We start from the raw sequence: 51,255 nt of genomic DNA, 5'->3' as shown, positions 1-51,255 counted from the left end.
TAGGGTCTTCTTTTATTTCGATAACTCTGAAGATGCTTAATGTCTGTCTTCCCCTTCAGAAGAGAAGCACCTTGTTGATAAGGAATGTGTCACTTGTTTATGTTGTCAATTGCTTGCATTACATCCAGTGCTCAGAGCCCACTGTTGGGTAGGGACTGTCTCTATATGTTGCCAATTTGTACTTCCCAAGCGCTTAGTACAGTGCTCTGCACATAGTAAGCGCTCAATAAATACGATTGATGACGATTGATGATGAATGAAGCCCCTGACTCCGCCCCCTCGTGGCCACGCCCCCCGCTCCCGCTCCCCCAAAGATCAGTCCTCCTGACTCCGCCCCCTTGTGGCCACGCCCCCGTCCCCGCTCCGCCCCCTCGTGGCCATGCCCCCAACGGTCAGTCCCTCTGAATCCGCCCCCCGGATGGCCACGCCTCCTTTCTCCTCTCCCCCAATGGTCAGTCCTCCTGGCCCAGACCCCTCGTGACCACGCCCCCTGTCCCCATTGGCCCCTCCCTCCTGGCCCCGCCCCTCGTGACCACGCCCCTCCCCCATTGATCCCTCCCTCGTGACCACGCCCCCTTCCCATTGGTCCCTCCCTCCTGGCTCCGCCCCCCGTGACCTCGCCCCTGCCCCTGCCCCCATTGGTCCCTCCCTCCTGGCCCCGCCCCTCGTGACCACGCCCCTGCCCCATTGGCCCCTCCCTCCTGGCCCCGCCCTTAGTGACCACGCCCCTGTCCCTTCCCCCGTTGGTCCCGCCCTCCTGGCTCGCTCCTCGTGACCACACCCCTGCCCCTTGCCCCCATTCGCCCCTCCTTCCTGGCTCCGCCCCTCGTGACCACGCCCCCTGCCTCTTGCCCCCATTGGTCCCTCCTCCTGGCTCCGCCCCTCGTTTCCACGCCCCTGCCCCGCCCCCATTGGGCCCTCCCTCCTGGCCCCGCCCCCTGCCCCATTCACCCCTCCCGCCTGGCTCCTCCCCCTCGTGACCACGCCCGGTACCTGCCTCATTGGCCCATTCTTCCTGGCTCCGCCCCCTCGTGGCCACTCCCCCTGCCCCGTCCCCATTTGGCCCATCCCTCCTGGCTCCGCCCCTCATGGTCACGCCCCCCGCCCCCATTGGCCCTTCCCGCCTGGCCCCGCCCTCTCGTGACCACGCCCCCGCCCGTCCCTGCCCCCATTGGCCCACCCTCGTGGCCACGCCCCCTGCCCCCGCCCGCCAACGACCAGCGCCCTGGCCCCGCCCCCCGCCCCCATTGGTCCCTCCCTCCCGGCCCCGCCCCCTCGCGGCCCCGCCCCCCGCCCCCCATTGGTCGTCCCTCGTTGGCCCCGCCCCCCGGGGGGTACACACGCCCCTTCCGGTCCGGCGGGAGGCGGGAGTCGCGAGGCGCTCGGCGGTTCCGGGTCAGACGGGGAGAAGATGTCTGCGGGGCTGGAGCTGTACTGCTGGCCCGGGGGCTGGGGGCTGCCCTCCGTCGACCTGGACAGCCTGGCCGTCCTGGTGAGGCCCGCTCTGACCACCGGGCATGGCGGGGTGGGGGGGGGGACCATCATCATCATCATCACAATAATAATAATAATAATGATGGTCATAATAATAATGGCATTTGTTAAGCGCTTACTAGGTGCGAAGCACTGTTCTAAGCGCCGGGGAGCCAACCTGTACTTCCCAAGCGTTTAGTCCAGTGCTCTGCACACAGTAAGCGCTCAGTAATGACCTTGGGCGAGTCACTTCACTTCTCTGGGCCTCGGTTACCTCATCTGTAAAATGGGGATGAAGCCTGGGAGCCCCACGTGGGGCAACCTCATCTCCTTGTGTTCCTCCCAGCGCTTAGAACAGTGCTTTGCACAGAGTAAGCGCTTAACAAATGCCAACATTATTATTATTATTATTAATAAATACGATTGATTGATCAATCGTATTTATTGAGCGCTTACTTTTTTTTGGATGCCATTTGCCAAGCACTGTTCTAAGCGCTGGGGGGGATACAAGGTGGTCAAGTTGTCCCCCCGTGGGGCTCCCAGTCTTCATCCCCATTTTTACAGATGAGGGAACTGAGGCTCAGAGAAGTGAAGTGACTTGCCCAAGGTCACACAGCAGACTTGTGGTGGAGCCGGGATTCGAACCCATGACCTCGGACTCCAAAGCCCGGGCTCTTTCCACTGAGCCACGCTGATACGGTTGAATGAACCGTAGACTGTGAGCCCACTGTTGGGGTAGGGACCGTCTCTATATGTTGCCAACTTATACTTCCCAAACGCTTAGTCCAGTGCTCTGCACACAGTTAAGCGCTCAATAAATACGATTGATGATGATTATGATGATGATGAGTTTGTCCCACGTGGGGCTCCCAGTCTTCATCCCCATTTTTACAGATGAGGGAACTGAGGCTCAGAGAAGTGAAGTGACTTGCCCAAGGTCACACAGCAGACTTGTGGTGGAGCCGGGATTCGAACCCATGACCTCTGACTCCAAAGTCCGGGCTCTTTCCACTGAGCCACCATGCTTACTGTGTGCAGAGCACTGTACTAAGCGCTCGGGAAGCCCAGGTTGGCAACATCTAGAGCCGGTCCCTCCCCAACAGCGGGCTCACAGTCTAGAAGGGGGAGACGGACGACAAAACCAAACATATTCACCAAATAAAATAAATAGAATAGAATAAATACGATTGATTGATTGAGAAGCAGCGTGGCTCAGTGGAAAAGAGCCCGGGCTTTGGAGTCAGAGGTCATGGGTTCAAATCCCGACTCCACCAACCGTCAGCTGGGTGACGACTTTGGGCGAGTCACCTCACTTCTCTGGGCCTCGGTTCCCTTATCTGGAAAATGGGGATGAAGACTGTGAGCCCCTCGTGGGACAACCTGATTACCTTGTATCTACCCCAGCGCTTAGAACGGTGCTTTGCGCATAGTAAGCGCTTAACAAATACCAACATTATTATTATTATTATTATATCCCTCTGGCCTGGAGAAGCAGCGTGGCTCAGTGGAAAGAGCCCGGGCTTTGGAGTCAGAGGGCGTGGGTTCGAATCCCGGCTCCACCACGTGTTTGCTGTGTTCATTCATTCAATCGTATTTATTGAGCGCTTACTGTGTGCGGAGCACTGGACTAAGCGCTTAGTGTGTGTGCCTTGTTAAGCTTAGTGTAGTGCTGTGTGACCTTCACTTCTCTGAGCCTCAGTTCCCTCATCTGGAAAATGGGGATTGACTGCGAGCCCCTCGTGGGACAACCTGATCACGTTGTATCCCTCCCAGCGCTTAGAACAGTGCGTTACACAGTAAGCACTGAACAAATGCCATTATTATTTATTATTATTATTTATTATTATTATTACAGGGTGATCAGGAAGACCTGTGGCGGAGGGAGTCCTGGGAAGGGGGAAGGACCTGGGGTGGAGGGAGTTCTGGAGTGGGGGAATAATAATAATAATAATAACGATGGCATTTGTTAAGCCCTTACTGTGTGCAAAGTACTGTTCTAAACGCTGGGGAGGTTACAGGGTGATCAGGAAGACCTGTGGCGGAGGGAGTCTTGGGAAGGGGGAAGGACCTGGGGTGGAGGGAGTTCTGGAGTGGGGGAATAATAATAATACTACTACTACTAATAATAATAATGGCATTTGTTAAGCTCTTACTGTGTGCAAAGCACTGTTCTAAGCGCTGGGGAGGTTATGAGGTGATCAGGAAGACCTGTGGTGGAGGGAGTCCTGGGAAGGGGGAAGGACCTGGGGTGGAGGGAGTTCTGGACTGGGGGAATAATAATAATAACAGTAATAATAATAATAAGAATAATAATGGCATTTGTTAAGCTCTTACTATGTGCAAAGCACTGTTCTAAGCGCTGGGGAGGTTATGAGGTGATCAGGAAGACCTGTGGTGGAGGGAGTCCTGGGAAGGGGGAAGGACCTGGGGTGGAGGGAGTTCCGGAGTGGGGGAATAATAATAATAATAATGATGGCATTTGTTAAGCTCTTACTATGTGCAAAGCACTGTTCTAAGCGCTGGGGAGGTTACAAGGTGATCAGGAAGACCTGTGGCAGAGGGAGTCCTGGGAAGGGGGAAGGACTTGGGGTGGAGGGAGTTCTGGACTGGGAGAATAATAATAATAATAATGTCATTTGTTAAGCTCTTACTGTGTGCAAAGTACTGTTCTAAGCGCTGGGGAGGTTACAGGGTGATCAGGAAGACCTGTGGTGGAGGGAGTCCTGGGAAGGGGGAAGGACCTGGGGTGGAGGGAGTTCTGGAGTGGGGGAATAATAATAATAATAATAATAATAATGGCATTTGTTACGCTCTTACTGTGTGCAAAGTACTGTTCTAAGCGCTGGGGAGGTTACAGGGTGATCAGGAAGACCTGTGGCGGAGGGAAGGACCTGGGGCGGAGGGAGTTCTGGGTGGGGGGGAAGACCTGGGGTGGAGGGAGTTCTGGAGGGGGAGACCTGGGGCGGAGGGAGGCCTGGGCTGGGGGAAGATCTGGGCTGGAGGGAGGCCTGGAGGGGGAGACTTGAGGCAGAGGGAGTTCTGGAGTGGGGAAAGACCTGTGGCAGAGGGAGTTCCGGGGAGAGGAAAGATCTATGGTGGAGGGAGTTCTGGGGTGGGGAAAGACCTGTGGCGGAGGGAGTCCTGGGGTGGAGGAGTCCTGTGGGGGAGAAGACCTGTGGCGGAGGGAGTCCTGGGGTGGAGGAGTCCTGCGGGGGGGGGGGGGGGGGGGGGAAGACCTGTGGCGGAGGGAGTCTGGGAGGAGGGAAGACCTGTGGCGGAGGGAGCCCGGGGGGCGGGGGGGGGGGGGAAGGTCTGTGGTGGAGGGAGTCCTTGGAGAGGGAGAAGGCCTGTGGGGGAGACCTGTGGCGGAGGGAGTTTGAGGGGAAGATCTGTGGTGGTGGGAGTCCTTGGAGAGGGAGAAGGCCTGGGGGGGAGACCTGTGGCGGAGGGAGTCTGAGGAGGGGATGACGATCTGCGGTGGAGGGAATCCTGGGGTGGGGAAAGACCTATGGCGGAGGGAGTTCTGGGGGTGGGGAAAGACCTGTGGCGGAGGGAGTCCTGGTGGGGGGAGAAGACCTGTGGTGGAGGGAATCTGGGGGAGGGAGGGGAAGACCTGTGGCGGAGGGAGTCTTCGGGTGGGGGGGGGAACGACCTGTGGCGGAGAGATCTGAGAGGGAGAAGGACCTGTGGCGGAGGGAGTCCTTGGAGAGGGAGAAGGCCTGTGGGGGAGACCTGTGGTGCAGGGAGTCTGGGGACGGGGGGAAAGACCTGGGGGGGAGGGAGGCCTGGGGTGGGGAAAGACCTGTGGCGGAGGGAGTTCTGGGGTGGAGAAAGACCTGGGGTGGAGGGAGTTCTGGGGTGGAGGAAGACCTGTGGCGGAGGGAGTCTTGGAAGGGGGGAAGACCTTTGGCGGAGGGAGTTCTGGCAGGGCGGGGGGAGGACCTGTTCATTCATTCATTCATTTATTCAATCATTTATTGAGCGCTTACTGTGTGCAGAGCACTGTACTAATCAATCAGTCGTATTTATTGAGCGCTCACTGTGTGCAGAGCACTGTACTAAGCGCTTGGGAAGTACACGTTGGCAACATATAGAGACGGTCCCTACCCAACAGTGGGCTCACAGTCTAAAAGGGCTGACGGTCACAGTACTAAGTGCTTGGGAAGTACAAGTTGGCAACCTAGAGAGACGGTCCCTACCCAACAACGGGCTCACAGTCTAGAAGGGGGAGACAGAGAACAAAACAAAACATTCATTCATTCATTCATTCATTCAGTCGTATTTATTGAGCGCTTACTGTGTGCAGAGCACTGGACTAAGCACTTGGGAAGTACAAGTTGGCAACGTATAGAGACGGTCCCTACCCAACAGCGGGCTCACAGTCTAGAAGATGTGGACGGGTGTCAAGTCGTCAGAACAAAAAGAATTAAAGCTAGAGGCACATCATTAACAAAATAAATAGAATAGTAACTACGTCCAAGTAAAATAGGGTAATAAATCCGTACAAACATCTATACAGGTGCTGTGGGGAGGGGAAAGAGGTAGGGCGGTGGGGGTGGGGGGGAGGAGGAGAGGAAAAAGGGAGCTCAGTGTGGGAAGGCCTCCCGGAGGAGGTGAGCTCTCAGTAGGGCTTTGAAGGGGAGGAAGAGAGCGAGCTTGGCGGATGGGCAGAGGGATTGGGGGCATTCCAGGCCCGGGAGAGGACGTGGGCCGGGGGTCGACCGCGGGACGGGCGAGAACGAGGCCTAACGGTGAAGAGGTGAGTGGCCTAGGCACGGAGGGTGCGGGCTGGGCTGGATTCAGTATTCAATAAATACGACTGAATGAATGAATATCAAAACAAGAGGCTTCAACAGAAATAAATAGAATTCTGGGCATCTACATATCAAGACAAGTAAACAGGCATCAGTAGAAATAAATAGAATTATAGACTGTGAGCCCACCTAAATACGACTGAATGAATGAATATCAAAACAAGAGGCTTCAATAGAAATAAATAGAATTCTAGGCATCTACATATCAAAACAAGTAAACAGGCATCAACAGAAATAAATAGAATTCTAGACTGTGAGCCCACCTAAATGCGACTGAATGAATGAATATCAAAACAAGAGGCTTCAACAGAAATAAATAGAATTCTAGGCATCTACATATCAAGACAAGTAAACAGGCATCAACAGAAATAAATAGAATTATAGACTGAGCCCACCTAAATACGACTGAATGAATGAATATCAAAACAAGAGGCTTCAATAGAAATAAATAGAATTCTGGGCATCTACATATCAAGACAAGTAAACAGGCATCAGTAGAAATAAATAGAATTCTAGACTGTGAGCCCACCTAAATACGACTGAATGAATGAATATCAAAACAAGAGGCTTCAATAGAAATAAATAGAATTCTAGGCATATCAAGACAAGTAAACAGGCATCAACAGAAATAAATAGAATTATAGACTGTGAGCCCACCTAAATGCGACTGAATGAATGAATATCAAAACAAGAGGCTTCAATAGAAATAAATAGAATTCTAGGCATATCAAGACAAGTAAACAGGCATCAACAGAAATAAATAGAATTATAGACTGTGAGCCCACCTAAATACGACTGAATGAATGAATATCAAAACAAGAGGCTTCAATAGAAATAAATAGAATTCTAGGTATCTACATATCAAAGACAAGTAAACAGGTGTCAACAGAAATAAATAGAATTATGGACTGTGAGCCCACCTAAATACGACTGAATGAATGAATATCAAAACAAGAGGCTTCAATAGAAATAAACAGAATTCTAGGCATCTACATATCAAGACAAGTAAACAGGCATCAACAGAAATAAATAGAATTATAGACTGAGCCCACCTAAATACGACTGAATGAATGAATATCAAAACAAGAGGCTTCAACAGAAATAAATAGAATTCTAGGTATCTACATATCAAGACAAGTAAACAGGCATCAGTAGAAATAAATAGAATTATAGACTGTGAGCCCACCTAAATACGACTGAATGAATGAATATCAAAACAAGAGGCTTCAATAGAAATAAATAGAATTCTAGGCATCTACATATCAAAACAAGTAAACAGGCATCAGTAGAAATAAATGGAATTATAGACAGTGAGCCCACTGTTTGGTAGGGACTGTCTCTATATGTTGCCAACTTGGACTTCCCAAGCGCTCTGCACACAGAAAGCGCTCAATAAATACGATTGAATGAATGAATATCAAAACAAGAGGCTTCAATAGAAACAAATAGAATTCTAGGTATCTACATATCAAAATGAGTAAACAGGCATCAATAGAAATAAATAGAATTATAGACGGTGAGCCCGTTGTTGGGTAGGGACCGTCTCTGTATGTTGCCAACTTGGCCTTCCCAAGCGCTCTGCACACAGTAAGCGCTCAATAAATACAACTGAATGAATGAATATCAAAACAAGAGGCTTCAATAGAAATAAATAGAATTCTACATATCAAGACAAGTAAACAAGCATCAGTAGAAATAAATAGAATTATAGACGGTGAGCCCGTTGTTGGGTAGGGACCGTCTCTATATGTTGCCAACATAGACTTCCCAAGCGCTCTGCACATAGTAAGCGCTCAATAAATACAATTGAATGAATGAATATCAAAACAAGAGGCTTCAATAGAAATAAATAGAATTCTACATATCAAGACAAGTAAACAGGCATCAATAGAAATAAATAGAATTATAGACGGTGAGCCTGTTGTTGGGTAGGGACCGTCTCTGTATGTTGCCAACATAGACTTCCCAAGCGCTCTGCACATAGTAAGCGCTCAATAAATACAATTGAATGAATGAATATCAAAACAAGAGGCTTCAATAGAAATAAATAGAATTCTACATATCAAGACAAGTAAACAGGCATCTATAGAAATAAATAGAATTATAGACGGTGAGCCCGTTGTTGGGTAGGGACCGTCTCTGTATGTTGCCAACTTGGTCTTCCCAAGCGCTCTGCACATAGTAAGCGCTCAATCAATATGATTGAATGAATGACTAGACCTATATACGAGGATGGAGGAAGACCTCTGGCGGAGGGAGGTCGGGGCGGGGGAACCCCACGAGTCCCGGGATGGGGGGCGTCGGGGCGGCCCCCTCTCCCGGGCACGTGCTCACCCCCGCCCCCGTTGCCGTTCCCCCTCAGACCTACGCCCGTTTCACCGGGGCCCCCCTCAAGGTGCACAAGATTGCCAACCCCTGGAGGAGCCCGTCAGGTACCCGCGGCGCCCGCCGCCCCGGGCGGGGTGGGTCCGGAGGGGCGGGGCGGTGGCTTGCGGCCCCCAGCCCGCGCCCACGCCCCTCTCGCCCGTGCCAGGCTCCCTGCCCGCCCTGAAGACCAGAGACTCCGGCGTCATCTCCCAGCCGCACAGGATCATCACACACCTGCGCAAGCAGGTGAGGCGGGGGGCCACGGGGGGAGGGCACCGGGGCTGGGGGCTGCCGACTGACGCCCGCCCTGTGCCCCCACCAGAAGTACAACGCCGACTACGACCTCTCGGCCCGTCAAGGGGCAGACACGCTGGCCTTCGTGTCCCTGCTGGAGGAGAAGCTTCTCCCTGTGCTGGTGAGGACCCCCTTGCCCACCCTGGGGGGGTTCACGGGGCCCGGAGGGACCCCCACCCCCCCCATTTCCCTCCCAAGGGGACCCCAGGGAGGTGAAAGGGGAGACTGAGTCCGCCACCCGCACTGTCCGAAGAGAAGATCCTGAGCCAGAGACACAGTGTGAAGTCAAGGTGGGAGGGAGAGCCCCCAGCTCATCATCATCATCATCATCATCATCATCATCATGGCATTTGTCAAGCGCTTACTATGTCTTCTAGACTGTGAGCCCACTGTTGGGTAGGGACCGTCTCTCTATGTTGCCAACTTGGACTTCCCAAGCGCTTAGTACGGTGCTCTGCACACAGGAAGCGCTCAATAAATACAATTGATTGGTTGATTACGTGCCAAGCACTGTTCTAAGAGAAGCAAGGAAGAGAAGCAGCGTGGCTCAGTGGAAAGAGCCCGGGCTTTGGAGTCAGAGGTCATGAGTTCGAATCCCGACTCCACCTCATGTCTGCTGTGTGACCCTGGGCAAGTCAGTTAACTTCTCTGAGCCTGAGTGACCTCATCTGTAAAATGGGGATTAAGAGTGTGAGCCTCACGTGGGACAACCTGGTCACCTTGTAACCTCCCCAGTGCTTAGAACAGTGCTTTGCACATAGTAAGTGCTTAATAAATGCCATTATTATTATTATTATTATCAGGTTGTCCCACGGTGGGGGGGCTCCCAGTCTTCATCCCCATTTTCCAGATGGGGGAACTAAGGCCCGGAGAAGTGAAGTGACTTGCCCAAAGTCACACGGTTGACAATTGGCGGAGCTGGGATGAGATCATAGTAAAATGATGGCATTTGTTAAGTGCTTACTATGTGTCAAGCGCTGTTTTAAGCACTGGGGTAGATTCAATCAATCAATCAATCGTATTTACTGAGCGCTTACTGTGTGCAGAGCACCGTACTAAGCGCTTGGGAAGTCCAAGTTGGCAGCATAGAGAGACGGTCCCTACCCAGCAGTGGGCTCACAGTCTAGAATCCAGCTGTACTTCCCAAGCGCTTAGTACAGTGCTCTGCACACAGTAAGCACTCAATAAATACGATTGATGATGATGATGATGATAGTCCCTGCCCCACGTGGGGCTCACCGTCTTAATCGCCATTTTACAGATGAGGGAACTGAGGCCCAGAGAAGTGAAGTGACTCGCCCAAGGTCCCGTAGCAGACAAGTGGCAGAGCGAGGATTAGAACCCAGGCCCTTCCGACTCCCAAGCTCTATCCACTAGGCCCTGCTGCTTTCCTAGAGATAATAATAGTAATAATGATGGCATTTGCTAAGCGCTTACTATGTGCCAAGCACCGTTTTAAGCGCTGGGGTAGATACAAGGTGATCAGGTTGTCCCACACGGGGCTCACTGTCATAATCCCCATTTTACAGATGAGGGAACTGAGGCCCGGAGAAGTGAAGTGACTTGCCCAAGGTCACACAAGTGAGCCCATTGTTGGGTAGGGACTGTCTCTAGATGCTGCCAACTTGGACTTCCCAAGCGCTTAGTCCAGTGCTCTGCACACAGGAAGCGCTCAATAAATACGATTGAATGAATTGAATGAATGAATGGATAGATTACTCTATTGATTTTACTTGTACATACTTACTATTCTATTTATTTTGTTAGTGATGTGCCTCTAGCTATAATCCTATACCTTGTATAACTTGTATAACTAGTATAACTTGTGCTTCCCATCTGTAAAATGGGGATTAAGACTGTGAGCCCCCCGTGGGACAACCTGATCACTTTGTAACCTCCCCAGCGCTTAGAACAGTGCTTGGCACATAGTAAGCGCTTAATAAATAATTAGTAATATTAATAATAAATACATAAAAGTATGTAATCATCATCATAATAATGTTGGTATTTGTTCATAGGAATACTAATTATTCCCTTCTAGACTGTGAGCCCGCTGTTGGGTAGGGACCGTCTCTAGATGTTGCCAACTTGTACTTCCCAAGCGCTTAGTACAGTGCTCTGCACACAGTAAGCACTCAATAAATACGATTGATGATGATGATGATGATTGATTGATTAGTACAGTGCTCTGCACACAGTAAGCGCTCACTGAATACGATTGAATGAATGAATGAATGAACCCCATTTGCTTGGCCCCATCCCAGCGCTTAGCCCGGTGCCTGGCACCTAGTAAGCGCTCAACAAAGCAGCGTGGCTCAGTGGCAAGAGCCCGGGCTTTGGAGTCCGAGGTCATGGGTTCAAATCCCGGCTCCGCCAACCGTCAACCGTGTGACTTTGGGCAAGTCACTTCACTTCTCCGGGCCTCAGTGACCTCATCTGGAAAGTGGGGATTAAGACTGGGAGCCCCCCGTGGGACAACCTGATCAATCAATCAATCGATCGTATTTATTGAGCACTTACTGCGTGCAGAGCACTGCACTAAGCGCTTGGGAAGTCCATCATCATCATCATCACGCGTGCAGCTGCGGGAGGTGGAATTAGCACAATAATCATCATGGCATTTGTCACTATTATTATTATTATTATTATTATTATCATCCTCCAGGAGGCATTCCCAGACTGAGCCCCTTCCTTCCTCTCCCCCTCGTCCCCCTCTCCATCCCCCCCATCTTACCTCCTTCCGTTCCCCACAGCACCTGTATAGATGGATATATGTTTGTACATATTTATTACTCTATTTATTTATTTTACTTTTTTACTTTTAGACTGTGAGCCCACTGTCTTTTAGACTGTGAGCCCACTGTTGGGTAGGGACTGTCTCTATGTGTTGCCAATTTGTACTTCCCAAGCGCTTAGTACAGTGCTCTGCACATAGTAAGCGCTCAATAAATACGATTGATCAATCGTATTTATTGAGCGCTTACTATGTGCAGAGCACTGTACTAAGCGCTTGGGAAGTACAAATTGGCAACATATAGAGACGGTCCCTACCCGACAGTGGGCTCACAGTCTAAAAGGGGGAGACAGAGGAAAAAAAAACCAAACATACTAACAAAATAAAATAAATAGAATAGATATGTACAAGTAAAATAAATAAATAAATAGAGTAATAAATATGTACAAACACAGATACATATTTGCAACATCTAGAGGCAGTCCCTACCCGCCAGTGGGCTCACAGTCTAAAAGGGGGAGACAGAGAACAAAACCAAACATACTAACAGAATAAAATAAATAGAATAGATATGTACAAGCAAAATAAGTAAATAAATAAATAGAGTAATAAATATGTACAAACATATATACAGATTGGCAACATCTAGAGACAGTCCCTACCCGACAAGTGGGCTCACAGTCTAAAAGGGGGAGATGGAGAACAAAACCTTGTATCCTCCCCAGACAGTGCTTTGCACATAGTAAGTGCTTAACAGATGCCATAATAATAATAATAATAATCAATCAATCAATCAATCATATTTATTGAGCGCTTACTATGTGCAGAGCACTGTACTAAGCACTTGGGAAGTACAAATTGGCAACATATAGAGACAGTCCCTACCCAACATTGGGCTCACAGTCTAAAAGGGGGAGACAGAGAAAAAAAAACCAAACATACTAACAAAATAAAATAGAATAGATAGGTACAAGTAAAATAAATAGAGTAATAAATATGTACAAACACAGATACATATTGGCAACATCTAGAGACAGTCCCTACCCGACAGTGGGCTCCCAGTCTGAAAGGGGGAGACAGAGAACAAAACCAAACATACTAACAAAATAAAATAAATAGAATAGATATGTACAAGCAAAATAAATAAATAAATAAATAGAGTAATAAATATGTACAAACATATATACAGATTAGCAACATCTAGAGACAGTCCCTACCCGACAAGTGGGCTCACAGTCTAAAAGGGGGAGACGGAGAACAAAACCTTGTATCCTCCCCAGACAGTGCTTTGCACATAGTAAGCGCTTAACAGATGCCGTAATAATAATAATAATCAATCAATCAATCATATTTATTGAGCGCTTACTATGTGCAGAGCACTGTACTAAGCACTTGGGAAGTACAAATTGGCAACATATAGAGACAGTCCCTACCCAACATTGGGCTCACAGTCTAAAAGGGGGAGACGGAGAACAAAACCTTGTATCCTCCCCAGGCAGTGCTTTGCCCATAGTAAGCGCTTAACAGATGCCATAATAATAATAATAATAATAATCAATCAATCAATCAATCATATTTATTAAGCGCTTACTATGTGCAGAGCACTGTACTAAGCGCTTGGGAAGTACAAATTGGCAACGTATAGAGACAGTCCCTACCCAACACTGGGCTCACAGTCTAAACGGGGGAGACAGAGAAAAAAGAACCAAACATACTAACAAAATAAAATAAATAGAATAGATATGTACAAGTAGAATAAATAGAGTAATAAATCTGTACAAACATATATACATCTGTACAGGTGCTGTGGGGAAGGGAAGGAGGTAAGATGGGGGGGATGGAGAGGGGGAGAGGAAGGAAGGGGCTCAGTCTGGGAAGGCCTCCTGGAGGATAATAATAATGATAATAATAATAATAATGACAAATGCCATGATGATTATTGTGCTGATTCCACCTCCCGCAGCTGCACACGTTCTGGGCGGACGGCAGGAACTACGTGGAGCTGACTCGTCCGTGGTACGCGGGGGCCGCCCCGTTCCCCCTCAACTTCTTCCTGCCCGGGCGGCTGCAGCGGCAAAACCTGGAACGTCTCCACGTGGCCTGCGGGCAGCGAGGAGGCCGGGACGAGGAGGAGCTGGAGAAGGAGGTGAGGGGGCCCCCGCCGTGCGGGCCGTGGGCCGTCCCGGGACCGCCGCCAGCCGGAAAAATCGATCCGTCAGTCGAGCACTGGACTGTGAGCCCACTGTTGGGCAGGGACCGTCTCTAGATGTTGCCTGTTGAGACCGTCCTATTTATCCTATTTATTTTATTTTGTTAGCATGTTTGGTTTTGTTCTCCGTCTCCCCCTTTTAGACTGTGAGCCCACTGTTGGGCAGGGACCGTCTCTAGATGTTGCCTATTGAGACCGTTGCCTATTGAGACCGTCCTATTTATCCTATTTTATTTTGTTAGTATGTTTGGTTTTGTTCTCCGTCTCCCCCTTTTAGACTGTGAGCCCACTGTTGGGTAGGGACTGTCTCTATGTGTTGCCAATTTGGACTTCCCAAGCGCTTAGTCCAGTGCTCTGCACACAGTAAGCGCTCAATAAATACGATTGATGATGATGATGATGATGATTTATCCTATTTATTTTATTTTGTTAGCATGTTTGGTTTTGTTCTCTGTCTCCCCCTTTTAGACTGTGAGCCCACTGTTGGGTAGGGACTGTCTCTACGTGTTGCCAATTTGGACTTCCCAAGCGCTTAGTACAGCGCTCTGCACACAGTAAGCGCTCAATAAATACGATTGATGATGGTGATGTTGCCAACTTGGACTTCCCAAGCGCTTAGTACAGTGCTCTGCACACAGCCAGCGCTCAATAAATGCGATTGATTGATAGGACTAAGCGCTTGCGGGAGGAGCCCCACTCTAGATTAATGTCTGTCTTCCCCTCCTCTAATAATAATAATAATAATGATGATGATGGCATTTATTAAGCACTTTGTGCAAAGCGCTGGGGAATTTACGAGGTGATGAGGTTGTCCCACGGGGGGCTCACAGTCTTCATCCCCATTTTACAGAGGAGGGAACTGAGGCCCGGAGAAGTGAAGTGACTCGCCCAAATCACACAGCCGACAAGTGGCAGAGCCGGGATTTGAACCGACTTCAAAGCCCGGGCTCTTTCCGCTGAGCCATGCTGCTTATTAAGCGCTTACTAGGTGCCAAGCACTGTTCTAAGCGCTGGGGAGGTTACAAGGTGATCAGGTGGTCGCACGGGGGGCTCACAGTCTTCACCCCCATTTTACAGATGAGGGAACGGAGGCTCAGAGAAGTGAAGCGACGTGCCCAAAGTCACACAGCTGACAATTGGCAGAGCTGGGATTTGAACCCATGACCTCGGACTCCAAAGCCTGGGCTCTTTTCCACTGAGCCACACTGCTTCTAATAAATAATAATGATGGCATTTATTAAGGGCTTATTATGAGAAGGAGCATGGCTCAGTGGCAAGAGGTCAGAGGTCATGGGTTCAAATCTCAGCTCTGCCACTTGTCAGCTGTGTGACTTTGGGCAAGTCACTTTGCTTCTCTGGGCCTCAGTGACCTCATCTGTCAAATGGGGATGAAGACTGTGACAACCTCACCACCTTGTAACCTCCCCAGTGCTTAGAAGAGTGCTTGGCACATAGTAAGCGCTTAATAAATGCCATCATTATTATTATTATGTGCCAAGCACTGTTCTAAGCGCTGGCGGGGGTGTGGCGGGGGGGAATACAAGTCTAAAAGGGGGACTGGTGTACCTATCTACTCTATTTATTTTGTTAGTATGTTTGGTTTTGTTCTCCGTCTCCCCATTTTAGACTGTGAGCCCGCTGTTGGGTAGGGACCGTCTCTAGATGTTGCCAACTTGGACTTCCCAAGCGCTTAGTACAGCGTTCTGCACACAGTAAGCGCTCAATAAATATGATTGATTGATTGATTGGTGACCCCTGACCTTTTCCCCCTCCAGCTGTACCGGGAGGCCCGCGAGTGTCTGACGCTTCTGTCCCAGAGACTCGGCCGCCAGCAGTTCTTCTTCGGAGACTCGTGAGTGTGTGCGGGGTTTTTTGGCCAGTGTTGTCTCCCCCAGCCTCCCGCCTCTGCCCCTCTGGGAGAGACGCCCCGGGCACTGGGGTTTTGCCCGGGGGCGCGGGCCTGTGGCCCAGCTGACGGATAATGACGATGACGATATTCATCATCATCATCAGTCGTATTTATTGAGCACTTACTGTGTGCAGAGCACTGTACTAAGCGCTTGGGAAGTCCAAGTTGGCAACATCTAGAGACAGTCCCTACCCAACACTGGGCTCACAGTCTAGAAGGCGGCGACAGAGAACAAAACAAAACATACTAACAAAATAAAATAAATAGAATGGATATGTACAAGTAAAATAAATAAATAAATAGAGTAATAAATATGTACAAACATATATACAGGTGCTGTGGGGAAGGGAAGGAGGTAAGATGGGGGGGATGGAGAGGGGGACGAAGGGGAGGGGGAGAGCACTTACTCTGTGCCAGGCAGTGGGCCGGAGACACGCTAATCGGGGCTGGACCCAGTCCCCGTCCCACGTGGGGCTCACACTCTTAATCCCCGTTTTACAGAGGAGGGAACTGAGGCAGAGGAAAGGGAAGTGACTTCTCCAGGGTCCCGCAGCAGGCAAGGATTAGAACCCAGGTCCTTCTGAGTCCCAGTCCCGGATTCTAGGCCTCACTGCTTTCCACGTGCCCACCCCCTGCCCCTCTCCCCCGGCCTCTCGCCATCCACGTCTCCTTCCCCGGGCCTCTCTTCATCTCCCCCTTTTAGACTGTGAGCCCACTGTTGGGTAGGGACTGTCTCTAGATGTTGCCAACTTGGACTTCCCAAGCGCTTAGTCCAGTGCTCTGCACACAGTGAGCGCTCAATAAATACGATTGATTGATTGATTGATTGATCTCCGCCTCTGGGTGCCACGTGGGACAACCTGCTCCCCTTGTATCCTCCCCAGCGCTTAGAACAGTGCTTTGCACATAATAAGCGCTCAACAAATGCCATCATTATTATTGACTGCAACGCTCCGGCTGATGATGGTATCTCTGAAGCGCTTACTATGTGCCAAGCACTGTTCTAAGCGCTGGGGGAGATACGAGTTGATCAGGTTGCCCCACGCGGGGCTCACCATCTTCCTTCTAGACTGTGAGCCCGTCTCTATACGTTGCCTGTCCTTCCCAAGCGCTTAGTCCAGTGCTCTGCACACAGGAAGCGCTCAATAAATATGATTGAATGAATGAATGAATGAATCCCCGTTTTACAAATGAGGGAACTGAGGCCCAGAGAAGCGAAGCGTTTTTGGACTGTGAGCCCACTGTTGGCTAGGGACCGTCTCTCTATGTTGCCAACTTGGACTTCCCAAGCGCTTTGTCCAGTGCTCTGCACACAGTAAGCGCTCAATAAGAAGCAGCGTGGTTCAGTGGAAAGAGCCTGGGCTTTGGAGTCAGAGGTCACGGGTTCAAATCCCGGCTCCACCATTTATCAGCTGTGTGACTTTGGGCAAATCACTTAACTTCTCTGGGCCTCAGTTCCCTCATCATCAGTCGTATTTATTGAGCGCTTACTGTGTGCAGAGCACTGTACTAAGCGCTTGGGAAGTACAAATTGGCAAAATAGAGAGACAGTCCCTACCCAACAGTGGGCTCATCTGTCAAATGGGGATGAAGACTGTGAGCCCCCTGTGGGACAACCTGATCACCTTGTCAACTTCCCCAGCGCTTAGAACGGTGCTTTGCACATAGTAAGCGCTTAATAAATGCTTCCATTATTATTATTATTATTGACTTGCCCAAGGTCACCCAGCTGACAAGTGGGATTGGAACCCACGTCCTTTGGCCCCCAAGCCGGGAGGTGCCCACGTGCCCGCCCCTGCCCACCTAAAGTTGTGTCAGCATGTGTGTGTGTGTGTATCGTCGCCCGCCTGTCTAATCATCAATCGTATTTATTGAGCGCTTACTGTGTGCAGAGCACTGTACTAAGCACTTGGGAAGTACAAATTGGCAACATCTAGAGACAGTCCCTACCCAACAGTGGGCTCCCAGTCTAAAAGGGGGGAGACGGAGAACAAAACCAAACATACTAACAAAATAAAATAAATAGAATAGATAGGTACAAGTAAAATAAATGGAGTAATAAATATGTACAAACATATATCCATCTATACAGGTGCTGTGGGGAAGGGAAGGCGGTAAGATGGGGGGGAGAGCACTTACTCTGTGCCAGGCAGTGGGCCGGAGACACGCTAATCGGGGTTGGACACAGTCCCCGTCCCACGTGGGGCTCACACTCTTAATCCCCATTTTACAGAGGAGGGAACTGAGGCAGAGAAAAGTGAAGTGACTTCTCCAGGGTCCCGCAGCAGGCAAGGATTAGAACCCAGGTCCTCCTGAGTCCCAGGCCCGGACTCTAGGCCTCGCTGCTTTCCACGTGCCCGCCCCCTGCCCCTCTCCCCCGGCCTCTCGCCATCCACGTCTCTCCCTCCCTGGGCCTCTCTTCATCTCCCCCTTTTAGACTGTGAGCCCGCTGTTGGGTAGGGACTGTCTCTGTATATTGCCAACTTGTACTTCCCAAGCGTTTAGTACAGCTTGTGTGCCCGGGCCTCACGTTGCGCGGGTGCGCGTCGTCTCCCCCATCCCGTCCCCTCAGGCCGGCCTCCCTGGACGCCTTCGTCTTCAGCCACGTGGCGCTCCTGCTGCACGTCCAGCTGCCCAGCGGGAAGCTGCAGGCCCACGTGAGGACCCTCACCAACCTGACCGCTTTCTGCACGCGCATCCTGCGCCTCTACTTCCCCCGGGACCCAGGTGAGCGCGGCCGCCGCGTCGCCCCTTCCCCGAGGGAAAGCCTTGGGGGCGAAGGTCCGGGGGGGTGGGCTGCACCTCCGCTTCCCCCAGGGCCCAGCTTAGTATCGTTAACAATAACGATATTAATACTAATTTTATAATATGAATTATAATTTTATAATAATAATAATGGTAATAATAACGATGATAATAATGGTGGTATTTGTTAAGTGCTTACTAGGTGCCCAAATGGTGGTAATAATGATGATAATAACGGTGGTATCTGTTAAGTGCTTACTAGGTGCCAAAATGGTGGTAATGATGATAACAATAATGGTGGTGTTTATTAAGTGCTTACTAGGTGCCCAAATGGTGGTAATAATGATGATAATAACGGTGGTATCTGTTAAGTGCTTACTAGGTGCCAAAGTGGTGGTAATGATGATAACAATAATGGTGGTATTTGTTAAGTGCTTACTAGGTGCCAAAATGGTGGTGATAATGATGATAACAATAATGGTGGTATCTGTTAAGTGCTTACTAGGTGCCAAAGTGGTGGTAATGATGATAACAATAATGGTGGTATTTAAGTGCTTACTATGTGCCAAAATGGTGGTAATGATGATAACAATAATGGTGGTATTTGTTAAGTGCTTAGTAGGTGCCAAAATGGTGGTGATAATGATGATAATAAGGGTGGTAGCTGTTAAGTGCTTACTATGTGCCAAAATGGTGGTAATGACGATAACAATAATGGTGGTATTTGTTAAGTGCTTACTAGGTGCCAAAATGGTGGTGGTGATGATAACAATAATGGTGGTATCTGTTAAGTGCTTACTAGGTGCCAAAATGGTGGTAATGATGATAACAATAATGGTGGTATTTGTTAAGTGCTTACTAGGTGCCAAGCGCTGGGGGGGGATACAAGGTGATCAGGTTGTCCCTGCTGGGGCTCACCGTCTTCATCCCCATTTTACAGATGTGGTCACTGAGGCACAGAGATGTGACACGCAGCTGACAAGTGGCGGAGCCGGGATTAGAACCCATGACCTCGGACTCCCAAGCCCGCGCTCTTTCCACTGAGCCATGCTGCGTTAAGTGCTTACTATGTGCCAGGAGCTGTTCTAAGCGCTGGGGGATCAGGTTGTCCCCGCTGGGGCTCACCGTCTTCATCCCCATCTTACAGATGAGGTCACTGAGGCACAGAGACGTGAAGTGGCTCGCCCAAGGCCACGCAGCTGACAAGTGGCGGAGCCGGGATTAGAACCCACGACCTCGGACTCCCAAGCCCGGGCTCCTTCCACCGAGCCACGCTGCCTTAAGCGCTTACTACGTGCCAGGAGCTGTTCTAAGCGCTGGGGTGGATACGAGTTAGGTTGGTCACGGTCCGTGTAACACGTGGGGCTCAAGCACGGTCTTATCCCCATTGTACAGATGGGGGAACTGAGGCCCCGAGAAGTGAAGTGACTCGCCCAAAGTCACACACGAGTGGTGGAGCAGGGATTAGAACCCAGGACCTCTGGCTCTCAAGTCCAGGCTCTTTCCACGGAGCCACGCTGCCTTGGGTTGGCCGTGCCTCCTTTTAATAATAATAATAATAATGACGGCATTTATTAAGCGCTTACTATGTGCAACGCACTGTTCTAAGCACTGGGGAGCTTACAGGGTGATCAGGTTGTCCCACGGGGGGGGGCTCACAGTCTTCACCCCCATTTTACAGATGAGGGAACTGAGGCCCAGTGAAGTGACTTGCCCAGAGTCCCACAACTGACAAGTGGCGGAGCCAGGATTCGAACCCCTGACCTCTGACTCCAAAGCCCGGGCTCTTTCCACTGAGCCACGCTGCTTCGGGATGTAGGTTCGGGATCAGCAGCACCTCTAGTAATAATAATTGTGGTATTTAGTAATTAATTATTATTATCGCGGGATTTGTTAAGCACTTATTATGTGCCAGGCGCCCTTCTAAGTGAGGGGGCAGATACAACAGAGTCAGGTTGGACACAGTCCCTGTCCCACGTGGGGCTCAGTGGAAAGAGCCCCGGCTTGGGAGTCCGAGGTCATGGGTTCGAATCCCGGCTCTGCACCACGCCTTGGGCAAGTCACTTAACTTCTCTGAGCCTCAGTTCCCTCATCTCTAAAATGGGGACGAAAAATGTGAGCCCCCCGTGGGACAACCTGATCACCTTGTATCCCCCCCCCAGCGCTTAGAACAGTGCTTTGCACATAGTAAGCGCCTAACAAATGCCATTATTATTATTATTTTACAAATGAGGTAATTCATCCCCAGAGAAGTCAAATAACTTGCCCAGGGCCACACAGCAGACACACGGCAGAGCTGGGAGAAGCGGCGTGGCTCAGTGGAAAGAGCCCGGGCTTTGGAGTCGGAGGTCATGGGTTCAAATCCCGGCTCCGCCAACTGTCAGCTGGGTGACTTTGGGCGAGTCACTTCACTTCTCTGGGCCTCAGTGACCTCATCTGGAAAATGGGGATGAAAACTGTGAGCCCCCCATGAGACAACCTGATCACCTTGTAACCTCCCCACTGCTTAGAACAGCACTTTGCACATAGTAAGCGCTTAACAAATACCATCATTATTATTTTTAGAACCCATGACCTTCTGACTCCCAATCCCGGGCTCTATCCGCTAAGAAGCGCTTACTATGTGCCGGGCATTGGGCTACAGGCAAATCAGGCCAGACACGTGGGGCTCGCACGCTCAATCCCCATTTTACAGACAAGGTAACTGAGGCCCGGAGGAGGGAAGTGACCTGTCCAGGGTCACACAGCAGACACGTGACGGAGGCGGGATTAGAACCCGTGACCTTCCGGCCTCTCCTTCCTCCCGGCGGCCCAGGTTGGGGGGCCGGCTATGCCGCGACGTGGCCTGGGCTTGGGATTTGGAAGGTCATGGATTCTAATCCCTGCTCCGACGCTTCTCCGCTGTGTGACCTGGGGCGAGTCACTTCACTTCTCTGGGCCTCAGTTCCCTCATCTGTACAATGGGGGTGAAGACTGTGAGCCCCACGGGGGTCAGGGGCTGCGTCCAACCTGATTAACTTGTATCTAGCCCCGCACATAGTATAGTACTTGGCCCATAGTAAGCGCTTAATCAATCAATCAATCAATCAATCGTATTTATTGAGCGCTTACTGTGTGCAGAGCACTGTACTAAGCGCTTGGGAAGTACAAGTACCATCGTTATTAGTAGTAGTAGTATTAATGCCAAGCCAGGATCTAGTGAGGGTCAGAGAGGGTGGGCATGTGGGGGCTTGTGTCCAACCTGATTTCTTTGTATTTCTTTGAAGCAGCGCGGCGCAGTGGGAAGAGCCCGGGCTTTTGGAGTCCGAGGTCATGGGTTCAAATCCCGGCTCCGCTACTTGTCTTTTAGACCGTGAGCCCACTGTTGGGTAGGGACTGTCTCTATATGTTGCCAACTTGGACTTCCCAAACGCTTAGTACAGTGCTCTGCACACAGTAAGCGCTCAGTAAATGCGATTGATGATGATGATTGTCAGCTGGGTGACTTTGGGCAAGTCACTTCCTTCTCTGGGCCTCAGTCGCCTCATCTGTAAACTGGGGATTAAGACTAGGAGCCCTCCCTGGGGCAGCCTGATCACCTTGGAACCTCCCCAGCGCTTAGAACAGTGCTTTGCACATCGTAAGCGCTTAATAATAATAATAATAATAATAACGGTATCTGGTAAGCGCTTACTACTACTACTACTAATAATAATAATGGTATTTGGTAAGCAGTTCCTATATGCAAAGCACTGTTCTAAGCGGTCATCAGGTTGTCCCCCGTGGGGCTCACGATCTCAACCCCCATTTTACAGATGAGGTCACTGAGGCCCAGAGAAGTGACCTGCCCAAAGTCACACCGCTGACCAGCGGCGGAGGCTGGATTCGAACCCGTGACCTCTGGCTCCCAAGCCCGGGCTCTTTCCACCGCGCCCCGCTGCTTCTCACAAACGCCATCACTGTTATTATTATTCTCCCCCCCACCGCCCCACCGCGCTTAGTTCAGTGCCCGACGCGTAGTCAGCGCTTAACAAATACCCCAATAATTATTCTGATGATGATGATGATGATGATTACTTCCGGGACCAGGTTGAGACGGGTCCCCTTGGGCCCCCGTTCGGGGTTTGAGGGTCCGGCGGTAGGCGGGGGGCAGCCGGTGGGCAGGGGCTGACCCCCGTCCTCCCCCGTCTTGCCCCCACAGGGGAGTTCCAGCCGGCGGCCCCCGCGGCCCCCGTGGCCCCCGAGGACCCGCCTTTTGGGCGGCGAGGACAGGTCCTGGCGGTGCTGGTGGGCCTGGCGGCCATGGTGGGCTACGCCCTGCTGAGCGGCATCGTCTCCATCCAGCGGGCAGTGCCCGCCCGGGCCCCCGGCCCCCGGCCCCTCGCCCTGGCGGACGACGAGGACGAGGACTGAGCGCGGGTCGCGCCCGCCCCGCCGGGAATAAAGCCGCTACTCGCTACCCACCCCGCGTCCGGCGCCCACCGACGTAGCCACACGCTGCTTCCTCCTCCTTTAATGCCCGGCGGCGGCGCGGCCCGGCGGCCCGCCCCCCGCCCCCCGGCGCCGCCGCCACAGGTAGGTGTGGATGGAGTGAGCGGGCACCAGGCTCTCGACGAAGCCCGTCGCGGGGTCCTCCAGGGTCAGCGGCACGTCCCGGAAGGAGCTGGAGGGGCGGCGGGGGACCGGGGGGTGAGGGTCCGGCGGGGCGGTGCCACCCCCGCCGCCCCGGGCCCGCCGCCCGCCCGCCCCCTCACCTGTTGAGGACGACCACCACGGCGGCCCCGTCGGGCCTCAGGACGGCCACGGCCTCCAGCTCCGAGGGCCCGCTGGCGTCCAGCCCCGCTCGCCGCGACCCCTCGGGGATGAACTTGCTGGGGGACGGGGGCGGCCCGGTCAGCGCCCCCCGTGCCACCCCGTGCCCCTGCCCACCCGCTCCCCGCTCCTCGCCCGGCGCGGACCTGAAGTGACCCAGGTGGTAGAACATGGGCTGCTTGTAGAAGGCGTCGTGGGCGAGGTCCACGATGACGGGGCTGTCCACGAAGTTCCGCACCCAGTTGGGCCCCCCGTCGGGGTTCAGGGCCAAATTCCAGTCGGTCCACCCCGCCACGTGGTGCAGCAGGTTCTGGGTTCGAGGGCAGGGCAGACGGGGGCGGAAGAACGGTAAGACTGCGAGCCCCAGTGATGAATCTGTATCTAGAACAGTGCTGGGCACGCAGTAAGCGCTTCTTCCTCGCCCTTTAATGCCCACGGCAGCGTGGCCGCCCGCCCTCCGCCCCCCGGCGCTGCCGCAGAGAAGGAGCCCGGGTTTGGGAGTCAGAGGTCAAGGGTTCGAATCCCCACTCCGCCTTTTGGCAGCTGTGGGACTTTGGGCAAGTCACTTCTCCGGGCCCCAGTGACCTCACCTGTAAAATGGGGATGAAGGCTGGGAGCCCCATATGGGACAATCTGATCGCCTTGGATCCGCCCCAGCGCTTACAGCAGTGCTTTGCACATAGTAAGCGCTTAACAAACACCAACATTATTATTATTCCCTCTGCCAATTGTCAGCTGTGTGACTTTGGGCAAGTCACTTCACTTCTCCGGGCCCCAGTGACCTCACCTGTAAAATGGGGATGAAGGCTGGGAGCCCCGTATGGGACAATCTGATCGCCTTGGATCCGCCCCAGCACTTAGAGCAGTGCTTTGCACATAGTAAGCGCTTAACAAACACCAACATTATTATTATTCCCTCTGCCAATTGTCAGCTGTGTGACTTTGGGCAAGTCACTTCACTTCTCCGGGCCCCAGTGACCTCACCTGTAAAATGGGGATGAAGGCTGGGAGCCCCGTATGGGACAATCTGATCGCCTTGGATCCGCCCCAGCGCTTAGAGCAGTGCTTTGCACATAGTAAGCGCTTAACAAACACCAACGTTATTATTATTATTATTATTCCCTCTGCCAATCGTCAGCTGTGTGACTTTGGGCAAGTCACTTCACTTCTCTGGGCCTCGGTTTCCTCATCTGGAAAATGGGGATGAAGACTGTGAGCCCCCCGTGGGACAACTTTATCACCTTGTAACCTCCCCAGCGCTTAGAACAGGGCTTTGCACATAGTAAGCGCTTAATAAATGCCATTATTATTATTATTATTCCCTCATCTGCAAAATAGGGATTCACCAATAATAATAATGATGGTATTTGTTGAGCGCCTGCTACGTGCCGGGCACCGTACTAAGCACTGGGAAGCGAACAAGGTTGGACACGGTCCCCGTCCCATGTGGGGCTCACAGTCTTAATCCCCATTTTACAGATGAGGGAACTGAGGCCCAGAGACGTAAAGATACTTGCCTCAGTCCACACAGCAGACCAGTGGCAGAGCCGGGATTAGAACCCTTGACCTGACTCCCGGGCTCTATCCGCTACGAAGCGCTCGGTATGTGCCGGGCACTGTACTAAGCACCGGGGTGGGTGAGGAGAAGCAGCGTGGCTCAGTGGGAAGAGCCCGAGGTCACGGGTTCAAATCCCGGCTCCGCCACTTGTCAGCTGGGTGGCTTGCACCCTCTGTGCCTCAGTTACCCCGCCTGTCAAATGGGGATGAAGACTGTGAGCCCCCCGGGGGACAGCCTGATCACCCCGTAACCTCCCCGGCGCTCTGAACAGCGTTTCGCACGTAGTAAGCGCGTAACAAGTACCATCACCGTTATTACTACGGGCAAACGGGTTGGACACGGTCCCCGTCCCGCACGAGGCCCACCGTCTTCCGTCCCCATTTCACCGTCGCTATTCCGGGCAAACGGGTCGGACACGGTCCCCGTCCCGCACGGGGCTCACAGTCTTCCGTCCCCGTTGCACAGGTGGGGTAAACTGAGGTCCGAAGAAGCGGCGGGGGCGGGGGGGGGGGGCTCTCACGCTGATGATGCTGTGACTGTAGCGGTTGCCGCGGTCCCAGGAGCCCAGCCGCACGCTCTGCTCCCAGAACTTGGAGCCCACGCAGGCCTCGGAGGCGAAGAGCATCGTGTCCGGGAACAGCCGGTGCGTCTCGCCCAGCGTGGCGTTGGCGGGCGCCAGGAAGTCCAGGTACCAGTGCACGGCCACCCCGTGGACGTACCGCGCCGCCGAGGGGTCCCCCAGCACCTGCGGGACGGGGTGGGGGGTCAATCAATCGATCAATCGTATTTATTGAGCGCTTACTATGTGCAGAGCACTGTACTAAGCGCTTGGGAAGTACAAGTTGGCATCACATAGAGACAGTCCCTACCCAACAGTGGGCGTGGGGGACGCCCGTCCAGTGCCGGGGAAGGGCGAGTAGGTTGGGGTCCCTGGCACGGGGGGCAGGGTGAGGCGTGGGCACACGCGTGTCCCCGGGGTTGCGCCAGGGTGAGGCCGTGGGGTCACCGTGGGCAGGACGCCTCACCCCCCGGAGTACGGGCACGCGCCCGCCCAGAGCCGGGTGAGGCCTCAAGCAATCAATCAGTCGTACTTATTGAGCGCTTACTGTGTGCGGAGCACTGGACTAAGCGCTTGGCAACATAGCCGGTCCCTACCCAACAGCGGGCTCACAGTCTAAAAGGGGGAGGTGAAGAGACGCGGCCGGGGGAGAGGGGCGGGCACGTGGAAAGCAGCGAGGCCTAGAGTCCGGCCCTGGGACTCAGGAGGACCTGGGTTCTAATCCTTGCCTGCGGCGGGAGCCTGGAGAAGTCACTTCCCTTTCCTCTGCCTCAGTTCCCTCCTCTGTAAAATGGGGATTGAGAGCGTGAGCCCCACGTGGGACGGGGACTGTGTCTTTTAGTCTTCTTTTAGACTGTGAGCCCACTGTTGGGTAGGGACTGTCTCTATGTGATGCCAATTTGTACTTCCCAAGCGCTTAGTACAGTGGTCTGCACATAGTAAGCGCTCAATAAATACGATTGATTGATTGATTGTGTCCAGCCCCGATTAGCGTGGCTCCGGCCCAGTGCCTGGCACAAAGTGCTTTAACGAGTATCATCATCGTCATTATCGCTCAGCTGGGCCACAGGCCCGCGCCCCCGGGCAAAACCCCAGTGCCCGGGGCGTCTCTCCCAGTGGGGCAGAGACGGGAGGCTGGGGGAGACAACACTGGCCAAAAAAACCCCGCACACGCTCGCGAGTCTCCAAAGAAGAACTGCCGGCGGCCGAGGCTCGTGGGTACAGCTCCTTCTCCAGGTATCACAGGGTTGGGGTCCCCGCCCCCCGAAATAAGTAATGATGGCATTTATTAAGCGCCTACTACGTGCAAAGCACCGTTCTAAGCGCTGGGGGGGCTACAAGGTGATCAGGTGGTCCCACACGGGGCTCATTTTCCAGATGAGGGAACTGAGGCTCAGAGAAGTGACTCGCCCAACTCACACAGCAGAGATGTGGCGGAGGCGGGACTCGAACCCACGACCTCGGGCTCCACGCCGCTTCTCCGGGTGGAGGCGGGTTGGCACCGGGCTGACTCACCACCTGCGCCCAGCGGGGCAGCAGCAGGCGCTGGTCGTCCAGCATGAGCAGGCGGGTGGCACTGTGGGCGCTGGCGGCCAGCGCGGGGCCCAGGTCGCGGGCGATGAAGTCGCGCTGGTGCTCGGGCGTGAAGCCGAGGCACTGGAAGGGGTAGCCGCTCAGCAGGCCGGCCGACGGCTCGTTCTCCGCCGTCACCGCCCAGAACCGCAGGCCGTGGGCCGCGTAGGCGTCCAGGAACCTGCAACCGGCGGGCACCGGCGGGCACCGGTTGGCGGCGGGCACCGGGGGCCGCGGGGAGGGTCGGGCGTTGGCACGGGGCAGCGGGGATTGGGTGGTGGGTCTGCCCCAGAGGTCGGGTGGATGCCCCCCGGGGCCAGCGGTGGGGGGCAGTGATGCCCAGTGATGGCATCGGGTCGGCGGGGTGAGGGGGCGGGTAATAATAATAATAATAATAATATTGGTTAAGCAATATCTATATTGGTTAATAAATATATTGGTTAATATATTGGTTAATATATATTGGTTAATATATAACCAATATATATTATTGGTTATATTAATTATATATAATATATATAATACATATTAACTATATTATATTATAATTATATTGGTTAATATTATATTATTATAATATATAACCTATATATTGGTTAATATATATATTGGTATATCACTAACCAATATATATTAATATATAATATATTAACCAATATATTATATATATTGGTTAATATATATAATATATATAATAATAATATATAATAATATATATTGGTTATATATATTATATTATATAATATATTAAGCAATATATATTGGTTAATGATATTGGTTAAGTCTTTTAGACTGTGAGCCCACTGTTGGGCAGGGACTGTCTCTATATGTTGCCAATTTGTACTTCCCAAGCGCTTAGTACAGTGCTCTGCACACAGTAAGCACTCAATAAATACGATTGATGATGATGATGATGTGCCAAGCACTGTTCTAAGTTTCTAGGGGAGATACAAGGCCATCAGGAGGTCCCCCGGGGGCCTCACGGCCTTCATCCCCTTTTCACAGATGAGGGGCCCGAGGCCCAGAGAAGCGCAGTGAGTTGCCCAAGGTCACACGGGCAGACGTGGGGTGGGGCTGGGATTAGAACCCAGGCCCGCGTCCGGGAGAGGTAGCAGGGTGTAGTGGACGGAGCACAGACCTGGAGTTCAGAAGGTGATGGGTTCTAGTCTCCGTTCTGCCACTAATAATGGCATTTATTAAGCGCTTACTGTGTGCAAAGCACTGTTCTAAGCGCTGTATTAAGCGCTTACTATGTGCAGAGCAGTTCTGAGTGCTGTATTAAGCGCTTACTATGTGCAAAGCACTGTTCTAAGCGCTGCATTAAGCGCTTACTATGTGCAAAGCGATGTTCCAAGTGCTGGGGGAGATACAGGGCCATCAGGAGGTCCCCCGGGGGCCTCACGGTCTTCATCCCCATTTCACAGATGAGGGGCCCGAGGCCCAGAGAAGTGCAGTGAGTTGCCCAAGGTCACACGGGCTGACGTGGGGTGGGGCCGGGATTAGAACCCAGGCCCGCATCCGGGAGAGGTAGCAGGGTGTAGTGGATGGAGCACAGCCCTGGAGTTCAGAAGGTGATGGGTTCCAGTCTCCATCCTGCCACTAATAATAATAATAATAATAATAATAATAATAATAATGGCATTTATTAAGCACTTACTATGTGCAAAGCACTGTTCTAAGCGCTGCATTAAGCGCTTACTACGTGCAAAGCACTGTTCTAAGCGCTGCATTAAGCGCTTACTACGTGCAAAGCACTGTTCTAAGCGCTGCATTAAGCGCTTACTACGTGCAAAGCACTGTTCTAAGCGCTGCATTAAGCGCTTACTATGTGCAAAGCACTGTCCTAAGCGCTGCATTAAGTGCTTACTATGTGCAAAGCACTGTTCCAAGTGCTGGGGAGGTTACAGGGTGATCAGGTTGTCCCATGGGGGGCTCCCAGTCTTCATCCCCATTCTGCAGGTGAGGGAACTGAGGCCCAGAGAATAATAATAATGGCATTTGTTAAGCACTTACTATGTGCAAAGCACTGTCCTAAGTGCTGGGGGGGTTACAAGGTGATCAGGTTGTCCCACAGGGGGCTCACAGTCATCATCCCCATTCTGCAGATGAGGGAACTGAGGCCCAGAGAAGTGACTCGCCCAAAGTCACCCAGCTGACAATTGGCGGAGCTGGGATTTGAACCCATGACCTCTGACTCCCAAGCCCGGGCTCTTTCCACTGAGCCACTAGAGAAGCGGCCACTAGCCCGCTGGGTGACCGTGGGCAAGTCACCTCACTTCTCCGTGCCTCAGTTTCCCCCCTCTGGAAATCCATCAATCCAATTGTGCCCCGGGGCCGGGTGACGCACCCCGGGACCGGTGATCATCATCATCATCAATCGTATTTATTGAGCGCTTACTGTGTGCAGAGCACTGTACTAAGCGCTTGGGAAGTCCAAGTTGGCAACATCTAGAGACGGTCCCTACCCGACAGCGGGCTCACAGTCTAAAAGGGGGAGACAGAGAGCAAAACCAAACATACTAACAAAATTAAATAAATAGAATAGATAGGTACAAGTAAAATAAATAGGGTAATAAATATGTACAACCATATATACAGGTGCTGTGGGGAAGGGAAGGAGGTAAAATGGGGGGAGGGAGAGGGGGACGAGGGGGAGAGGAAGGAAGGGGCTCAGTGTGGGAAGGCCTCCTGGAGGAGGTGAGCTCTCAGTAGGGCCTTGAAGGGAGGAAGAGAGCGAGCTGGGCGGGTGGGCAGAGGGATTGAGAAGCAGCGTGGCTCAGTGGAGAAGAGCCCGGGCTTTGGAGCCAGAGGTCATGGGTTCAAACCCCGGCTCCACCAACTGTCAGCTGTGTGACTTTGGGCAAGTCACTTCACTTCTCTGGGCCTCAGCTACCTCATCTGTAAAATGGGGATTGAGACTGGGAGCCCCACGTGGGACAACCCGATCACCTTGTAACATCCCCACGTCCTCCCCCGGGCCCGGAATGCCCCCAATCCCTCTGCCCCTCCGCCAAGCTGGCTCTCTTCCTCCCTTCAAGGCCCTGCTGAGAGCTCACCTCCTCCAGGAGGCCTTCCCACACTGAGCCCCTTCCTTCCTCTCCCCCTCGTCCCCCTCGTCCATCCTCCCCATCTTACCTCCTTCCCTTCCCCACAGCACCCGTATATATGTATATATGTTTGTACAGATTTATTACTCCATTTTACTTGTACATATCTATTCTATTTATTTTATTTTGTTAGTATGTCTGGTTTTTTGTTTTTTTTTTCCTCTGTCTCCCCCTTTTATCATCACCATCAATCGTATTTATTGAGCGCTTACTATGTGCAGAGCGCTGTCCTAAGCGCTTGGGAAGTCCAAATTGGCAACACACAGAGACAGTCCCTACCCACCAGTGGGCTCACAGTCTAAACGGGGGAGACAGAGAACAAAACCAAACATACTGTGAGCCCACTGTTGGGTAGGGACTGTCTCTGTATGTTGCCAATTTGTACTTCCCAGGCGCTTGGTACAGTGCTGTGCACATAGTAAGCGGTCAATAAATTGATTGATTGATTGATGCCCAGCGCTTTGCACATAGTAAGCGCTTACTAAATGCCATCATTATTATTATTATTGGGGGCTATTCCAGGCCCGGGGGAGGACGTCAGCCGGAGGTCAGGGGTGGGTGTGCCCGGGGGGGGGACGGGGGGCAGCAGGCGGGCAAGCGGGGTCAGCCCTCACTTGACAAAGTAGTCGGCCCAGGTGCGGTGGTAGCGGTCCCCCGGCTGGCCCTTGAGGGTGCCCTTCCCATTCACGGCCCCGTTGGTCTTCATCCAGACGGGAGCCGTCCAGGGGCTGGCGAACAGGGACACCGGGCGAGCGGCCAGGGCCAGGGCCCGGTGCAGCAGGGGGATCTGACGGCAGAACAATCATCATCATCATCATCATCAAAAAGATGGCATTTATCAATCAATCAGTCAATCAATCAATCGTATTTACTGAGCGCTTACTGTGTGCAGGGCACCGGACTAAGCCCTTGGGAAGTCCAAGTTGGCAACACATAGAGACGGTCCCTACACAACAGTGGGCTCACAGAGCGCTTGTACTTCCCAAGCGCTTAGTCCGGTGCTCTGCACACAGTAAGCGCTCAATCAATCAATCAATCAATCGTATTTATTGAGCGCTTACTGCGTGCAGGGCACCGGACTAAGCGCTTGGGAAGGACAAGCTGGCAACATCGAGAGACGGTCCCTACCCGACAGCGGGCTCACAGTCTAGGAGGGGGAGACGGAGAACAAAACCAGACATACTAACACAATAAAATAAATAGAATAGATAGGTACAAGTAAAATAAATAAATAAATAGGGTAATAAATACGTCCAAACATGTAACTTGGTGATTACAAGGGCCTTTTCCCCGGGGTTGGGGGGGGGCGGGGGGGAGTCATCATCATCAATCGTATTTATTGAGCGCTTACTGTGTGCAGAGCACTGGACTAAGCGCTTGGGAAGTCCAAGCTGGCAACATATAGAGACGGTCCCTACCCACCAACGGGCTCGCAGTCTAGAAGGGGGAGACGGAGAACAAAACCAGGCATACTAACAAAATAAAAGAAATAAAATAGATAGGTACAAGTAAAATAAATAGGGTAATAAATATGTACAAGCATGTAACTTGGTGATAACAAGGGCCTTTTCCCCGGGGTGGGGGGGTGGGCGGGGAGGGAGTCATCATCATCATCATCATCAATCGTATTTATTGAGCGCTTACTGTGTGCAGAGCACTGGACTAAGCGCTTGGGAAGTCCAAGCTGGCAACATCTAGAGACGGGCCCTACCCGACAGCGGGCTCACAGTCTAGGAGGGGGAGACGGAGAACAAAACCAGACATACTAACAAAATCAAAGAAATAGAATAGATAGGTACAAGTAAAATAAATAGGGTAATAAATATGTACAAGCATGTAACTTGGTGATAACAAGGGCCTTTTCCCCGGGGTGGGGGGTGGGGGGGAGTCATCATCATCATCATCAATCGTATTTATTGAGCGCTTACTGTGTGCAGAGCACTGGACTAAGCGCTTGGGAAGTACAAATTGGCAACATCTAGAGACGGTCCCTACCCAACAGTGGGCTCACAGTCTAGGAGGGGGAGACGGAGAACAAAACCAGACATACTAACAAAATAAAAGAAATAGAATAGATAGGTACAAGTAAAATAAATAAATAAATAGGGTAATAAATACATACAAACATGTAACTTGGTGATAACAAGGGCCTTTTCCCCGGGGTGGGGGTGGGGGGGGGGAGTCATCATCATCATCATCAATCGTATTTATTGAGCGCTTACTGTGTGCAGAGCACTGTACTAAGCGCTTGGGAAGTACAAATTGGCAACATATAGAAACAGTCCCTACCCACCAGTGGGCTCACAGTCTAAAAGGGGGAGACAGAGAACAAAACCAAACATACTCACAAAATAAACTAAATAGAATAGATAGGTACAAATAAGTTAAATAAATAAATAAACAGTCAGGACCGGACCGGGAAGGGGGGGTTGGGGGGCACTGTAAGGAAGGTCGCTTAAGTGGGTGGGGGTGGAAGCAGGGGGCGTCTATGGCGGTGCTTAGTACAGTGCTCTGCCCACAGTAAGCGCTTACTACGTGCAAAGCACTGTTCTAAGCGCTGGGGAGGTTACAAGGTGACCAGGTCGCCGCTCACAGTCTTCATCCACTCTCACGTTGCCAGCCTGTACTTCCCAAGCGCTCAGTACAGTGCTCTGCACACAGTAAGCGCTCAGTAGGGGAAGCAGCGAGGTCATGGGTTCGAGTCCTGGCTCTGCCATTTAGCTGCGTGACCCCGGGCAAGCCACTTCACTTCCCTGTGCCTCAGTTCCCTCCTCCGTAAAATGGGGATTAAGACTGTGAGCCCCAAGTGGGGCAACCTGATCACCTTGTATCCCCCCCCCCAGCGCTTAGAACAGTGTTTTAACTTTTAGGCTGCGAGCCCACTGTTGGGTAGGGACCGTCTCTCTATGTTGCCAACTTGGACTTCCCAAGCGCTTAGTACAGTGCTCTGCACACAGTAAGCGCTCAATAAATACGATTGATTGATTGAATGAATAAGTCCCCACTTTACAGATGAGGTCACTGAGGCCCAGAGAAGTGGAGTGACTCGCCCCAAGTCACCCAGCTGACAAGTGGCGGAGCCGGGATTTGAACCCGTGACCTCTGACTCCAAAACCCAGGCACTTCTCCACTGAGCCACGCTGCTTCTCAGCATAATCAATCAATCAATCATATTTATTGAGCACTTACTATGTGCAGAGCACTGTACTAAGCGCTTGGGAAGTACAAATTGGCAACATCTAGAGACAGTCCCTACCCAACATTGGGCTCACAGTCTAAAAGAATGGGACTGGTTAAATGCTTATTATGGAATAGGAAGGATGGTATTTGGTCAGCGCTTACTATGTGCCAAGCACTGTTCTAAGCGCTGGGGAGGTTACAAGGTGACCAGGTTGTCGCTCACAGTCTTCATCCAGTCTTATGTACTTCCCAAGCGCTCAGTACAGTGCTCTGCACACAGTAAGCGCTCAATAAATACGACTGAATGAATGAATCCCCATTTTCCAGATGAGGTCACTGAGGCCCAGAGAAGGGAAGTGACTCGCCCAAAGTCACCCAGCTGACAAGTGGCGGAGGCGGGATTTGAATCCGTGACCGCCAACTACAAAACCCAGGCACTTTTCCACTGAGCCACGCCGCTTCTCAGCATAAATAACGATGGGACTGGTTAAGTGCTTATTATGGAATAGGAAGGATGGTATTTGGTAAGCGCTTACGATGTGCCAAGCACTGTTCTAAGCGCTGGGGAAGATACAGGGTCATCAGGTTGTCCCCCGTGGGGCTCCCAGTCTTCATCCCCATTTGACAGATGAGGTCACTGAGGCCCGGAAGTGAAGTGACTTGCCCCACGTCACACAGCTGATAAGCGGCGGGGCCGGGATTAGAACCCACGACCTCCGACTGTCAAGCCCGGGCTCTTTCCATTAAGCCACGCTGCCAGGCACTGTACTAAGCGCGGGGGTGGACGCCGGCAAATCCGTCTCTGTCCCACGTGGGGCCCACAGTCCAGTCTTAATCTTCGTCTTCTAGACTGTAAGCCCGCTGTTGGGTAGGGACCGTCTCTATATGTCGCCAACTCGTACTTCCCAAGCGCTTAGTACAGTGCTCTGCACACAGTAAGCGCTCAATAAATGGAGAAGCAGCGTGGCTCAGCGGAAAGAGCCCGGGCTTTGGAGTCCGAGGTCATGGGTTCGAATCCCAGCTCCGCCACGTCAGCTGTGCGACCTTGGGCAAGTCACTTAACTTCTCTGAGCCTCAGTTACCTCATCTGTAAAATGGGGATTAAGACTGTGAGCCCCACGAGGGACAACCTGATCACCTTGTATCCCCCCGGCGCTTAGAACAGTGCTTTCACATAGTAAGCGCTTAACAAATGCCATTATTATTATTATTATTATTATTATTATTATTATTATTAAATATGATTGATTAATTAATCCCCATTTTGCAGATGAGGTAACTGAGGGCCGGAGAAGTGAAGCGGCTTGCCCAAGGTCACCCAGCAGACAAATGGCACAGTTGGGTAGGGACTGTCTCTATATGTTGCCAACTTGGACTTCCCAAGCGCTTAGTACAGTGCTGTGCACACAGTAAGCACTCAATAAATGCAATTGATTAATCCCCATTTTGCAGATGAGGTAACTGAGGGCCGGAGAAGTGAAGCGACTTGCCCAAGGTCACCCAGCAGACAAATGGCACAGTTGGGTAGGGATTGTCTCTGTATGTTGCCAACTTGTACTTCCCAAGCGCTTAGTCCAGTGCTCTGCACACAGTTAAGCGCCCAATAAATACGACTGATTAATCCCCATTTGGCAGATGAGGTAACTGAGGGCCGGAGAAGTGAAGCGGCTTGCCCAAGGTCACCCAGCAGACAAATGGCACAGTTGGGTAGGGACTGTCTCTGTATGTTGCCAACTTGGACTTCCCAAGCGCTTAGTCCAGTGCTCTGCACACAGTAAGCGCTCAATAAATACGATTGATTAATCCCCATTTTGCAGATGAGGTAATAATAATAATAATAATGTTGGTATTTGTTAAGCGCTTACTATGTGCAAAGCACTGTTCTAAGCGCTGGGGCGGATACAAGGTGATCAGATTGTCCCATATGGGGCTCCCAGTCTTCATCCCCATTTTACAGGTGAGGTCACTGGGGCCCGGAGAAGTGAAGTGACTTGCCCAAAGTCCCACAGCTGCCAAATGGCGGAGTGGGGATTCGAACCCTTGACCTCTGATTCCCAAACTGAGGGCTGGAGAAGTGAAGCGGCTTGCCCAAGGTCACCCGGCAGACAAACGGCACTGGTGGGTAGGGACCGTCTCTATACGTTGCCAACTTGGACTTCCCAAGCGCTTAGTACAGTGCTCTGCACACAGTTAAGCGCCCAATAAATACGATTGATTAATCCCCATTTGGCAGATGAGGTAACTGAGGGCCGGAGAAGTGAAGCGGCTTGCCCAAGGTCACCCGGCAGACAAACGGCACAGTTGGGTAGGGACCGTCTCTATACGTTGCCAACTTGGACTTCCCAAGCGCTTAGTACACTGCTGTGCACACAGTAAGCGCTCAATAAATACGATTGATTAATCCCCATTTGGCAGATGAGGTAACTGAGGGCCGGAGAAGTGAAGTGGCTTGCCCAAGGTCACCCAGCAGACAAACGGCGCAGTTGGGTAGGGACCGTCTCTATACGTTCCCAAGCGCTTAGTCCGGTGCTCCGCACACAGTAAGCGCTCAATAAGTACGACCGATCGATTAGGACCCGCGACGCCACGCTGAGCCCGTTGTTGGGTAGGGACCGTCTCCGTTGCCGACTCGTGCTTTCCGAGCGCTTAGTCCAGTGCTCTGCGCACAGTCAGCGCTCAGTACATCCGATGGAGTGAATGAATGCTTCCCGGGGGTGGAGGGAGGGGAGCCGGGACCGGCCGGACCCCCGGGGGCCCCGCGGTGCCCACCTTGAGCCTGGTATCCTCCTCGGGGAGGCTGAAGTTGAGCAGCTGGAAGTCGCCGGGCGAGTCGGCGTAGGTGTAGACGCGAATGGAGAAGTCGCAGCTGGCCATGGGCACCCTCACCACGTTGTACTCGATGCCTGGGGTGGGGGCGAGGGGCATCAGGGGGCGGCGGGGGGCCGCGGGAGTGGGGGGCCCGGGCGGGGGGCGTCCTCACCATCCTCGGAGAAGTAGGCCCGCAGCAGCTGGTCCTGGGCGGGCGGGCTCAGGCCCAGGATGTTGAGGGCGGCCGCGTCCGTCATGGCCCCCCCGAACCCCTTGATGCGCTGGAACAGCTGCTGCGGCCGCAGGGTCAGCAGCAGACCTGGGCCGGGCACGGCGGGCGAGACCAGGGGTCAGGCCCGGGCACGGATTCCCGGCCGGGAATGGGCCGGACGTGGGCCCGGCGGGCGACACGTCGGGCTCAGTTTGGAGACGCAGGGATACCCGGCTGGGCACGGGGGGGGGGGGGGGGACTCAGGGCCAGGCCAAGGAGCGAGGTGGCAGGGACACCAGGCCGGGCACACTGGGCAACCGAGGCGAGGCCAGGGCCATTGAGGTGGCAGGGACCCGGGGCGCAGGGACAACTGACTGGGCACCGGGGGTGGCACCTCTGCCCATGCAGTTGGGGTGGACGGCACCCTGGCTCAGCTCCAACCGGCGCCCGGCCCGGCTGGTCTCGTAGCGGCTGAAGGTGCCCAGGGCCGCGGACGTGGGGCCGGGCAGGGATTCCCGGCTGGGAATGGGCCGGACGTGGGCCCGGCGGGCGACACGTCGGGGTCAGTTTGGGGACGCAGGGATACCCGGCTGGGCACGGGGGGGGGGGGGGGGGACTCAGGGCCAGGCCAAGGAGCGAGGTGGCAGGGACACCAGGCTGGGGACACTGGGCAACCGAGGCGAGGCCAGGGCCATTGAGGTGGCAGGGACCCGGGGCGCAGGGACAACTGACTGGGCACCGGGGGTGGCACCTCTGCCCGTGCGGTTGGGGCGGATGGCACCCTGGCTCAGCTCAAACCGGCGCCCGGCCCGGCTGGTCTCGTAGCGGCTGAAGGTGCCCAGGGCCGCGGACGTGGGGCCGGGCAGGGATTCCCGGCTGGGAATGGGCCGGACGTGGGCCCGGCGGGCGACACGTCGGGGTCAGTTTGGGGACGCAGGGATACCCGGCTGGGCACTGGGGGGGGGGGGGGGAACTCAGGGCCAGGCCAAGGAGCGAGGTGGCAGGGACACCAGGCTGGGGACACTGGGCAACCGAGGCGAGGCCAGGGCCATTGAGGTGGCAGGGACCCGGGGCGCAGGGACAACTGACTGGGCACCGGGGGTGGCACCTCTGCCCGTGCGGTTGGGGCGGATGGCACCCTGGCTCAGCTCCAACCGGCGCCCGGCCCGGCTGGTCTCGTAGCGGCTGAAGGTGCCCGGGGCCGCGGACGTGGGGCAGGGAAGGGATTCCCAGCTGGGAATGGGCCAGACATGGGCCCGGCGGGCGACACGTCGGGGTCAGTTTGGGGACGCAGGGATACCCGGCTGGGAACGGGTCCCAGACGTGGGCCCGGCGGGCGACACGTCGGGGTCAGTTTGGGGACGCAGGGATACCCGGCTGGGCACGGGGGGGGAAAACTCAGAGCCAGGCCAAGGAGTGAGGTGGCAGGGACACCAGGCTGGGGACACTGGGCAACCGAGGCGAGGCCAGGGCCATTGAGGTGGCAGGGACCCGGGGCGCAGGGACAACTGACTGGGCACCGGGGGTGGCACCTCTGCCCGTGCGGTTGGGGCGGATGGCACCCTGGCTCAGCTCAAACCGGCGCCCGGCCCGGCTGGTCTCGTAGCGGCTGAAGGTGCCCGGGGCCGGCAGGGTCAGGGGGCCCGGCGAGTCGCAGTAAGTGGCGTTGCAGACGCAGACGACGGAGCCGTAGCCGAAGCTGCGGGGGACGCAGGGGCGGGCACCTGGGTGGGCACGGGGCGGGTGAGAGGGACTCCCAACGCGCCCCGGTCCCCCGTCCCCCCTAACACCCCGGTCCCCGGCCTACCCGTCGTCCAGGACAGCAGCTGGACGAAGAGCAGGCCACGTAGATGGAAACGGGCAGGGCCCATCGTGTCCTGGAAATAAGAGGAATTTTGGTCATCAATAATCATCATCATCAATCATATTTATTGAGCGCTTACTATGTGCAGAGCACTGTACTAAGCGCTTGGGAAGTACAAATTGGCAACATAAAGAGACAGTCCCTACCCAACAGTGGGCTCACAGTCTAAAAGGGGGAGACAGAGAACAAAACCAAACATACTAACAAAATAAAATAAATAGAATAGATAGGTACAAGTAAAATAGAGTAATAAATATGTACAAACATATATCCATATATACAGGTGCTGTGGGGAAGGGAAGGAGGTAAGATGGGGGGATGGAGAGGGGGACGAGGGGGAGAGGAAGGAAGGGGCTCAGCCTGGGAAATAATAATAATGATGGCATTTATTGAGCGCTTACTATGTGCAAAGCGCCGTGCTAAGCGCTGGGAAGCAGCACGGCCTAGGGGCGAGAGCCCCGGCCCGGGAGACGGAAGGTCATGGGTTCTAATCCCGGTTCTGCCGTGGGACCTGGGGCAAGTCCTGGAGAAGCAGCATGGCTCAGTGGAAAGAGCACGGACTTTGGAGTCAGAGGTCATGGGTTCAAATCCCGGCTCTGCCACTTGTCAGCTGTGTGACTTTGGGCAAGTCACTTCACTTCTCTGGGCCTCAGTTGCCTCATCTGTAAAATGGGGATGAAGACTGTGAGCCCCCTTGGGACAACCTGATCACCTTGTAACCTCCCCAGCGCTTAGAACAGTGCCTTGCACATAGTAAGCGCTTAATAAATGCCATTATAAGAATAATAATAATGTCGTCTGCTCGTTGTCTGCTTAGAACAGGGCTTTGCACATAGTAAGCGCTTAATAAGTTTATTTGTTTATTTTACTTGTACATATCTATTTTGTTAGTATGGTTTTGTTCTCTGACTCCCCCCTTTCAGACTGTGAGCCCACTGTTGGGTAGGGACTGTCTCTATACGTTGCCAACTTGGACTTCCCAAGCGCTTAGTACAGTGCTCTGCACACAATAAGCGCTCAATAAATACGATTGATGATGATGATGTGAGCACACTGTTGGGTAGGGGCTGTCTCTATACGTTGCCAACTTGGACTTCCCAAGCGCTTAGTACAGTGCTCTGCACACAGTCAGCACTCAATAAATACGATTGACTGATTAATAAATAACGTTAGTATTATTATTATTGTGGGCAAGGAATGTCACTGTTTGTGACATCTAGAGACGGTCCCTACCCAACAGCGGGCTCACAGTCTAGAAGGGGGAGACGGACAACAAAACAAAACAGATTAACAAAATAAAATAGAGTAATAAATCTGTACAAACATATATACAGGTGCTGGGGGGAGCGGCCAAACAATAAATACGATTGAATGAATGAATGTAGTGTGCTTTCCCAGGCGCTTAGTCCAGAGCCCTGCACACAGGAAGCGCTCAGTAAATGCGATCGAATGAATGAAGTCACCTCATCTCCGGGCCTCAGTTCCCTCATCTGGAAAATGGGGATTGAGAGCGTCAGCCCTATGTGGGACAGAGACGGCGTCCAACCCGATTACCTCGTTATCTGCCCCAGCACTTGGAACGGTGCCTAACACATAGTAAGCGCTTAACATATCCCAGAATTATTCATTATTATACAGGATAATCAGGTTGGAAACAGGATAATCGGGTTGGAGACAGAATGGGCCGATGGGTGTATCGGTGGAGGGCACGGGGCGGGGGAGGGGATGATCACAGAGTTGGGGGGAGGCCAGTACAGTGTCCCCTCCGCACTTCCCCAGGGCAGTGCCTCCCCCCATCCCCCCTTGCCCACCCACTCTCTCCCCACCCCAGAACTTGTCATTCGGTCGTATTTATCGAGCACTTACCGTGTGCAGGGCACTGTACTAAGCGCTTGGGAGAGTCCAGTAGGAGCGATACACAGGGACATTCCCTGCCCACAGTGAGCTTCTGATCTAGAGGGGGGAGACGGACAGGAATATTAACATTAATATTAAAGACAACCCGTCTCCCCCACAGAGGTGAGTTTCTGGTCAGAAGTTGAGGGGGACGTGCGGTCAATCAGTCGTATGTACTGAGCGCTCACTGGGTGCAGAGCACTGTATTAAGCGCTTGGGAAAGGACAACCGAACAAGTCATTCGTTCAATCCTATCATTCATTCATTCGATCATATTTGTTGAGCGCTTACTGTGTGCAAAGCACTACTAAGAGCTTGGGAGAGGACATTAGTACAAATCATTGAATCGTATTGCACGCTTATTGTGTGCAGAGCACTGTACTAAGCGGTTGGGAGAGGACACTAGGACAACAGTCATTCAATCAATCGTATTTATTGAGCGCTTACTGTGTGCAGAGCACTGTCCTAAGCGCTTGGGAGAGAGAACACTAGAACGACGGTCATTCATTCAGTCATATCGAACGCTGTTCATTCATTCGATCGCATTTATGGAGCGCTTACTGTGTGCAGAGCACTGTACTAAGCGCCTGGGAAGTACAAGTTGGCAACATAGACGGTCCCTACCCAATCAAGCGGCTCACAGTCTAGAAGGGGGAGACAGACAACAAAACAAAACAAGCAGACGGGTGTCAAAGTCGTCAGAACAAATAAAATTCTAGCCAGAGGCACATCATTAACAAAATAAATAGAATAGTTTAAGTATGTACAAGTAAAATCAATGGAGTAATAATCAATCAATTGTATTGAGCGCTTACTGTGTGCAGAGCACTGTACTAAGCGCTTGGGATGTACAAATTGGCAACATCTAGAGACGGTCCCTACCCAACAGTGGGCTCACAGCCTAGAAGGGGGAGACAGAGAACAAAACAAAACATATTAACAAAATACATAGAATAAATATGTACAAATAAAATAGAGTAATAAATACGTACAAACATATATACATATATACAGGTGATGTGGGGAGGGGAGGTGGGGGGGATGGGGAGGAGGGGGAATATACAGTGACGGTCCCTACCCAACAGCGGGCTCACAGTCTAGAAGGGGGAGACAGACAACAAAACAAAATATATTAACAAAATAAAATAAATAGAATAAATATGTACAAATAAAAAAATTGAGTAATACATACGTACAAATATACATATATACAGATGCTGTGGGGAGGGGAAGGAGATAAGGCGCGGGGGATGGGGAGTGGAAGGAGGGGGCTCAATCTGGGAAGGCCTCCTGGAGGAGGGGAGCTCTCAGTAGGTCTGTACAAACATACTTCCCAAGCGCTTAGTACAGTGCTCTGCACACAGTAAGCGCTCAATAAATACGATTGAATGAATGAATATATACAGGTGCTGTGGGGAGGGGAAGGAGGTAGGGCAGACGGGGGGATAGGGAGGAAGAGAGGAGAAAAGGGGGCTCAGTCTGGGAAGGCCTCCTGGAGGAGGGGAGCTCTCAGTAGGTCTGTACAAACATACTTCCCAAGCGCTTAGTACAGTGCTCTGCACACAGTAAGGGCTCAATAAATACGATTGAATGAATGAATATATACAGGTGCTGTGGGGAGGGGAAGGAGGGAGGGCAGACGGGATAGGGAGGAAGAGAGGAAAAAAGGGGGCTCAGTCTGGGAAGGCCTCCTGGAGGAGGGGAGCTCTGTGCGCAAAGCAATCAATCAATCGTATTTATTGAGCGCTTACTGTGTGCAGAGCACTGGACTAAGCGCTTGGTAAGTACAAGTTGGCAACATACAGAGACAGTCCCTACCCAACAGTGGGCTCACAGTCTAAAAGGGGGAGACGGAGAACAAAACCAAACATACTCGCAAAATAAAATAAATAGAATAGATAGGTACAAGTAAAATAAATAAATAAAGAGTAATCAATCTGTACAAACATATATACAGGTGCTGTGGGGAAGGAAAGGAGGTAAGATGAGGGGGATAAGGAGGGGGAGAGGAAGGAAGGGGCTCAGTGTGGGAAGGCCTCCTGGAGGAGGTGAGCTCTCAGTAGGGCCTTGAAGGGAGGAAGAGAGCGAGATTGGCGGGTGGGCAGAGCGATTGGGGGCATTCCAGGCACTGTACTAAGCGCTTGGGCGCGGACAAGAGAACAAGAGTCCTGCCCACAAGGAGGTGACAGTCCAGGAGGAAAGGGACCCCTTCTCCTCCTCATTGCCCTCCCCCCTTAGTCCAGTGCTCTGCACACAGTAAGCGCTCAATAAATACGATTGGATGAATGAATGAATGAATGAATCTGGGCCCCCTCTCACCTGTGGGGGGGGGGGGGGTGCTTGGCGCAGGCGCAGTGGGTCGGCGTCGCCTTCGTCTTTGGGCCGGGCCCGGGCGGTGGCGCCCCTTAGTAGCCGGGTGTCACGTGACGGCCCCGAGTGGGCGGGGACGTCACGTGACCGCTGGGCGGTCTGAGGCGGCCGCCGCCATCTTGGTGGTGGGCAGCCGGGAAGGGGAGACCAAAGAGACCCGCCCTGAGGGAGGGAGAGAGGGCCCGGAGGCGGATGAGGGGGAGACGGCAGAGACACCCCTGAGGGAGGGTCCAGAGATCAGAGACTGGTTGAGGGGGAGATGGCAGAGACCCACCCTGAGGGAGGGCCCAGTGATGGATGAGGGGGAGATGGCAGAGACCCGCCCTGAGGGAGGGCCCAGTGATCAGAGACTGGATGAGGAAGACATGGCGGAGGCACGCCCCGAGGGAAGGCCCAGAGACGGATGAGGGGGAGATGGCAGAGACACGCTCTAAGGAAGGCCCCAGAGATCACAGACGGATGAGGGGGAGATGGCAGAGACCCGCCCTGAGGGAGGGCCCAGAGATCAGAGACTGGATGAGGAAGAGATGGCAGAGACACGCCCCGAGGGAGGGCGCAGAGATGGCAGAGATACGCCCTGAAGGAGGACCCAGAGATCGCAGACGGATGAGGGGGAGATGGCAGAGACACGCCCTGAGGGAGGGCCCAGAGACGGTTGAGGGGGAGATGGCAGAGACACGCTCTGAGGGAGGGCCCAGAGATCAGAGACTGGATGAGGAAGACATGGCGGAGACACGCCCTGAGGGAAGGCCCAGAGACGGATGAGGGGGAGATGGCAGAGACACGCTCTAAGGAAGGCCCCAGAGATCACAGACGGATGAGGGGGAGATGGCAGAGACACGCCCTGAGGGAGGGCCCAGAGATCAGAGACTGGATGAGGAAGAGATGGCAGAGACACGCCCCGAGGGAGGGCCCAGAGGTGGCAGAGAGACGCCCTGAAGGAGGACCCAGAGATCGCAGACGGATGAGGGGGAGATGGCAGAGACACGCCCTGAGGGAGGGCCCAGAGACGGATGAGGGGGAGGTGGCAGAGACACGCTCTGAGGGAGGGCCCAGAGATCAGAGACTGGATGAGGAAGACATGGCGGAGACACGCCCTGAGGGAAGGCCCAGAGACGGATGAGGGGGAGATGGCAGAGACACGCTCTAAGGAAGGCCCCAGAGATCACAGACGGATGAGGGGGAGATGGCAGAGACACGCCCTGAGGGAGGGCCCAGAGATCAGAGACTGGATGAGGAAGAGATGGCAGAGACACGCCCCGAGGGAGGGCCCAGAGGTGGCAGAGAGACGCCCTGAAGGAGGACCCAGTGATCGCAGACGGATGAGGGGGAGATGGCAGAGACACGCCCTGAGGGAGGGCCCAGAGACGGATGAGGGGGAGGTGGCAGAGACACGCTCTGAGGGAGGGCCCAGAGATGGCAGAGGCACCCCCTGAGGGAGGGCCCAGAGATCGGAGACGGATGAGGGCGAGATGGCAGAGACAAGCCCTGAGGGAGGGCTCAGAGACGGATGAGGGGGAGATGGCAGACACATGCTCCGATGGAGGGTCCAGAGACCACAGACGGATGAGGGGGAGATGGCAGAGACCCGCCCTGAGGGAGGGCCTAGAGATAGATGAGGGGGAGATGGCAGAGGCACGCTCTGAGGGAGGGCCCAGAGATGGCAGAGATACACCCTGAAGGAGGACCCAGAGATCACAGACGGATGAGGGGAAGATGGCAAGAGACCCGCCCTGAGGGAGGGCCCAGAGATCAGAGACTGGGTGAGGAAGAGATGGCAGAGACACGCCCTGAAGGAGGCCCCAGAGATCACAGACGGATGAGGGGCAGATGGCAGAGACACGCTCTGAGGGAGAGCCCAGAGATGGCAGAGATACACCCTGAAGGAGGACCCAGAGTTCACAGACGGATGAGGGGGAGATGGCAGAGACACGCCCTGAGGGAGGGCCCAGAGACGGAGGAGGGGGAGATGGCAGAGACACCCCTGAGGGAGGGCCCAGAGATCGCAGACGGATGAGGGGGAGATGGCAGAGACCCGCCCCGAGGGAGGGTCCAGGGACGGATGAGGGGGAGATGGCAGAGACGCCCTGAGAGAGGGCCCAAAGACCGATGAGGAGATGGCAGAGACCCCGCCCTGAGGGAGGGCCTAGAGATAGATGAGGGGGAGATGGCAGAGACACGCCCTGAGGGAGGGCCCAGAGATCAGAGACCGATAAGATGGCAGAGACCCGCCCTGAGGGAGGGCCTAGAGATAGATGAGGGGGAGATGGCAGAGACACGCCCCGAGGGAGGGCCCAGAGATCAGAGACTGGATGAGGAAGAGATGACAGAGACACGCCCTGAGGGAGGGCCCAGAGATGGCAGAGATACACCCTGAAGGAGGACCCAGAGATCACAGACGGATGAGGGGGAGATGGCAGAGACCCGCCCTGAGGGAGGGCCCAGAGACGGGTGAGGGAGAGATGGCAGAGACCCGCCCTGAGGGAGGGCCCAGAGGTCAGATACCGATGAGGAGATGGCAGAGACCCGCCCTGAGGGAGGGCCCAGAGATAGATGAGGGGGGAGATGGCAGAGACACGCCCCGAGGGAGGGCCCAGTGATGGATGAGGGGGAGATGGCAGAGACTCTGAGGGAGGGCCCAGAGATAGATGAGGGGGAGATGGCAGAGACACGCCCTGAGGGAGGGCCCAGAAATCACAGACCGATGAGGGGGAGATGGCAGAGACACGCCCTGAGGGAGGGCCCAGAGATGGCAGAGATACGCCCTGAAGGAGGACCCAGAGATCACAGACGGATGAGGGGAAGATGGCAGAGACTCGCCCTGAGGGAGGGCCCAGCGATCAGAGACTGGATGAGGGGGAGATGGCAGAGACACGCCCTGAAGGAGGGCCCAGTGATGGATGAGGGGGAGATGGCCGAGACACGCTCTGAGGGAGGGCCCAGAGATGGCAGGGACACGCCCTGAGGGAGGGCCCAGAGATCAGAGACTGGATTGTACTTCCCAAGCGCTTAGTACAGTGCTCCGCACACAGTAAGCGCTCAATAAATACGATTGAATGAACGAATGGATGAGGGGAGATGACAGAGACACGCCCTGAGGGAGGGTCCAGAGACGGATGAGGGGGAGATGGCAGACATCTATGTGTTGCCAACTTGTGCTTCCCAAGCGCGTAGTCCAGTGCTCTGCACACAGTAAGCGCTCAATAAATACGATTGATTGATTGACACTCCCTGAGGGAGGGCCCAGAGATCAATCAATCAATCAATCAATCGTATTTTTTGAGCGCTTACTGTGTGCAGAGCACTGGACTAAGCGCTTGGGACGTACAAATTGGAAACATATATCAGAGACTGGATGAGGGGGAGATGGCAGAGACACGCCCCGAGGGAGGGCCCAGAGAAGTGAAGTGATTTGCCCCAAGTCACACAGCTGACAAGTGACAGAAGTGGGATTAGAACCCACGACCTCAGACTCCCAAGTCGGGGCAGCGTGGCTCAGTGGAAAGAGCACAGGGTTTGGGAGTCAGAGGTCATGGGTTCTAATCCCTGCTCTGCCACATGATGATATTTGTGCAAAGCACTGCTCTAAGCGCTGGGGAGGTTACAAGGTGATCAGGTTGTCCCACGGGGGACTCACAGTCTTCACCCCCATTTTACAGATGAGGGAACTGAGGCCCAGAGAAGCTAAGTGACTTGCCCAAAGTCACACAGCTGACAGTTGGCAGAGCCGGGATTTGAACCCATGACCTCTGACTCCAAAGCCCGGGCTCTTTCCACTGAGCCACAATGCTACCTGTCTGCTGTGTGACCTTGGGCAAGTCACTTTTCTCTGAGCCTCAGTTCCCTCATCTGTCAAATGGGGATGTAGACTGGGAGCCCCACGGGGGACAACCTGATCACCCTGTATCACCCCCCACCTCCAGCGCCGCTTAGAACAGTGCTTTGCATATATGTATGTATGTTTGTACATATTTATTACTCTATTTGTTTATTTTACTTGTACATATCTATTCTATTTATTTTATTTTGTTAGTATGTTTGGTTTTGTTCTCTGCCTCCCCCTTTTAGACTGTGAGCCCACTGTTGGGTCGGGACTGTCTCTAGATGTTGCCAACTTGGACTTCCCAAGCGCTTAGTACAGTGCTCTGCACATAGTAAGCGCTCAATAAATACGATTGATTGATTGATTGATTGATTTGCACATAGCGCTTAACAAATGCCATCCTTATTATTATTTCCACTAATCTACCCCAGCACTCAGTGCCTGGCACATAGTAAGCGCTTAACAAATACCACAATAATAAGAGTAACGATTATCATTATTAATAATTATTATTATTATCATTATTATGGCCAAGGCCAGGACCGACGACTATGGCTCGCCTAGCCTCGCCCGCTGGCCAGCAGAGGGCGCCCCGCAACTAGGGAATCCCGCAGAGACAATCATTCATTCATTCATTCAATCGTATTTATTGAGCGCTTACTGTGTGCAGAGCACTGTACTAAGCGCTTAGGGAAGTCCAAGTTGGCAACATCTAGAGACGGTCCCTACCCAACAACGGACTCACAGTCTTGGCGAGGCAGAGATACGCAGAGATCGAGACAGATCACGGGGAGAGAGAGAGACGGTTCCAGAAGGAGGCAGATGAGATGAGGGACTCTAAGGCCACTCTGGGCAGCGAAATAATGATAATGACAATAATAATAATAATAATAATAATAATAATAGCATTTGTTAAGCGCTTACTATGTGCAAAGCACTGTTCTAAGCGCTGGGGGGGGGATACAAGGTGATAAGGTGGACACTCGTGGGGCTCACAGTCTTCATCCTCATTTTCCAGATGAGATAACTAAGGCCCAGAGAATAATAATAATAACAACAACAATAATAATGGCATTTATTAAGCGCTTACTACGTGAAAAGCACTGTTCTAAGCGCTGGGGAGGTTACAAGGTGATCAGGTTGTCCCTAGGGGGGCTCACAGTCTTCATCCCCATTTTACAGGTGCGGGAACTGAGGCCCAGGGAAGTGAAGCGACCTGCCCAAAGTCACCCAGCTGACAAGCGGTGGAGTCGGGATTAGAACCCATGACCTCTGATTCCCAAACTGGGGAGGTTACAAGGTGATCAGGTTGTCCCTCGGGGGGCTCACAGTCTTCATCGCCATTTTACAGATGAGGGAACTGAGGCCCAGGGAAGTGAAGCGACTTGCTCAAAGTCACCCAGCTGACAAGCGGTGGAGTCAGGATTGGAACCCATGACCTCTGATTCCCAAGCCCGGGCTCTTTCCACTGAGCCAAAGGGTCTGCTCGTTCGGATGGACTCTCCCAAGCGCTTAGGGCAGTGCTCTGTACCTGAGAAGCAGTGTGGCTCAGTGGAAAGAGCCCGGGCTTGGGAGTCAGAGGTCGTGGGTTCTAATCCCGCTTCTGCCACTGACGTTGGGCAAGTCACGTCACTTCTCTGTGCCTCAGTTCCCTCATCTGGGAAATGGGGATGAAGACTGTGAGCCCCACGTGGGACACCCTGATGTCCTTGGCTTGGCACCTAGTAAGCGCTTAACAAATACCGTCATCATTGTTATAATAATAATAATGGCATTTGTTAAGCGCTTACTAGGTGCCCAACACTGTTCTAAGCTCTTGGTTAGTAGTGGTCGCTCAAGGAATACCACTGAAGTTGCCACAAGTCAATCAGGTAAGAGGACAATAATAATGATGGCATTTATTAAGCGCTTACTCTGTGCAAAGCACTGTTCTAAGCGCTGGGGAGGTTACAAAGTGATCAGCTTGTCCCACGGGGGGCTCACAGTCTTCATCCCCATTTTACAGATGAGGGAACTGAGGCCCAGAGAAGTGAAGTGACTCGCCCAAAGTCACCCAGCTGACAACTGGTGGAGCTGGGATTTGAACCCATGACCTCTGACTCCAAAGCCCGGGCTCTTTCCAGAGCCACGCTGCTCAGAGGAGGAGGAGGAGGAGAGGGAAGGAAAGGAGGAGGGAATGCGAAGCCGTTAGTCCCAGGATTTCGGTTTGATGATGGGGGAGTCAATCAATCGTATTGCAATCAATCAATCGTATTTATTGAGCGCTTACTATGTGCAGAGCACTGAGTCGGAGGCATTGGGCGTTCATCCACTCAGTCGTATTTAGGGAGCGCTTACGGTGTGCACAGCACTGGACTAAGCGCTTGGGAGAGGTCGATGAAGGAGAAAACAGACAAATCCCCTGCCCACGACGGCCTAGAGAAGAGGGATGGATTCACTAGAGCGTCTTGTTTCCCTCTGCTTGCGTCTCTCAGCGTCTCTGACTCAGTTTCCCTCTAACCGTGTCTCTCAGGGTGTCTGTCTCTGTTTCCCCTCCATCCTCATCTCTCAGGGCTTCTCGCTGTCTCTTTTTCCCTCTCCCGCTCCGTGTCTCTTGGCTGAGGTTACCTGTCTCTACGTGAGCCCATTGTAGTCCACTGTTGGGTAGGGACTGTCTCTCTATGTTGCCAACTTGTACTTCCCAAGCGCTTAGTACAGTGCTCTGCACACGGTAAGCGCTCAATAAATACGATTGATTGATTGATTGATTGTTGGGTAGGGACCGTCTATGTTGCCAACTTGTACTTCCCAAGCGCTGTGTACAGTGCTCTGCACACCGTAAGCGCTCAATAAATACGATGGAATGAATGAATGAATGATCAGTTGACCCGTTCAGACCGTCATTCATTCCATCGTATTTATTGAGCGCTTACGGTGTGCGGAGCACTGGACTAAGCACTTGGAAAGTTCAAGTTGGCAACAGACAGAGACGGTCCCTACCCAACAACGGGCTCATAATCTTTGCCCACCTCGGGTCTCTCTGTCTCTCTCTTTCCATCAGCCAACATCTCTGGGCCTCAGTGACCTCATCTGTAAAATGGGGTTTAAGACTGTGAGCCCCACGGGGGACAACCTGATCACCTTGGATCTACCCCAGCGCTTGGCGCATAGTAAGTGCTTACCAAAGACCATAATTATTGCTATTATTTATCGATCGATCGCCTCTGTCCGTCTCGGGGTCTGTCTGGACTTGCCCAAGGCCACACCCATCAGACAAGGGGCGGAGCCAGCGATTATTATTATTATTAATTATTATATATTAATATATTATATATAAATAATATAATATTGATAATAATAATAATGGCATTTGTTGAGCACCTACGATGTGCAAAGCACTGTTCTAAGCACTGGGGAGGATACAAGGTGATTAAGTTGTCCCACGTGGGGCTCACAGTCTTCATCCCCATTTTAGAAATGAGGTCACTGAGGCCCAGAAAGGTGAAGTATATGTATATGTATATATGCTTGTACATATTTATTACTCTATTTATTTATTTTACTTGTACATATCTATTCTATTTATTTTATTTTGTTAGTATGTTTGGTTTTGTTCTCCGTCTCCCCCTTTTAGACTGTGAGCCCACTGTTGGGTAGGGACTGTCTCTAGATGTTGCCAACTTGGACTTCCCAAGCGCTTAGTACAGTGCTCTGCACACAGTAAGTGCTCAATAAATACGATTGATGATGATGATGATGATGAAGTGACTTGCCCAAAGTCATCTAGCTGACAAGTGGCAGAGTCGGGCTTAGAACCCATGACCTCTGACTCCCAAGCCCGGGCTCCTTCCACTGAGCCACGCTACTTCTGAGGGTGCAGAGCCCTGGAATAATAATAATAATGATAATAATGGTATCATTATTATTATTAATAACGATATTAATAATAAATGCCAACATTAATGATATTTGTTAAGTGCTTACTATGTGCGAAGTGCTGTTCTAAGCGCTGAGGGGGGATACAAGGTGATCAGGTTGTCCCACATGGGGCTCACAGTCTTCATCCCCATTTTACAGGTGAGGTAACTGAGGCCCAGAGAAGTGAAGTGGCTTGCCCAAAGTCATACAGCTGACAAGCAGCGGAGCGGGGATTTGAACCCATGGCCTCTGACTCCCAAGCCCGGGCTCTTTCCACTGAACCACGCGCTTGGGACAGGACGATATGACGATCAAAAGGTACATAATTCTATTATTCCATTTACAATTTATAATTCCATTCATTTACTTTATAATGCCTGTTTACTTGTGTTGATGTCTGGCTCTCCCCGCCCCCCCCCAGACTGTGATCCCATCGAGGGCAGGGATCGTCTCTCTTTGTTGCTGAATTGTACTTTCATCATCATCATCATCATCATCATCATCATCATCATCATCATCAATCGTATTTATTGAGCGCTTACTGTGCACAGAGCACTGTACTAAGCGCTTGGGAAGTGCAAATTGGCAACATCTAGAGACAGTCCCTACCCAACAGTGGGCTCACAGTCTAAAAGGGGGAGACGGAGAACAAAACCAAACATACTAACAAAATAAAAGAAATAGAATAGATATGTACAAGTAAAATAAATAAATAAATAGAGTAATAAATCTGTACAAACATATATACATATGTACAGGTGCTGTGGGGAAGGGAAGGAGGTAAGATGGGGGGATGGAGAGGGGAGTCCAGCGCTCTGCACACAGTACATATTTATTACTCTATTTTTCTTGCGCGTATTTACTATTCTATTTATTTTATTTTGTTAATATGTTTTGTTTTGTTGTCTGTCTCCCCCTTCTAGACTGTGAGCCCGCTGTTGGGTAGGGACCGTCTCTGTATGTTGCCAACTTGGACTTCCCAAGCGCTCAGTACAGTGCTCTGCACACAGTAAGCGCTCAATAAATACGAATGAATGAATGAATAATAATCATGATGGTATTTGTTAAGCGCTT

General features: G+C 52.6%; 2 protein-coding genes across 2 annotated transcripts; one reads left to right on the top strand and one right to left on the bottom strand.

The window, feature by feature from the left end:
* The first annotated feature begins 1,375 nt into the window (after nt 1-1,375).
* MTX1 (metaxin 1) lies at nt 1,376-23,003 on the top strand. The gene is made up of 8 exons (XM_038769033.1): nt 1,376-1,492; nt 8,650-8,719; nt 8,821-8,900; nt 8,977-9,069; nt 13,646-13,828; nt 15,667-15,743; nt 18,373-18,527; nt 22,726-23,003. Exons 1-8 carry the CDS (start codon nt 1,412-1,414, stop codon nt 22,935-22,937), a joined length of 951 nt encoding a protein of 316 aa, XP_038624961.1. The 5' UTR covers nt 1,376-1,411; the 3' UTR covers nt 22,938-23,003.
* Nucleotides 23,000-40,102, bottom strand: GBA (glucosylceramidase beta). The gene is made up of 11 exons (XM_038769056.1): nt 40,062-40,102; nt 38,139-38,208; nt 37,864-38,055; nt 36,293-36,439; nt 36,082-36,215; nt 30,747-30,919; nt 26,969-27,206; nt 25,415-25,639; nt 23,483-23,646; nt 23,279-23,395; nt 23,000-23,187 (listed from the first exon to the last, which is right to left on the bottom strand). The coding sequence occupies exons 2-11, from the start codon at nt 38,200-38,202 to the stop codon at nt 23,037-23,039; spliced, it is 1,605 nt and encodes a 534-aa protein (XP_038624984.1). The 5' UTR covers nt 38,203-38,208; nt 40,062-40,102; the 3' UTR covers nt 23,000-23,036.
* Between the last annotated feature and the right edge of the window lie 11,153 nt (nt 40,103-51,255).

The sequence above is a fragment of the Tachyglossus aculeatus genome, chromosome Y4 (genome assembly GCF_015852505.1).
Source record: "Tachyglossus aculeatus isolate mTacAcu1 chromosome Y4, mTacAcu1.pri, whole genome shotgun sequence".
NCBI lineage: Eukaryota > Metazoa > Chordata > Mammalia > Monotremata > Tachyglossidae > Tachyglossus > Tachyglossus aculeatus.
This window is presented reverse-complemented; position numbering and strand designations above follow the sequence as displayed.

Coding starts and splice junctions, on each gene's coding strand:
- GBA (XM_038769056.1), bottom strand. CDS start 38,202: ATGGGCCCTGCCCGTTTCCATCTACGTGGCCTGCTCTTCGTCCAGCTG. Junction 30,920..36,081: donor AGGAGGATACCAGGCTCAAG/GTGGGCACCGCG, acceptor TTCTGCCGTCAG/ATCCCCCTGCTGCACCGGGC. Junction 23,188..23,278: donor GTGGTGGTCGTCCTCAACAG/GTGAGGGGGCGG, acceptor CCGCCCCTCCAG/CTCCTTCCGGGACGTGCCGC.
- MTX1 (XM_038769033.1), top strand. CDS start 1,412: ATGTCTGCGGGGCTGGAGCTGTACTGCTGGCCCGGGGGCTGGGGGCTG. Junction 13,829..15,666: donor AGGAGGAGCTGGAGAAGGAG/GTGAGGGGGCCC, acceptor TTCCCCCTCCAG/CTGTACCGGGAGGCCCGCGA. Junction 18,528..22,725: donor CTACTTCCCCCGGGACCCAG/GTGAGCGCGGCC, acceptor TTGCCCCCACAG/GGGAGTTCCAGCCGGCGGCC.